Source organism: Thalassophryne amazonica, chromosome 3, assembly GCF_902500255.1.
Source record: "Thalassophryne amazonica chromosome 3, fThaAma1.1, whole genome shotgun sequence".
Classification (NCBI taxonomy): Eukaryota; Metazoa; Chordata; class Actinopteri; order Batrachoidiformes; family Batrachoididae; genus Thalassophryne; species Thalassophryne amazonica.
Genome location: NC_047105.1, coordinates 140924222 through 140996310, shown reverse-complemented (window position 1 = coordinate 140996310; position 72089 = coordinate 140924222). Strand labels below are relative to the sequence as shown.

The 72089-nt window shown below is 44.1% G+C and overlaps 2 long non-coding RNA genes across 2 annotated transcripts; both read left to right on the top strand.

Annotated features, from left to right (window-relative positions):
* Positions 1-26301: 26301 nt before the first annotated feature.
* LOC117507667 lies at positions 26302-30121 on the top strand. The gene is made up of 3 exons (XR_004559825.1): positions 26302-26313; positions 26977-26984; positions 30036-30121. It is a non-coding gene; the product is annotated as an uncharacterized LOC117507667 (long non-coding RNA).
* A 119-nt stretch (positions 30122-30240) lies between these two features.
* Positions 30241-49356, top strand: LOC117507669. The gene is made up of 3 exons (XR_004559827.1): positions 30241-30253; positions 46964-46971; positions 49276-49356. It is a non-coding gene; the product is annotated as an uncharacterized LOC117507669 (long non-coding RNA).
* The last annotated feature ends 22733 nt before the right edge of the window (positions 49357-72089 follow it).

Sequence of the window (72089 nt, the reverse complement as noted above, 5' to 3'; positions counted from 1 at the left end):
GCTTTGAGATGGCTTTCAGATGGCTGTCGTGGGTTTTCAGTCGTGTGACTAACCGAGAAATTGTGGATGAGCTGGACATGCCAGAACATGTCCTGTGAGGCTTCATCACGGTGTTGCTTTGTGCCATGCGGCACCGCCGCGACGCGCGGAATTCCTCCGCTCCTCTTTCCATGACAAAAAACTCCTGTAACAGTGGAATGTGCTGTTAATTTCTAAACTGGACGCTGTGTTTTATCCGGGACGTCCTCTGACTAGCACAGGAACTGCAGAAGACATGGACATCACCACTTTTTCGGCACATTGAGACAGACGTGCGGAGGAATTCCGCGCGTCGCGGTGGAGCCGCATGGCGCAAAGCAATGCCGTGATGAAGCCTCACAGGACATGTTGGGGCATGCACAATCTCACTGCAGAGTTTCTCCACATAAGGTTAACACTCCACCAATGAAGTTGGGCAGAGGTTATGTTTTAACCCCTCTTTGTTTGGTGCAACCATCCTGTAAACCACAATATTTGATATATTGCTATTAGATTTTTACAGAAGATTTGTATCCTGATAGGCAAGAACTTATTCAGTTTTCAAGGTCATAGGTCAAAGTCAGGAAAAATCTTGGAAGAATCCCTATCTTTAATATTGAATTAATTTTCAAAAATTTGTAACTGTCAAAAAAGATACAATTTATTTCATATTTGACATCATTATGTAGGATGGTATCCTTTATCAACTGACAAAGTTTGATCCAGTTTACAAATTTTGTGGACATTTAAATTTAACATTGGAAATATTGAAAATCCCTCAATGCCTCAGTCACTCTCATTGTTCTGTTATGGATTTACCTACACCACCAAAATTAGATGGAGGTTCCAATTTTGCTTCTAGTTGTCAGTCAGAAACCAAGTGCCAAAAAGCAATGCCAAATAGTGCATAGCAAAGATAACCAATGTTTTGTGAAAATTACCTAAGAAAAAAAAAAAACACTCAGAAACCCCCCCCCCAAAAAAAACTGACAACACCACAAGTAACTTTGATTCAAGTGCATGAACTAAATGCATCATCCTGACATTTGATCACATTTAATTTTGCTTATGAAAAGCCACTTTTAATGAGATTTTGACCTTGAAATTTTTTTCCATGGTAAAAAAAAATGTGGAATTGGAAACTGGTGTTTCCATAGGACTGCACTCTATGAGGGCGATGCTCTCATAGAGAGCTCTGTTCGGCTCTCAACCTCCACTACAGCCAAGAAGAGGGCCTTGCTGTGCCTTCTGTGCAACTACATCTCAGGCACTGCCATTGGGTGTGGAGGACAGTGCGTTCCACCCTTCTGCAGACCAAGAAACGGACCAGGCACCTTGCAGACTGACACAGGATCCCAGCTGCGGAGTCCCACCAGGGCAGGAGGTGTGGTTGTCATCTCAGGACATTCCGCTTCAAACTGAGTCCAAGAAATTGTCTCCCAAAGATATTGGGCCATTTGTGGTGGATCGGATGGTGAATCTAGCTGCTGTTTGCCTCCATCTGCCACAGTCCCTCTGGATCCACCCAGTGTTTCACACTTCCCACTTGAAGCCGGTGCAGGCCAGCCAGCTCTGCCCGCCTGCGCCTGCTCCGTCTCCTGCCAGAATCGTGGATGGCCACCCAGCCTGGACAGTCACGAAGATCTTGGATGTTCGTCGCCGGGGTCAGGGCTTTCAGTACCTGGTGGACTGGGAGGGCTATGGGCCCGAGGAACGTTCCTGGGTGTGGCGGAGCTTCATCCTGGACCCTTCCCTCATCCAAGATTTCTACCGGGATCACCCTGATCGGCCGGGTAGGTCGCCTGAGGGCTCCCATTGATTGGGTGGGTGGGTACTGTGGTATGTCGCCTTGGGTCCTGCCTGGTTTCTGCTTTTATCTCTCTCTCTCCCCAGGTGGTTTGACACAGAGCTGATTGGGGATTGTCACACCTGCCACTCATCACTGTTCAACACATCCACCTGTGCCAGAAACTCAGTTTCCTCAACCTGATAACCTGGCTTCTCTATCAGTCTGAATAGAGTTTTTTGTGCCTTCCTATGCAGGTTTGTATGCCTAATGGCTGTTAGCGTTGAGTCGCTCCCATTGTGCTGACGTGCCACCTACTCGTCACTTTACCTGTCTGTCATCTCCTTTCCAGTCCCCGTCGGCTCTGTGGACAACCATCTGGCCCTGATCATGGATCAGTCTGCACTTCACCACGCTCTGGGCTCTGGACTAGCGGATTACAGCTCCCTGATTCCACTGCAGTGCGGGCCGTGTCTCCTCTCCTCAAACCACCTTGCAGTATTCCTAATTGTGGCATTTGTCCATCATTTTTTTGTAATAAATCTTGTGGCTCATCCACTTTCTGTGTTCCCTGCATTCTGGGTCCAATTCCATCCAGGCTAATTGTAACACTTATATCACTATATAAGACACTCACACATTACATTGCTGGTTTGATGAATTATAGTTTGTATATGCATCCGCATATATTTAATAATGTTGAAGAAATCTTCATAATCATGTGTTTTTTCATTCTATTCTAAGTTGATTCACTGTGCCCTGGACACTGATTCACCGTGCCCCGTGAATTAGTGTCCGGGGCAAAGTGAATCAAAAATTTTAAAATCTTTTTTAAAGACCTGTAAATTACAGACATAAATAACATAATAACAGAGCCTTATAAACAATAAGTTGCTGTATAAAATCCAGAATAGAATGACCTAAACCTATGCATAGTGTGTTTATGTTGCCACAAAACAACATTTCTGATCCACTGTGCCCCGGCTTCCCCTACATGATATTTATTTTAAGCTGTGAAGTATTTAATATAAAACAATTTGGGTACCTGTTGCATTTCATTTTCTGTGTGTAGCATGAGATGTTTTATATATTTGAATTTGTAACTGCACTTGTAGCCTGATAAGTAAAACGATGACTGAAAAAATAAGAGAATGACACTGGGACTTTGTTCATTTCACCATATTTTTAAAAACGGCGCTCCACAGCGCACCAATTATTTGCTGATCGAAGTAGCAGTACAGAATGAGTCCATGATAAAAGCTTGTGCCAAAAGGAAACTGATGTCTCTGTGCAAGAAATGCAGAATCAGCCGTCGATTAAATTAGCTTGAAGAAGATAAAACATTTGGCTAATTTCCTGCTCTGGTCCCGAGAGATCCATCATCCAGTGTCAGAAAGGGTTCAGTGATATCAGGCGAACAGCCAAACAGAAGCAGCTGCAACCGGAGGGAGACATTACCCACTGGAGGATGTATCGACCAGCAGGCACCGAACCTCTACACAGGACGTGTTGTTGCCTTCCTCATGTGTGGCGATTCATTCTGACTGCTTCAGCTCGAACAAAAAGGTGCAACGAGGTGATAATGAACAAATGCTGTCACCTCTATCAGTCACCAGAATGAATTTAAAATTCATCTTTACGTCTTTGTCCATCATGATTTATTAAAGGTTTGTGTGTGTAAAAACATGCAAACACCATAGCTCCCGCAAAAAAATATGAGTGCTGATTTGCCAACAGTGCATTCTGACAGCTGTGTCTTTCCAATTGAACAGGTTTGCCTTCAGGGATGTGCAATTTGAATGTGTGCACCAGAATGCACAAAACTATGAGTGTTGAACATGTAAATATGTGAGGTTTAGTCCTGCAACATTATTTATCAAGACTAATGGCAATTTCAGAGGCTGACATCACATCTGTAATTTAGCTCATTTGAAACATTGGTTCTAACGTACTGTGTTGAGCGATCAATGCAGACAGACAGAAAGTCGAGTCAATGCCCTTCCCTGTGAGCTGTTTGGGTATGCATTTCTTTATTTTCACTCAATCTTCTTAAACACAGAAAACACCATGACCAAACATTACTTTATCGTGGTCAAATTTAATTAAAAATGTTGATTGTGATAATGAAGTATTTTGTTGTCACGTACAATGTTTGGCAAAATTCTATCCTCAGTCTTTTGGATCCTTTGGATCTATGAAGCTTAAATATGAAAAAGTATCGATATTGATATCGGCGATACTGGGCCTGTATTTACTTGATATCGGATCAATACCAAAATTCACACACACACACACACATATATATATATATATATATATATATATATATATATATATATATATATATATATATATATATATATATATATATATATATATATATATATATATATATAAAAGAAGTGTAAATTCATTATTTTCCAACCACCCAACACTGAGGTTATGGTGACATAACATTGTCACCATGGACCATGCCAACAGACATCACATTTTTCTTTGACCAATAAAATCAAGGTGAAATTGAGTGTTGTACAAATTCATTTAGTTCATCCAATCTTGATGTGACAGTCAGCTCTGAAGCTGCAGTGAGCTGCTTGAGTTGCCCATGAGCTCCCAACAAGGAAAAAAAAAAGGAAGTTTGTGCTTACTTGACATGCAGATCAGTAATAAAATGTTCCTACTGGTTGAGGCCCGGATGAGCAGTGCCTGTCACCTGTACTGTTATTCAACAGGGTGCTGGCAGAAATTGGGCTACTATTGAGTGAATAATGAGAAGATACTGAGAATGTGTCCACAAGCAGCAGGAGAAGAGGAAAGTTGGAAGTGTTCAAGAGAGAGTTAGGACTTTGAATGTTGGCAGCATGACAGTGGGAGTGAGTAAACTGATATGATGGAAAAGAGAAAAGACATCATGGAAAGAACCAGAAACAAGAGACCAAGTAGAAAGGATGTAAGGCCAGGAGCATCAAAGGCTGGTTCAAAATGTTCTGTCATAGTAAGGTGTGATATGGAGAAATTGTGTTGGGCCAGTCTAAAGGAACATTATATTAAGAGTGTGCTGGAGGTGAAGCAAGTGTCTGACAAGGTGACAAGTGTGAAGTTGGGAACTGAAGGGGAGATAATGAATGTCATCAGTGCATATGCCACACAGAAGCATGTGAGAGTGGTGACCGATGCAGACTTCAATGGTCACGTTGGTGAAGGCAACAGAAGCCTGTCAAAATGCAGATGGTGTTGGATGCTGATGGTGTTGGATGCTGCAACATGGATGTGAAATTCTGGGAGGAGGTGAACCAGGCACTGGATGGAGGCGAAATGCTTTTGGAGAACCGGAAAACTACTGCATATGTAGTGAGAGAGACAGCTCGGGTGTGACATGTGGATAGAGGAAGGAAGACAAGAACACTTTGTGGTGGAAAGAAGATGTCCAGGGAAGTATATGCAGAAAGAGGTTGGCGAAAGAGAAGTAGATAGATGGAGAGATGATGAAAATAGACAGGCGTACAAAAAACATGCAGCATCAGGTGAGAATATGTAGTGCAAAGGCTACGGAAAGGGAATATAGTAACTTGTACATGAAGTTGAACATGAAGGAAGGTAAAAGGACTTTTACAAAATGGCCAGACAGAACATGCAGGTGATTGGTGTGGTAGAGGAAGCTGCAGAGGAAAGGGTGAGATGGAAATGGATGATCTGCTGTGGTGGCCCTTATTTTATTTATTTAATCAGGTTAGTCCCATTGAGATTGAGATCTCTTTTGCAAGGGAGACCTGGACAACTATACAGACAGCCAGCAGAAGGCAGAAAAGTGCTTCAAAATTTTTTTTTCTGCATTTTTTTTGTTACAAGCAGGCATCTATGCTAGATCAAGTCCTTATATAGTACGGTTTCACATCAGGGGAGATGCCAAAAATAAAAATCTTTTTTTTGGGCCATTTTTGGGCCAAAAACCCCCATTTTTGGGTCAGAATTCAAAAATGGTCCAATCCTTTTGATATGCATACTATTATATTATACTATATACTACTATATTTACTCGTCTTGATGAGTAGAGCTCAAAAATATATAGTTTGACCTATTTTTGACCTTGTGTTACATCACAATGAAAATGTGGAAAGGTCAACGCACTTTTCGTGAAGGGGCAAATTCATAAAATCTGTTATGATGGTCCGATTTTGACGATTTTGGTGTATAATTATATGTTTTCTTGCATGAGAAAACCTCATGCAAGACTTTCATAACTAACTTTCATAGACCATTATGCCAGTCTTAGCTATGAAAATACAATTATGTCAGAAAATCCAAGTTCTGAAATGGGTATGTCCATAGACCCTAGAACTTTCTAGTGTCTATGATCATACATATTAACTGGCCCATTTTACCTCGAGCACCTTTATTGTAGATCAAAAATACTTCATATTTATGTATATTTTGGTGAATATGAAGAAAACAAAATAAAGAAAATAAAGGCATTTTAGAGTATATGATAGTGATCAATTTATCAGAATCGTATTCAGGCTAGGTTGCCTTCGTAATGGCAACTAAAATGACAAAATGCACAGGTTATTTAACATTGATTTCAATCATGAGAGAAAAAGTGCATGAAAAAGCAATTTAAAATGTAAAACAGGTTCCATGTGGCTTTCCATACAAGAAGCAGCATGATGCATGGGTGACAGGATGGGTACAGGCTGGATGTAAACAATTGCATATGAAAAGAACTTGTGAACATGTGGATGTGAGGCAAAATGCAAGACTGCAGCCTGTAAGTGCTTTAAGAGTGGTCAATGTTGCATGGGTGCCTGTGGGTGCCGTGCAGAAGGCTGTTTAAAACCAGGTTGATTGCTTTAAGTAGCTAACACAACAAAACACTTAAAATGCAGTATTTTCAGTTTGGAATTTATACAGAATGTCCTTTGAATGCGTTTATTTGTAATCTAATTTCAGAATTGTGCAGTTTTGGATCTACATTTATTACAAGAGAAAAAAGGTACCTCTTGGAACTTACATTAACAACACAATTTATAGCTCATGGCTCTGATGCTTGTGTGATGTGTAAAGTTAACAATGAATCAGAAAATGTGATTCTAAGAAAACTGATATTTTTTGCCCTAAGATGTCTTGTTTTGGTTGTTGTTTGTACCCTTTCCCCCGCTATTTACACCCAAATATACTTCAAATGATGTCAAATCACATCAAATCATAGTTTTACCAAAATCATATTAATATATGTTTTTCCATAACATGGGTGGTAATCAGTTTAATTTTTTATGGAATGCCCCTTTAAGATAACTAAAATTTGTCAATTTGGTACTAATAACAAAAAGAAAAATAATGTCAGTGGGTGTATTGAACTTATTTTGAATGGTTCTGATACTTGAGGTATCAAGTGTATGCTGTGTAATGGAAACAATGAATCATAAAAAATGATTTTAATAAATTAGCCATAGTGTACTCTAAAATCAATCAATCAACATTTATTTATTTCAATCAACATTTATTTATAAAGCACCTTACAGCACCGACTGGTGTCCAAAGTGCTTAACATTCAAAACACAAATTCACAAAAATAAAACACATATAGAATAAAATTTTAAAACACATAAAAAAGAACATAAAAATAACAGAACATGTCATCTCCCCACTAAGTGTTAAAAGCCAGTTTAAATAAATAAGTCTTTAACTTAGATTTAAAAAGTGCTAGGTCAGGAATAGTACGTAACTCAAGAGGTAGCTCATTCCACAGTCTGGGGCCAGCTACCGCGAAAGCATGATCACCCAAGCGTTTATATCTTGACCTTGGAACATCTAAGTAAAGCTGGCCAGACGCCCTTAATGTCCTACTGTAGGTGCGCAAAGTTAAAATTTCAGACAAGTAGGGAGGTGCAAAAAAAACAAACAAACATTAAAATTTTAAAATCAATTCTAAAACGAACTGGAAGCCAGTGGAGTGAGTACAGGACGGGTGTAATATGCTCACGTCTAAAAGTGTTTATTAAAAGATGAGCAGCAGCATTCTGCACCAACTGGAGACGTGCAAGAGACGACAGATTAATGCCCGAATAAAGTGCATTATAATAATCAAGTCTGGAGCTGATGAAAGCATGAATGGCCATCTCAAGATCACGTCTACTGAGAAAGTGCTTTATTTTAGCCAAAAGGCAAGTTAGAAAAAAATGGCTTTGACAACAGAGTTTATCTGTTGATCAAACCTCAAACAGCTGTCAAATATCACTCCCAAATTCTTGACAGCTGGTTTTACATAGTTAGCCAAAGCACCAAAATTTGGTGTTACCACATTTGGTATGCCAGAGCGCTGGCATACCAAAAATGTCTCTGTCTTCTTTGCTTTTGTATTCTGATTTTCTTTATATTCACAAAAAACATACTTATGCAATTCTTATATCTAATGAATGTGCTTGATGTAAAAGAGGCCAATTATGATCAATTTTGATGTCATAACCATTTTGAAGTTGGATAAAGTTAATCAATAGACCCATCTTATCTGACATAATTGTATTTTCATAGCTAAGACTGGCATAATGGTCTATGTAAGTTGCCTTATTGGTTTTCTTGTGCAAGAAAACATATAATTAGACACCAAAATTGTCATGATGGGACCATCATAACACATTTTATGAATTTGACCCTTCACGAAAAGTGCGTTGACCTTTCCACATTTGCGACATAACGCAAGGTCAAAAATAGGTCAAATTATATATTTTTGAACTCTACTCGTCAAGACGAGTAATTTGATATGCATATCAAAAGGATTGGACCATTTTTGAATTCTGACCCAAAAATGGGGGTTTTTGGCCCAAAAATGGCCCAAAAAAATTTTTATTTTTGGCATCGCCCCTGATGTGAAACCTTACTATATAAGGACTTGATCTAGCATAGATGCCTGCTTGTAACAAAAAACGCAGGAAAAAAAAAAAAATTTGAAGCACTTTTCTGCCTTCTGCTGGCTGTCTGATAAACTCTCCAATTCACCTAACCTGCATGTCTGGTGTGGGAGTGAGCCCAAACAAACACAGGGAAAACATGCAAACTCCACGCAGAAAGGCCACAGATGGGAATCGAACCCATTTATTCTTGCCGTGAGGCAACAGTTTTAACCACTAAGCCACTGTTCCCTTCACTAACCACTGCCAACGGGAGCAGCTGTTGGCAAAACCTGCAAAAGTCTGAGATTGTGTCCTGCAGTTAGGACCATTTGCAATAAAAATGGAGACAAGGTGATTCTTTCTTGGTGAAGAAACATCACAACAGCTGACCAGATCAAGAACATCCTTCAGACAGCATATTTGGGTCAAAGTCAACAGTCACTTGAAAAATGTATTCAAGTGAACATGTAAGGTTTACAAGATGTATCTCATTGATTTGCTTTCAAAACTATGTTAGTGTGAATTAAAAACAAACAACTGAAGGAAGCCTGCAGCACTGTTGGATACTGGATCAACAGGAGACAAAGAAGGATGGGTCCCATTGACAGGAAGGCCACGGTGAAGGCGGTTACTGCTCATTATGTGAGGCTTGGAGCTGCAGGTTGTTATAGTGTGAGCAAACGGCTTATTGACGAATGCAGCTGGAAAATTATTAAGTGTTTTGAGCAACATTAACTTCTCACAATCAGCCCTATTCATCAAAACCCACTGGAACCTGGAAAAAACAAGACATTTTTGTTGTTTTGTTTTTCAGGTGGAAAATGTAGTGTATCTTACATTACCAAGTCAGTCACCGGATCTGAATGCATAATATATTAAATATATTTGACTTGCTGAAGGCAAAACTGAGGACAGAAAGGTCCACAAACAAGCAGAAAGTCAGGTCAGCTGCAGTGGAAGTCTGCGATTAAATCCACAGGAAAGAAATCCAGCGACAGCTGATGTCTGGAGGCTTTCAGACTGTCAGTGAAAGCAGCGGTGTCAAAAATGGTCAATTCAATTAATTTTGGCCATTAAAATGTGGATTTGGGGGAAAACACAAGTGCTGAAATTTCTAAACAGTATTTTCTGTCCATCACCATTTCACACAAGAGAGCATGCACAGGATTAATGACGTCAGTCAGCGGGAATGCACAGTTCAGCAGTAACCCTGAAATAACTGCTGCAAATTTCTGCTGTGGCATTTTGAGTTCTGATGGATACAGGTGAGGACCAGTGACAGTCCTATTGTTGACCATGTTGGCCTATTAACATTCAAAATAAAATAAGGAGATAGGCCTATTAAGTTGCTCTTGAAACCTTGGTCCTGGCGTCTACCGCTGCTTATTTAAAACCACGAGGGTGCCTGACAGCTTGAAGTATTTAGTAAAGAAAGATGAACGAAAACTGCAGTCTGCAGATATGCAAAGCTGATCAAGATTGATCAAGACTACCTTAAACTGCTTAGTGATCCAGCCAATAAGCTAATTAGTTTTTATATGACACCTAAATAGATCCTTGTCATTTGATTGGTGGACTATGTCACAAGACACCTCGTCCATGTCATGAACCCCGGGTCACAGATCAAGCAGGGAATTGCCTACTGGGGTGCAACACAGTGGGAGCCTTGTGTTACTAGTGTCTGTTACAGTAACCATGAAGGCCCAACAGGAACCCTGAACATGAGATCGCTAATGAGCCTCTTGTGAAAAAGATGTTCTCAAACAGAGGATCAGGTGGAGGAGGTGATGGCTTCTAACCCAATAGCCATAAAGGTGGATGAAGGCTGCAGCAGGTCCACAGACCCTGATTGTCATGGATTTCCCAGCCATCAGACCAGGATGAGGATCTGTCAAGAACCATGTGTTTCAACATTAAATAAACAGGTCAACCTGTTATCAACCTACAATCAACCCTGATGTAGATTTCCTAATCTGTGCAACACACCCACAAGTCTTTTGTGGTTTGACAAATAGCGACAGGGACAGGATTGTGAATTTGCAATCCCTTAGCTCTGCACCAGCACTAAGGCGGCAGACGTGTGATTTAGCCGGCAGACCTATTTAGGCCTACAAAAGGTGCCCTAAACATAGTCTGCTTCACCTTAATCAGTCAGCATTACCTTGTCCAGAGGGTCACCAGCTCTGTGATAGAAAAAAGAAAGGAGAAATAAGTGATGAAATGTGGTACATATGAAACTTGGACAACAAAAATTAGGGTAGACGAGAAAAGCAAATAGCTGTCATATCACACAAACTCCAGAAACTTGACCTTGACATTGTTCAAGAAAGTCATAATGACAGCCTGCCAGACAATGTTCGGACACCAGAAGAGGAAGCACCAGGACTAGTTTGATGAGAATGACCAGGTCCTCCAACGTCTCATCACCTAAAAGCGATAAGCTTTTCTTGAACTCCAAAAAGATATGATCTCACAAGAAAAAAAAAAGTCTCAAATCCAGTGAAGCAAAGCAACTGCAAAATGAAACTCGCAAACTGAAAAATCAGTAGTGCATCAAGAAGGCTGCTGAAATCCAAGCCCTTGTTGATAGAAATCATAGCAGAGGCTTTTTCAATGAATGCAAAGCAATCTATGAATGAATTGTGAATTGTTCTGTGAATTATTTCTGTAATTTATGTTTGTAGCATGGCCCAAGCAGGGGATCACCCCTTTGAGTCTGGTCTGCTTGAGGTTTCTTCCTCAGAGGAAGTTTTTCCTTACCACTGTTGCTCTGGGGGTTGGTAAGGATAGACCTTACCTGTGTGAAGTGCCTTGAGACAACTCTGTTGTGATTTGGTGCTATATAAAGGAAATAAATTGAATTGAATTGAAATTGAATATGAACACTCCATCCAAGGACAAGCACCTCTTTAAAGTAAAGATGGCCGGAGCCTGTTGACGATGAAAGATGGCATCAATGGCTGGTGGAAAGAACACTATGAAGACCTCTTGAACACCAACTCTATCACTGAGGGGGAGGAAATTCTCAGCCATTTACCAAGACATCATTGTAGAACTCAGCACAACCCCAGCTCTCAATAAAACTTACACTGGGCCTCATGTATCAACGTTGCGTACGGCGATATTTGAGCGCATATGGGGTGCACACCAAAATGGCTGCGCTACTTGGCATTTATCAATGTGGTCGTTGGGGTACGGTGCGCTGAAAATATACACCAAGTCGAGAGGTGGTGTAAATTATACACCAAAATGAACCAGCGCTGGAATCCACATAAAAATGAAAATGATCAACATGATAAACAGTGCCATTATACAAATCAATGCATATGTTAAATAAATAACACTTTCTTGATTATATTACATAATAATTAATACAAATCCCGCTTTTGCGGGACTGTTGGTCTTGAGCACGATCCGTGGCCACAGCGCTGACCGCAAAGAAAGCGCTGCTCGCCTTTTTCTCCAGACTTCGAGCCTGGAGCCACAGCAGCGCTGAGCTTAACTTTATGTGGTGTGATCATTTTAGACAATGAAATTGATAATTACAACTGTAGTGTTGTCATTCCCTCCGCCCGTGCTGCAATCAAGTTTTGTCTTCTCCATTCGTTTGTTACAATAAAATAAATAAAGAAATACATTTTAAAAATAAAGAAATCTGAAAAATTAGGCGTGTCTCATTAATTGAGCTAGCAAATATCCACATGTCAAGAATTACTGACATGTGAAAAGAGAATACAGTGGTCCCTTGCTATAACGCGGTTCACCTTTCGCGGCCTCGCAGTTTCACAGATTTTTTTAGTCCAATTTTGCATGCTTTTTTTTTTACAGTGCATTGTGTTCTGCGTGTCTGTTTATAAGAATCTTCTCGCCCAGAAGAAAAAAGAGCGCCAACAACTACCCATAACTGTGTTCTTCACTCGGAAAAAGACACCAGCGAGGTGTGAGTGGAAAAAGGTGCGGCTTCAGGACGAAGAGGCGTGATCAGAGGAACTGTGAAATACTGGTGAGTCACTATTAATAATTTCTTATGTGTCCAACCTCGTAGGTTGATCGTTAAAATTAAATTTGTTAGTTCTAAAAGCCATCATAATTATTTGTAGGAAAACGTTCTATTTTTATTTCTCAAACAAATGTTTGGGCCTGAAAACAGGTTGGTCTTATTTCTCTACAAAGGTTTGAACTTTGAGAGTGTTTACACATGAGAGAAAAGTGAGAAAATGTTCATGCCTGATTGAGAAAAGTGTATAAAGTGGTTTTACAGGGGTTTTACAGCTTTAAAACGTCTATAATAATTGTAAAAAATAACGCTGACTACTTTGCGGACTTCGCTTATTGTGGGCTATTTTTAGAATGTAACTCCCGCGATAAACGAGGGACCACTGTAACACTTTTCTGATTATACTACAAAACAATTAATACGACGGCCGCTTTTGACACTCTATTGGCATGCGTCGTGATTGGTGGAGTTCTTTTTCTTTGCCGTCTTCCTGGCTTCCATGTCGTAAAATGAGGGTGTGTCTGAAGCAGAATCTGAATATTTATGGGGGTGTTCATTATAATTACGATTGTTTTCACCCGCCGCATTTATCAAGGTCACGTCGGGCGTACGCCGGAAATGGGCAAGTGCGCACTGCTTGATACATGTCACGGCAACTTTGGTGTACTTCAAATTTACATCGTAAATTTATGCCACAAGTGCGCAACGTTGATACATGAGGCCCATTGTCCTTAAAGGCATGAAAACCAACAAAGAACTCAGAGAAGACAACATTCCCATTGAGGTCTTTCAAGAAGGAGGTCCCTTACTCCAATACCAACTGCACCAACTTCTCAAAGTCTGGCATCAAAAAGAAATACCAGCAGACCTGAAAGACTCAATGACTGTCATCATTTACAAGTAGAAAGGAGATGAGTCTGACTGTGGAAACTTGTACCTTCTGCTAAGTGCACAACCTGTCTGTTCGACCCTATAACAACAAAACTTTTAATGGATCTGTGGCCTACACTTGGGCCTACTGTGATGGAAACTATGAACCTGTCACTAACCTCGGGTGTGTCAAATGGCTGGAGCGATGCGTCTAGTGTGTTGGTGTGGCATATTTCTCACTTTCAACCTCCACTGCTGACTAGCACTGTTGCCCGCAGCAACGCGAAAAGAGCAGCCAAGTGCGTAAGTCTCCATCCTGTCAGTATACAGCCATACAGTATACACCAGCAAGCCCTATGTAGTGCCTTCCCATGGCGACAAATGTCAACTGGGTACACCTCATGCTCAGACCAAATGTACAGGGACTCGGAGGTGGTCTGGCCTCCAGACATGCGGCATGCTAGGCCCACCAGCGTGTGGACATGCCCTGATGCCCACGAACCAGACACCCATTTATGGGTCAAATAGTGGCACTACCTTGTGGTTGTCTTGGTAGAGACAAAGGCTAAGGGAGTAAACCCCAACAGAAAAACAAGAGTGGAATCCCAAAGATGTTTGGTCAAACAATGTGACACTATCCGGCAACTCCTACAACTGCACTGGCACCAACTGCTCATCCTTTCCTCTGGAGTCTGTCAGCAAAGCCGAAAGGGAGACTCTGACTGGGCAATGCAGAATCTCCATATACTTTGCCCAGGCCTGCACCCTGGAGAGGTCACTCCAGTGTCGCTACTGCAGAGCCAGAAACAACACGGGAGACAGCAGTTACAGGTTATAAGCCCAGAGTGGATTGGCGTAAACTCGGGTGTCACAGGGTGTCTCCGATGGTGGGAGGGGCTATTGAGCCCCACTGGTCAACTACCGCCCGCCCCAAACTGGGCAGCCCCCAGTCAGTAGGGATTTGACCTGCTACAGTCTGCTTGACCTAATGGCAGGTGGCATAAACCCTGCTGACCTGGAGATGGCAACATCTAACCGCACCAGCTGCCAATAAATCACAAAGGCTGGGATCCACAAAGCCGAGGAAAATAGGAACACTATGTGGGAGGAACAGAGGACACGCAGACTACAGAGTCAGCCGTCAGCTCCTGCTGCTACCAACACCAACGACTACAACTGCAGCAACTGTAACAGGATGCACATCGGGCTGTTGAGCCACAGCAGATGCTGCAACACAAAAACGCACTGATCCATGGTGCAACAGTCCACTGTCTTCCGAGACAGAAGGATGCCAACAGCCAACAACTAACCTCGGGATCTGTTCCTCAATGTTTTAATGCCGCAGTGATTAAACTAACAATCTAACCTTGTCCCCAGTCTCCTGAAAAACTATAGGCCAATATCCAACCTATCATTTTGTTCTAAAAATCTTGAAAAAGTGGTTTCACAGCAGCTTGAACCTTCTGTTTGAATCTGTGTCTTAACCTCACCATGACTGTAGCTATCCCTCAATAATCGAGTCCAGGGCTCGCTCTCAAAGGGATCACTTCCTGCCATCTCACCTAGAATTTCAACATTATTATATGTCCAGTGGTTGGTTTCATTTCTGTAGCTATCCCTCAATAATCTGGTCCAGGGCTCACTCTCAAAGGGATCCCTTCCTGCCGTCTGACCTAGAATTTCAACATTATTATATGTCCAGTGGTTGGTTACATTTCAGTACAACCACCTTGATGATTATCCAGCGTATGCCGACAGCCCAGTTTCCACAAAGTGGTTCGGGTCGGTAACTGTGTTGTGTGGGCCGCTGAAGAGGAGGTACTGCTAGCCCATCACCACCAGAGGGCGCCCTGTCTGGAGTGTGGGCTCCAGGCACCAGAGGGCGCTGCCGCCTCACAGGAGCAGCCGGGGTGACAGCTGTCACTTATCGCCTACGACAGCTGTCACCAATCATCTGATCAGCAGTGGTATATCAGCAGGACGACATCTCCACCTCTTTGCCGAGATATCGCTCTACCTTGAAGGTACCGTACTCAGCCGACTGTGTTGTCTTTTTTCGACATTAACACTTTGTTACTTTTGTGCGTGAAATAGCAGACATTCTTCCGACGAGAGGTGGAGGTGGTTTTCCCGCCATACGGGTTGCTGGGTGCAAACGCACCCACATTTAACTGTTTTTGTTCCTCGCCAGCAGTACCAGATCCGACACGCGGAGGCAGTGGCCACCTGGGAGTTCGGGACTTGGCGGCTCCAGTATTCCCGGGGTTCGGTGGCGGAGGAAATCGTGTGGTTCCGGTTCTGCTTTGGACAGACGTCTCTTATCTTCGAGCCTGCCCACGTGACACATTTTGTGAATTGACTCCTTTGTCTATTGTTGTAATCTGTTGTGTTTGTTGTGCTTTTTCACAACAGTAAAGTGTTGTTATTTGGCTACCTCCATTGTCCGTTCATTTGCGCCCCCTGTTGTGGGTCCGTGTTCCTACACTTTCACAACAGGATATCTCGGCCAACGTCATGGACCCCGAGGGGCGTCAACCGGCTGTTGAACGGCCAATGGAAGAGCAGGGCGCACAGGCGTCTGCAGGAGGAATGATAGGTGAGTTGCAGCGAATCCTCACCGCTTTTACGGTTCGGTTGAATCTAATGACCGAGCAGAACGTCCTCCTTAACCGCAGGGTGGAGGCTCTCGCCACGCAGGTGGAAGCGCGCCCTCAGGGCGCTGCTGCGGCTCCCCCTCCTGTTAATCCTGTGCGCAACAGTGACGTTCCACAGGTCGTTCAACGACCCCTCCCACCTTCCCCTGAAGCATACATAAGCCCTCCAGAGCCGTACGGGGGTTGTGTGGAGACGTGCGTGGACTTTCTTATGCAGTGTTCGCTCGTCTTCGCACAACGTCCCGTCATGTACGCGACTGATGCTAGTAAGATAGCTTATGTGATTAATCTGCTTCGCGGTGAGGCATGCGCTTGGGCTACAGCGCTCTGGGAGCAAAATTCATGGCTCCTTCTGACATATGATGGGTTTGTGAGGGAATTCAGAACAGTGTTCGATCACCCAAATAGAGGAGAGACCGCTTCAGCCGTGCTGCTGTCAATGAGACAGGGGCGCCGGAGCGCAGCTGCTTATGCAGTCGACTTCCGCATCGCGGCTGCGAGGTCCGGCTGGAATAGCACTGCCCTCCGTGCTGCCTTCGTAAACGGACTGTCGTTGGTCCTGAAGGAGCACCTGGTGGCCAAGGACGAACCGCGGGATTTAGACGGGCTTATTGATCTCGTTATACGATTAGACAATCGGTTACAAGAACGCCGTCGGGAGCGAGACGAAGGGCGTGGCCGGGCACGCGCCGTCCCTCTCCCTTCCGGTTCCGACCGAGTTCCACCCTCCCCACGCTCCACGGCCTCTACGCTCCGTGTGGTTACAGCTCCCCCTGCTGATGAAGCTATGGACACGAGCAGGACCACATTTAGGCCACCAGATAGACAGAGGAGGCTGGTCCGCGGAGCGTGCTTTGTTTGTGGCTCAATAGAGCATCAAGTGAGGAACTGCCCCGAGCGGTTAAACACCAACGCCCGCCCCTAGAAACTGGGCTAGGGGTGGGCCAAAACATTCACGTGGGACATACCCATATCGCCACACGACTCCCAGTTACAATCCTTTATGAGGATTTAACCCTGAAGGCCCCAGCACTGGTGGACACGGGCTCTGAAGGAAATCTGCTAGACAGCAGATGGGCCAGGGAGGCAGGGCTCCCTCTGGTGGCGCTTACCTCGCCTGTGCAGGTGCGGGCGCTAGATGGCTCCCTACTCCCTCTAATCACACATAAGACACCACCAGTAACTCTGGTGGTGTCAGGGAACCACCGGGAGGAGATCGAGTTTTTTGTGACTCCTGCCACCTCCCGTGTGATTCTCGGGTTCCCTTGGATGTTAAAACACAATCCCCGGATCGATTGGCCGTCCAGGGTAGTGGTTCAGTGGAGCAAAACCTGCCATCGGGTATGTTTAGGTTCCTCGGTTCCTCCCGGTTCCCAGGCTAAGGAGGAGGTCAGAGTCCCGCCCAATCTTGGTACGGTGCCGGGGGAGTACCATGACCTTGTGGATGTGTTCAGTAAGGATCTGGCGCTCACCCTTCCCCCCCACCGTCCGTACGATTGTGCCATTGATTTGGTTCCAGGCGTTGAGTTCCCATCCAGCAGGCTGTACAACCTCTCACGACCTGAGCGCGAATCAATGGAGACCTACATCCGGGACTCTTTAGCCGCCGGGTTGATCCGGAATTCCAGCTCCCCGATGGGTGCAGGTTTCTTTTTTGTGGGTAAAAAAGACGGCGGACTTCGTCCATGCATTGATTATAGGGGGCTGAACGAAATCACGGTTCGTAATCGATACCCGTTGCCCTTGTTGGATTCAGTGTTCACGCCCCTGCATGGAGCCCAGATATTCACGAAGCTAGATCTTAGAAATGCGTATCACCTGGTTCGGATCCGGAAGGGAGACGAGTGGAAGACGGCATTTAACACCCCCTTAGGTCACTTTGAGTACCTGGTCATGCCGTTCGGCCTCACAAACGCCCCCGCGACGTTCCAAGCATTAGTTAATGATGTCTTGCGGGATTTCCTGCACCGATTCATCTTCGTATATCTAGACGATATACTCATCTTTTCTCCGGATCCTGAGACTCATGTCCGGCATGTACGTCAGGTCCTGCAGCGGTTGTTGGAGAACCGGCTGTTTGTGAAGGGCGAGAAGTGTGAGTTTCACCGCACCTCTTTGTCCTTCCTGGGGTTTACCATCTCCCCCAACTCCGTCGCTCCTGATCCGGCCAAGGTTGCGGCGGTGAGAGACTGGCCCCAACCCACCAGCCGTAGGAAGCTGCAACAGTTCCTCGGCTTTGCAAATTTCTACAGGAGGTTCATTAAGGGCTACAGTCAGGTAGTTAGCCCCCTGACAGCCCTGACCTCTCCAAAAGTCCCCTTCACCTGGTCGGATCGGTGCGATGCCGCGTTCAAGGAGTTGAAACAGCGCTTCTCGTCTGCACCTGTTCTGGTGCAGCCTGATCCTAGTCGCCAGTTTGTGGTTGAAGTGGATGCCTCGGACTCAGGGATAGGAGCCGTGCTATCCCAGAGCGGAAAGGCCAATAAGGTCCTTGACCCGTGTGCCTATTTTTCCCGCAGGTTGACCCCGGCCGAACGGAACTATGATGTCGGCAATCGAGAACTCCTCGCGGTGAAAGAGGCTCTTGAAGAGTGGAGACATCTGTTGGAGGGAACGTCCGTGCCATTCACGGTTTTCACTGACCACCGGAACCTGGAGTATATCAGGACCGCCAAGCGGCTGAACCCCAGGCAAGCCCGCTGGTCACTGTTCTTCGGCCGTTTTGACTTCCGGATCACCTACCGTCCCGGGACCAAAAACCAGAGATCGGATGCCTTGTCCCGGGTGCATGAAGACGAAGTCAAAACGGAGTTGTCGGATCCACCGGAACCTATCATCCCGGAGTCCGCTATCGTGGCCACCCTCACCTGGGACGTAGAGAAAACCGTCCGGGAGGCCCTGGCACGGAGCCCGGATCCCGGAACTGGGCCGAAGAACAAACTTTACGTCCCACCAGAGGCCAGGGCTGCAGTCCTGGACTTCTGTCACGGCTCCAAGTTCTCCTGTCATCCAGGGTTGCGTAGGACCGTGGCAGTTGTCCGGCAGCGCTTCTGGTGGGCGTCCCTGGAGGCCGACGTCCGGGATTATATCCAGGCCTGCACCACCTGTGCCAGGGGCAAGGCTGACCACCGCAGGGCATCAGGACTGCTCCAGCCACTGCCTGTGTCTCATCGCCCCTGGTCCCACATCGGCCTGGATTTTGTCATGGGCCTCCCGCCGTCCCAGGGCAACACCACCATCCTCACGATAGTGGACCGATTCTCCAAGGCGGCCCACTTTGTGGCCCTCCCGAAGCTCCCGACTGCCCAGGAGACAGCGGACCTCCTGGTCCACCACGTCGTCCGGCTGCATGGGATTCCAACAGACATCGTCTCCGATCGTGGTCCCCAGTTCTCCTCGCAAGTCTGGAGGAGCTTCTGCCGGGAACTGGGGGCCACGGTGAGTCTCTCGTCCGGGTATCATCCTCAGACCAACGGGCAAGCAGAACGGGTCAATCAGGAGGTGGAACAGGCCCTGCGCTGCGTGACGGCCGCGCACCCGGCGGCCTGGAGTACCCATTTGGCCTGGATCGAGTATGCCCATAACAGCCAGGTGTCTTCAGCCACCGGCCTCTCCCCTTTGAGGTGTGTCTGGGGTATCAGCCCCCGTTGTTTCCGGTGGTTGAGGGAGAGGTCGGTGTGCCCTCGGTCCAGGCCCACCTGCGGAAGTGCCGTCGGGTGTGGCGCGCCGCCCGTTCTGCTTTGCTAAAGGCCCGGACGAGGGCTAAAGCCCATGTAGACCGTCGGCGGACCCCTGCCCCTGCGTATCGGCCAGGGCAGGAGGTGTGGTTGTCCACCAAGGACATTCCCCTGAAAGTGGACTCCCCCAAACTACAGGACCGTTACATCGGTCCCTTCAGGATCCTTAAGGTCATCAGTCCAGCCGCAGTGAGGCTTCAGCTTCCGGCCTCACTGCGGATCCATCCCGTTTTCCATGTGTCCCGGATAAAGCCGCATCACACCTCACCCCTCTGTGCTCTGGGTCCAGCGCCGCCTCCTGCCCGGATCATCGATGGCGAGCCGGCTTGGACTGTGCGCCGGCTCTTGGATGTCCGTAGGATGGGCTGGGGCTTCCAGTATTTGGTGGACTGGGAGGGGTACGGACCCGAAGAACGCTCCTGGGTGAAGAGGAGCTTCATCCTGGACCCGGCCCTCCTGGCCGATTTCTACCGCCGCCACGCGGACAAGCCTGGTCGGGCGCCAGGAGGCGCCCGTTGAGGGGGGGGGTCCTGTTGTGTGGGCCGCTGAAGAGGAGGTACTGCTGGCCCATCACCACCAGAGGGCGCCCTGTCTGGAGTGCGGGCTCCAGGCACCAGAGGGCGCTGCCACCTCACAGGAGCAGCCGGGGTGACAGCTGTCACTTATCGCCTACGACAGCTGTCACCAATCATCTGATCAGCAGTGGTATATCAGCAGGACAACATCTCCACCTCTTTGCCGAGATATCGCTCTACCTTGAAGGTACCGTACTCAGCCGACTGTGTTGTCTTTTTTCGACATTAACACTTTGTTACTTTTGTGCGTGAAATAGCAGACATTCTTCCGACGAGAGGTGGAGGTGGTTTTCCCGCCATATGGGTTGCTGGGTGCAAACGCACCCACATTTAACTGTTTTTGTTCCTCGCCAGCAGTACCAGATCCGACACGCGGAGGCAGTGGCCACCTGGGAGTTCGGGACTTGGCGGCTCCAGTATTCCCAGGGTTCGGTGGCGGAGGAAATCGTGTGGTTCCGGTTCTGCTTTGGACAGACGTCTCTTATCTTCGAGCCTGCCCACGTGACACATTTTGTGAATTGACTCCTTTGTCTATTGTTGTAATCTGTTGTGTTTGTTGTGCTTTTCACAACAGTAAAGTGTTTTTATTTGGCTACCTCCATTGTCCGTTCATTTGCGCCCCCTGTTGTGGGTCCGTGTTCCTACACTTTCACAACAAACTGCACAGTGTGGTGCCGGTCAGAAACAAAGTAATTTAACATTATTTAAATTTTTAATTTTAACTTTTTTATCTTGGTGGACCATTTTCATTGTGTACAAAATGCTGATGAGTGGACTGGCTGTGGGAAACGCTGCTGTCAATGAGTGGAGTGCTTTCTCTTTAAATGTTAAAAGCGCTGGCTGCGTCCTGATCAGCAGATCTGAACAGGTCTGTTGATTGGGTCATCACAGACCTGAATAATGAAACACTGTGATGATTTAAACTTTTAAGTGCCAGTCAACCGTGATCAGGTGTGATCTGAAGGAAGTGCCGTGTGATCTGTCGGCACTTTAAATGTTTAAACAGCACATTAATCAGGTGTGATCACCCTGATCACGCCTGATGTCTGATGATCACACCACAGTGATGGCGCTTTAAAAGTTTAAATCATCACAGTGCTTCTGAGTGATCAGAGCGCGTGACACGGGCATCCTCTGAGAAACGCACCTGCAGCAGAAAAACCACCAAAGGACTTGCTTTAAAACGTTGCATTTCCAGCCACAAATTAAAGTATTTTCAGAGGTCATTTTCAAAATCAGGAGCTTTATGTGGATTCATGTCTGTCTCTGGTGGTGAATGAACAGGTCAGATTTACTCCGTGTGTGAATGAAACATGATCTGCATAAGGACCACAGGTTTCAGCCAATCAGTGGCCAGCATTAATCGACGGGATTTAGACTTATGCGTAAATTACAAGAAACGTATGCCAACAATCACATAAATTACCCACAATTTATGTCCAGTGTGTGCGGGACATATGAGTCACACACTGGCATGTGGTGAAAATTTTCAGTATGCCGAAAATTTTGTGAGGAGCTCAGCTTATTAGGACGTACATCATCGAGCTTCAGCATGTTTCAATGTGCTTCAACATGCTCTTAACTTACAAAAAAAAAAAAAAATCAACCTTAACGTATTGGACTTAAAAATCACCCTTAACGTATTGGACTTATGCCAGAGTTTTTTAATATGGTTGGCATCTGCTGCCTAAATCATCAAGGTGTGACAGGGCCATAACGTGCTCGTATCTCATCCTCCATCAGATTCTTATGGAACCCTGAAAGATCAGTCATCTCAGAAACTCAATACATTCTTTACCACAGCACCCATCCTCTCCTTTCCAGATTTTGCCATCCAGTTCACTGTGGAAGTGGATGCCTCAGATATTAGAGTGGGAGCAGTGGTTTTCCAACATTTAAGTAAGGACAACAAAATGTATCCTTGCAGCTTCCGCTGCTGAAAACAGTCCCCCGCCAAAAGAAATTACTGTGTGGGAGATCAAGAACTGCTCCCCATATGGGCAGCACTCAAAAACTGGAGGCACTGGGTGGATGGTGCTGCACAACCCTTCCTAGAGTGGTCTGCCCAAGAAAACCTAGAGTACCTAAAGTCAGCTAAATGTCTGAACACCCATTAAGCCAGGTGACATATTGTCACTCACTCATCTTCAACCGCTTATCTGGGATCGGGTCGCGAGAGCAACAGCTCTAGCAAGGGACCCCAGACTTCCCTTTCCTGTGCCACATGACCATGTCTGACTGAGGGATCCAGATGCATTCCCAGGCCAGTGTGGAGATATAATCTCTCCACCTAGTCGTGGTCTTCCCTGGGATCTCCTCCCAGATTGATCAGCTGGTCTCTGAGTGCTATTGACACCATTTTTTCTACAAGAAGGTCAGGACCGCGGGAACCTACCGTATCCTGCGGGCTATGTTCTTGACTCCTGGGGGTCTTGGCATGTTGCATGCTTGGCGCCTTTCTCCATTGAGGACGTTGAGGATTTATTCATTTTTGGTCTTATGGTAGCAGGGCTGGTACTGTTTGGCTTATGTGCTGCCCTGATCTACCGGAAAATTGGCAAGACGGTAGCATCAAGAACCACGGCCCCTTGCTTGTCCATCAAGATTAACGAGGTTGGCAAGGTAGTGCATTCTCAGGCTGCGATGACTCTTGAACTCAGACGCAAATTGGATGATCTTGGAGCAGATGTGTGCCTTGCAGATGAAGCTGAAGATTTCAGAGGCCGGGGAATATTCTTAATTTACAATTGTGAATATTCTTAATTCATAATTGGGATTTGGTTGTTCTAGTGAAGCTGTTAAAAGTGTTTTCAATGCTCAAACCACAACACATCAGGCTTATCAAGCCTGAAGGAGAAATTGCCTGACTGTTTTCCTCCAAAGGAATGTCTTTCTTATCTCAACCCACAAAGACAATAAACTGACAGACTTACACATGGACAAAGACTGAAATATGCTCCATTTTTCCCTTTTACCTCACCTCCTGTCCCCCATCATACACCCGATCCCGGCCACCGCTCACACCACCCCTTTCCCTTCTGGGGGCTGCATGATTTTAGCTGCGGCAGATCCCCATTCCCCCAAGCTGGTGGCGGCACGACTCCAGTTGCAGCGCCTACCACACACTCACATCGCATCAATTTGGATAACGGACTGTTTCAAGATTAGTGCACATAAACAATGTCAAATGTATATGTGTTGTCTTAATTCTGATGTGTGCCATTATCACGGTAAACAAGTAATAATTGTGGCATCTCACTAATTTAGAAGATCTTCACTTAGCCTGGAAAAAGAGTCTGTTGCTCTATAAAAAAGCCCTCCGTAAAGCTAGGACATCTTTCTACTCATCATTAATTGAAGAAAATAAGAACAACCCCAGGTTTCTTTTCAGCACTGTAGCCAGGCTGACAAAGAGTCAGAGCTCTATTGAGCTGAGTATTCCATTAACTTTAACTAGTAATGACTTCATGACTTTCTTTGCTAACAAAATTTTAACTATTAGAGAAAAAATTTCTCATAACCATCCCAAAGACGTATCGTTATCTTTGGCTGCTTTCAGTGATGCCGGTATTTGGTTAGACTCTTTCTCTCCGATTGTTATGTCTGAGTTATTTTCATTAGTTACTTCATCCAAACCATCAACATGTTTATTAGACCCCATTCCTACCAGGCTGCTCAAGGAAGCCCTACCATTATTTAATGCTTCGATCTTAAATATGATCAATCTATCTTTGTTAGTTGGCTATGTACCACAGGCTTTTAACGTGAGACGTGTACTACTGAACTGCTTGTGTTTTCCAAGATGGCGCCGTTGTATGTGGCCTGCCGTCGGTACTCGCTTCTTTTAGTGTCGTTTTTATTGTTTTTACACTTTGTTGCATGGAATGTGTCACCGCTCCTGGTGTATGATCGCCAGACTCTTATCAGCGTTCGGGCTTCGCTGGAGAATTTCGCTGTTCCTGGCTCGGGCGGACGGCCAGGGACGCGGCTGCCCCCGCCGCCTGTCTTAGCGTCCGTACCAGACTTTCTACGCCGGCCGCTTGGCGTGTTGCCTCGGCGTCTGCGTCGCAGAGGACGCGGGAAGAGAGGAGGAGTCCGTGTTTCGGCTCAGACTGTGCCTGGCTGTTTCCTGCAAACATGCTCCACGACAATTCATAGCCGGATTCTTCACACCATATGACGGCTACGACGTGCAGCGTTCCCTGACTTTTCGCTATCGGTGGCTCCGGCCGGTTGTCCGGGGTGCCGGGTCTCCACTTCCGCGTTGACGTCCTGTGAGGAGCTGCAGTCGTGGCTGCGTGCAGGAGAACCTGCGCCCGCTCAGTCGTGTCTCGCAGCAGACTGACGTGCGCTCAGTCCGTGTGGCACTCGTCAACACAAGGTCACTCACAAGTAAGACTTTCATTTTGAATGACTTTTTCTCCAGTCGTGATCTGGACTTTCTCCTGTTAACGGAGACCTGGTTGAAACCAGGTGAAAATAGCGCCTTTTCTGAGCTCCTCCCCCCCGGCTGCTCGTTTTTCAGCTCCCCGCGAGCATCAGGTCGAGGCGGGGGTGTGGCCACGATTTTTAAAGACAGTTTTAAATGCCGATTTTTATCTTCTAATGTCTACTCCACTTTTGACCTTCAGTTGTTTGTGATGGAGTTTCGACTGTCCTGTGCTCTGTGCTGTTGTTTATCGTCACCAAAATTTAATAAGGGTTTTATTCAGGAGTTTCTGAGTTTCTGGCAGATTTTATCCCAAAATATGACAAATTTTGGTCTGTGGTGATTTTAATATTCATATCTGTTGTCCTTCTAATCAGCTGGCTGATGATTTTAAAAGCCTCCTGAACTCTTTTGGTCTAACACAAGTTGTGGATGGACCAACACATAATCTTGGACACACCTTGGACCTGGTTATTCTTTTGGGCTCTCAGTTTCACTTAAGGACATATCAGACATTGCTATTTCAGATCACTTTCCTGTTATTTTTGAATTTATTGCTCCTCCATCTGCTAGTAAGCCACTTGTTCCTGTCTCTCGCCACCGTTTGGTCACCTCCTTGACAGCGGGGGACTTTGCTGCTGCCTTCATGGACTCTCAGTTTTATGCCATGAATGGACTGGTTTCTCCATTACTCCCAGATAACATCCTCTCTTCTTTCCACTCTACATGCACAGTCATTTTGGACTCTGTTGCACCGATGCGCTGCAAATCCAGGAAATCAAAATCCGACCCCTGGTTAAATGCCACGACCCGTGCCCTCAGGCAACGCTGCAGACGGGCGGAGAGAAAATGGAAAAAGGACAAACTACAGGTGTCTCTGGGTTTTCTGAGGGACAGTCTAACTGACTATCAGAAGGCTGTGAAGGAGGCAAAAGCACAATATCTGTCTCATATTATTTCGAGCAGTTGTCATCGTCCCAGTGTGTTATTTCAGACTATAAACTCAGTTGTAAATCCACACACCTCTGTTTTGTTGGACGCTACAACCACAACCTCTGAGGAGTTTCTTCAGTTTTTTATTGATAAGGTTTCATCAGTCAGACAGAACGCTGATCAGAACTGTAATGTTGAGTTGTCTGCTCCTCGTGCACATTCTGCTGTGCTCGAACAGTTTGAGCCCATTTCTTTTGCATCTCTCGCTGATGTTGTAAAACACATAAAATCTACAAGTTGTCCTTTTGATGTTGTTCCAGCTAAGGTGCTGAAGGAGGCTTTTAATACTGTTGGGGCGGGTCTCCTAACTTTGATCAATGCTTGTCTTAGATCAGGGTCTGTTCCAGCTGCTTTTAAACATGCTGTGGTTCGACCTCTTCTTAAAAAACCTCACCTGGACTCATCAGTTTTATCCAATTTTAGACCTGTCTCTCATCTGCCATTTCTATCTAAGGTTTTAGAAAGGTTGTCTTTTTACAGTTACAATCATTTTTAGAAGACAATCTCATCTTGAAAAATTCCAGTCTGGGTTTAGATCGCGACACGCACTGATCAGCACTTTTAAAGTTCATAATGATATTACTCTGTCGGTGGATGCAGGGAATCCTGCCTGGGCTGGTTCTGTTTGACCTCACAGCAGCCTTGATACTGTGGATCACACAGTACTTGTTCCCGGTTGGAACATTTTATTGGCATTCATGGTACTGCACTTGAGTGGTTTAGATCATATTTGGCTGAAAGGAGCTTTTCTGTCATGATTGGGGACCTTTCCTCATCAACTGCTCCTCTGTGCTGTGGAGTGCCGCAGGATCTGTCCTTGGGCCGATTCTATTTTCTTTGTACATTCTGCCATTGGGGTCAATTATAACCCAGCACAATTTGTCCTTTCATTGTTATGCAGATGATCTGCAAATCTATCTGCCTGTGAGGACTAATGGGAGTGATGCTTTGTCATCATTATTTAATTGTATTCGTGATGGTAAAGCAGTGGCTGTCCCGAAACTTCCTTACTGATGATGGTAAAACTGAGATCATGGTGTTTGAGCGCACTGGCATACCAAATGTGGTAACACCAAATTTTGGTGCTTTGGCTAACTATGTAAAACCAGCTGTCAAGAATTTGGGAGTGATATTTGACAGCTGTTGAGGTTCGATCAACAGATAAATTCTGTTGTCAAAGCTAGTTTTTTCAAACTTCGCCTCTTGGCTAAAATAAAGCACTTTCTCAGTAGACGTGATCTTGAGACGGCCATTCATGCTTTCATCAGCTCCAGACTTGATTATTGTAATGCACTTTATGCGGGCATTAATCAGTCGTCTCTTGTGCGTCTCCAGTTGGTGCAGAATGCTGCTGCTCGTCTTTTGACAAACACTTCTAGACGTGAGCATATTGCGCCCATCCTATACTCACTCCACTGGCTTCCAGTTCGTTTTAGAATTGATTTTAAAATTTTAATGTTTGTTTTTAAAGCTATTTATGGCCTTGCACCTCCCTACTTGTCTGAAATTTTTAACTTTGCGCACCTACAGTAGGACGTTAAGGGCGTCTGGCCAGCTTTACTTAGATGTTCCAAGGTCAAGATATAAACGCTGGGGTGATCATGCTTTCACGGTAGCTGGCCCCAGACTGTGGAATGAGCTACCTCTTGAGTTACGTACTATTCCTGACCTAGCACTTTTTAAATCTAAGTAAAGAGTTATTTATTTAACTGGCTTTTAACACTTAGTGGGGAGGTGACATGTTCTGTTATTTTTATGTTCTTTTTTATGTGTTGTTTTAAAATTTATTTATATGTGTTTTATTTTGTAAATTTGTGTTTTAATGTTAAGCACTTTGGACACCAGTCAGTGCTGTAAAGCGCTTTATAAATAAATGTTGATTGATTGATTGATTGATTGATTTAAGGTGGCAGTAATTAAACCATAAAAAAAAACCTTAAAAGCCATCACTTGACCCAGCTATCTTAGCTAATTATAGGCCAATCTCCAACCTTCCTTTTCTCTCAAAATTCTTGAAAGGGTAGTTGTAAACAGCTAACTGATCATCTGCAGAGGAATGGTCTATTTGAGAGTTTCAGTCAGGTTTTAGAATTCATCATAGTACAGAAAACAGCATTAGTGAAGGTTACAAATGATCTTCTTATGGCCTCGGACAGTGGACTCATCTCTGTGCTTGTTCTGTTAGACCCCAGTGCTGCTTTTGATACTGTTGACCATAAAAATTTTATTACAGAGATTAGAGCATGCCATAGGTATTAAAGGCACTGCGCTGCGGTGGTTTGAATCATATTTGTCTAATAGATTACAATTTGTTCATGTAAATGGGGAATCTTCTTCACAGACTAAAGTTAATTATGGAGTTCCACAAGGTTTCTGTGCTAGGACCAATTTTATTCACTTTATACATGCTTCCCTTAGGCAGTATTATTAGACGGTATTGCTTAAATTTTCATTGTTACGCAGATGATACCCAGCTTTATCTATCCATGAAGCCAGAGGACACCACCAATTAGCTAAACTGCAGGATTGTCTTACAGACATAAAGACATGGATGACCTCTAATTTCCTGCTTTTAAACTCAGATAAAACTGAAGTTATTGTACTTGGCCCCACAAATCTTAGAAACATGGTGTCTAACCAGATCCTTACTGTGGATGGCATTACCCTGACCTCTAGTAATACTGTGAGAAATCTTGGAGTCATTTTTGATCAGGATATGTCATTCAAAGCGCATATTAAACAAATATGTAGGACTGCTTTTTTGCATTTACGCAATATCTCTAAAATCAGAAAGGTCCTGTCTCAGAGTGATGCTGAAAAACTAATTCATGCATTTATTTCCTCTAGGCTGGACTATTGTAATTAATTATTATCAGGTTGTCCTAAAAGTTCCCTAAAAAGCCTTCAGTTAATTCAAAATGCTGCAGCTAGAGTACTGACGGGGACTAGAAGGAGAGAGCATATCTCACCCATATTGGCCTCTCTTCATTGGCTTCCTGTTAATTCTAGAATAGAATTTAAAATTCTTCTTCTTACTTATAAGGTTTTGAATAATCAGTCCCATCTTATCTTAGGGACCTCATAGTACCATATCACCCAATAGAGCGCTTCGCTCTCAGATGCAGGCTTACTTGTAGTTCCTAGGGTTTGTAAGAGTAGAATGGGAGGCAGAGCCTTCAGCTTTCAGGCTCCTCTCCTGTGGAACCAGCTCCCAATCAGATCAGGGAGACAGACACCCTCTCTACTTTAAGATTAGGCTTAAACTTTCCTTTTGCTAAAGCTTATAGTTAGGGCTGGATCAGGTGACCCTGAACCATCCCTTAGTTATGCTGCTATAGACGTAGACTGCGGGGGGTTCCCATGATGCACTGTTTCTTTCTCTTTTTGCTCTGTATGCACCACTCTGCATTTAATCATTAGTGATCGATCTCTGCTCCCCTCCACAGCATGTCTTTTTCCCTGGTTCTCTCCCTCAGCCCCAACCAGTCCCAGCAGAAGACTGCCCCTCCCTGAGCCTGGTTCTGCTGAAGGTTTCTTCCTGTTAAAAGGGAGTTTTTCCTTCCCACTGTAGCCAAGTGCTTGCTCACAGGGGGTCGTTTTGACCGTTGGGGTTTTACATAAATTATTGTATGGCCTTGCCTTACATATAAAGCGCCTGGGGCAACTGTTGTTGTGATTGGCGCTATATAAAAAAAAAAAATGATTGATTGATTGATTAATTGCTGTTGTCTGTGGAAATGGAGTGGGTGGACGTAATCACGTTGTTGCACTTGTAATGACAATAAATCTCATCTATCTATTCTCTATCTATTTAGTTTAGCTGGAAGACTTCATTTCTTTCACTTTGAGAGAGTGTGTTGGATGTTGGATCATGATGTGTGTGGAGTCTGCTTGTCTGTACCGGACGCAGCACAGCTTTAAACCCCGCTATAGCTCCCTCCATGAATGTTCATGCAGAACTCTCAGGATGCTTCATCACACAGATGTATTTTAGATTTTTCAGTTATATCAATGACAACACTTACAAGCATGGACAAAGCTGAGCCTCTAGCAGAGGCTGTTTGTTAATAGGTTGCATTCACCAGTAAGGGATATGCACGTGCACCAAGTTTTTTCACAGTGGAGAGCGGCTGCTGCTTTTACCATGACTGCATCAAAATTAACAGCTATCACTTAAAAACATCACACTTATGTAACTTTTGCAATTAATCTGTGGCTCCATTCTTAATATTAGCAGCTACATTCCATTCAAGCACGCACTGGGATGTTTCATCAAAGCTGCGTAAATGCTGTCAGAAACACCTGGGGTGAAAAAAAAAGAGTACTCATGACTACTCAGTTGTTGGCAGTCTCCATAGCTGTTTGTTGCAAACGGCCAATACTTTGAGACCGGTGCACAACGTAGTCCCAGTGTATCACTGGATGGTTAATAATAGCATAAATCTAAGTTGTTATTATTTCTGTGTGACATGGCCTTTGACAAATTTGTCCTTGGCAAAGTTTATAAAGTCATTCCAGCAGTACTCAGGGAATCTCCAGAATAATCTAATACAAAAATGTCTTGTTGTTGTCTGAGGTCCCTAATGTTGTGGGTGTGTGATTGCACATCTGTCAGGCTCTGCATTTTTAATTAACAGATCATTCCCCCATGTAGTCCCACATGACTGCTCAGGAGCTCTCTCTCCTATTTCCACACTTTACATCCCCTTTTAATGACTGTTGACTGTCATACATTTTTGCAGTATCTCTGTTTTTTTTTTTAAGCAATTCCTGTTGCGAGTTGATCCTGTGACTTCTAGTTGCAACCAGCAGCAGCTACACCGATGGGCATGCACCCTTTAAAAATTCTGACATTGCCCATTTTTGGCCGGACTGTCTCACCTCATTCCACTTCCTAGTGCCTCCCTGTGAGAATCCCTCAGTGCTGCTTTGTCAGCCAGACCCCCCCGTTCTCCATCTGTCCTGGTAAAAACTATGGTGTGGCTTCTTGAGTAACACTTGACAAGTCTAGGCTGCTGAACTGTTTCCTGTGGACACTGACTGGTGTGCTGAACCTGCTCTTGGGAAGACTGTTGCTTATTTGCACAAACTATCATTTTTGGATGCTGCTCCACCAAATCTTAATTCAGATTCAAGAAAAGAAAATAATAAAGCCCTGTGAGGTTCACTTTTATAGAGTGAGTATACGGGCATAAACGAGAGGAGGAAGATGGCTCTCATGGTCAAGCAATACACCTGGAAATGTGCTCCTGTGGATATGAAGTAAGAGGAAAAACAGAATCCCCATATTCAAGTGCATTATGCAGAATAATAAAAGTTGGCCTCATCCTGAGATTGCTTGAAATAAAGATGTTTGCAGCACTTATGTAAGTCTGTTTAATAATGTAGCAGTCCCAGAGCTCAGATCCCCCTGAAGTTAGTGCTGTGTTCCATTGCTCTTATTAAGCACTCAATTAAAGCCGCTCCCACGGAGAGGTGGTGTGCAACAATGTTTGAATTAGGAATCCCACAGTCTGTGAAGACAACCTCAAGGGCGGCACTGCCTCAAAAGCAAAGGCCTAAAAGTGACAGTGCTTCATAAAGCATTGTTAAAGCAGGGGAATTACTCTAATATGACTGGATTACAAACAAGGCATTTACAGGCCCCATACGACTGCATAAATAGAGACGGAATCATCTTATTCAGCCATCTCCCCCCCACCCCCTTTTAAATATTTAAGCTGAGCAGACAGCACGGAGGAGCTACAGTGGGTTATTGCTGAACGTATTTCTTCCTGACAGCTGTGGGTCCCGAACTATCAGCGGTATTCACATATTCATGTTTGAAGGTGGAACAGATGTTTGTGTGAATTACACTCATTCTTGATTCTGTGTAGGCTCTCAGTTGTCCAGGTGGTTTCCATAGTAGAGAAGCTTGAATCTTCGACTGGACTGGGTTGCTTGATGCGAGGACGTTTCGCTTCAAATCGCAGAAGCTTCCTCAGCTAAAGTTCTTGCTCTGGTAGTCTGACTTCTGTCTTGACTCTTGTAGAGAAGAATACGAGGTCTGTCCATAAAGTATCATACCTTTTTATTTTTTTTTAAACTATGTGGATTTGATTCATATGTTTTCATGTCACACAAGGCGTGCTCACAGGCGAATGACGTCACCGACAGGCGTGGAAAAACTCACGCATGCGCACGAGGGTTCAAGCTTGTCTGACGTGAAAACACATGAATCAAATCCATATAGTTTAAAAAAAAATAAAAAGGTACGATACTTTATGGACAGACCTCGTAAACAGAAGCCACAAAAGCTGGAGTTTTAAACCTAACCAGACCCATCCTAAGGAGAGGCAGACTGCTGTGGGTTAGTGACTAAACAACAGCTCTAATTAGCACCTATTGTGCTCTAGTTAGCACCTTCCTAATGACAGGGCAGCTGTCCCTCCTAATGATGGAACGGACGCCTCTCCTGATGGCTCCCTTGACGACTCTCCTGATGACGTGAATGAGTCATTACCATGAACAAAAGACTGAAACTGCTTTGACCTGAATACCCCATTGAAAACAGGGGACAAAACTTGTCTCAGACCCCCTCCCCGCTTAAGGCTGGGTTTCAACTGTTTCACATAGAATGCCTCCTTGACCCCTCTCTCAAACCATTTCTTCTCTCTGGCTAAGATTTTAACTTCCTTGTCCTCAAACGTGTGGTTAGTGTCTTTAAGGTGGAGATGAACTATCAGGACTCTTCAACACAGAGCCCTACAGGTGCCCACAACTGCAGAGGGAAGGGCTAAAGAACAACAACTGGTCCGGAAAGCCCTCAAAGTATGTGGGTACCCACAATGGTCCCTGGACAAAGTGCAGAAGTCACAGAGAACAAAGAGACCAGATAGACAGGAGACAAGAAGAAAAGGAGTGTCTCTCCCTTATTTAGCAGGAGTAGGGGAAAAACTACAGAGGATCTTCAGACAGCACAAAATCCCAGTTTACTTTAAACCGGTTAACACCTTGAGACAGAAATTAGTTCACCCTAAGGACAGGATCCCTAGTTACAAACAGAGCAATGTAGTGTATCAGATGTCAGGAAAACTGTAACGAACACTACATAGGTGAGACTAAGCAACCTTTACACAAAAGGCTATACCAGCACTGCAGAGAGGGTGCCAGTGGACCTCAGTCTGCAGTTCATCCCCACCTTAAAGACACTAACCACACGTTTGAGGACAAGGAAGTTAAAATCTTAGCCAGAGAGAAGAAATGGTTTGAGAGAGGGGTCAAGGAGGCATTCTATGTGAAACAGTTGAAACCCAGCCTTAACGTGGGAGGGGGTCTGAGACACGCTTTGTCCCCTGTTTACAATGGGGTACTCAGGTCAAAGCAGTTTCAGTCTTTTGTTCATGGTAATATCTCATTCACGTCATCAGGAGAGTCGTCAAGGGAGCCATCAGGAGAGGCGTCCGTTCCATCATTAGGAGGGACAGCTGCCCTGTCATTAGTAGGGTGCTAACTAGAGCACAATAGGTGCTAATTAGAGCTATTGTTTAGTCACTAGCCCACAGCAGTCTGCCTCTCCTTAGGAGGGGTCTGGTTAAGTTTAAAACTCCAGCTTTTGTGGCTTCTGTTTATTCTTCTCTACAAGAGTCAAGACAGAAGTCAGACTACCAGAGCAAGAATTTTAGCTGAGGAAGCTTCTGCGATTTGAAGCGAAACGTCCTTGCGTCAAGCAACCCAGTCCAGTCGAAGATTCAAGCTTCTCTACTCATTCTTGACCTTAGTTGGAATGAATTCAGGAGCAATTCACTATCTGTTCTGGAATGCTTTAAATAACGTGAAAGATTTTTTTTGACTAAACTGATCTGTTTTGTAAAATAAAATTTCTGAGATAATTAATTTTGCCTTTTGACAACAAGTTTATTCCGTGTACTTTTGTCTAAACATGCACAGGTTGCATCACATACGAGATTATGTATGGATAGTCTGTGTAAATGGACTGCATTTATATAGCGCTTTTCCATCTGCATCAGACGCTCAAAGTGCTTTACACATCAATGCCTCACATTCACCCCGATGTCAGGTGGCTGCCATGCAAGGCGCCCACTACACATCGGGAGTAACTAGGGGATTAAGGACCTTTCCGCAGGGCCCTTAGTGATTTTCCGGTCAGGCTGGGATTTGAACCGAGGATCCTCTGGTCTCAAGCCCAACGCTTAACCACTAGACCATCACCTCCCCTGAGGGTTTTTTGTTTGTGTTAGTCTTCAACACAATGGAGATGCCATATTGTTCAAGCACTGTACAGCACTTATATCCTTCTTCCCTTTTTCGCCCATGATGACTGGACGTAGACAAGTTTAGGGTTAGTCTGTGTGACAGTCTCACATAAATAGGATTTCTTTAAATGGCTAAGTGCCACTTCCCCACACGTCAATAAACAGATGACAAGCTTACCCAAATGGTGAAAAGGAAATAGGTTTGAAATACCTTTAAACAATCTAACCAGAATTTACTTGAGCAACATAAGAGGATGTGGATTCATGGCTGTATTTTTGTCTGAGGTAATCTTAGTGGCCACCAGGACCCTTCAATTAGCAACAAGGCAACACAATCAACATAATAGGCCCACCTGTCTAGATTGTATGTTGTGGTCATCGTCCATGTCAGAAGATGCCAACATGATCCAAAACTAGTCTTCATCTGTATCCATTAGACCCAAACTTTCAGAGTAGATTATGCAGTAGTTTTTGATGGTGTTACTTATGGAAATTTTGCAGGCCCACTTGCTCACTCAATTAATCCTGTTCTGCATTATTAATCACAGAGACAAAACATAATTTGTTGGCTTGTCCCTCAATGCTATTAGTCACATCACCCATGGGGAAGAATTCAGTCTCACATGCTAGTATCTGGGAGTGTTAACAGAGTACAGGACTCTTCTGTTGATAAGCATGTTAAACAGATGTAAAATTTTAAAGTGATGTGGATGAGGTCATTATGTCATTATGAGCTCCTGCCTGCTTATTGAATGGACAAGTGTTCTAAAGGGGCTGTTGGGCAAAGACAGAGTGATGAGATGCCATCCTACATAGTGTGTTGATGCAACATGATCTTCTGAGCACCGTGCCATATGTCGGGCTGAGTGGAGGCGAGGCATAGACAGAGGCTGGACACAAAATGCAGACTCACAGGTGAGACATATGTGTAAAAAACCAGGGGCTTTAATGCAGGCAAGGGTTCCGTACATGAGCAAACTGGGTTATCAGAGCTGATGCAAAAAAGGCAGGATCCAGGAGACAGAGCTGGGTCAATGAACGTCTAGGCAAAACAGGACTGTGACAAAGAGCTGGTAAGTGACCGAAATCAACAGACAAGCAAAGAAGGGGTGAACAGAAGCAGCTTAAATAAGAAGGGTGGTGATTGGATAATGCACGCAAGGGTGGATGGATCTGGAAAAGGGGGCGTGCCAGAACAATGAGCAAGAAGACAGAACAGGTGCAACAGTGCAAGTGAAGAAAAACACAATGCAGACAGAACCAGAGTGAAGTGCTGAAAGAAACAAAGAAAACAAAGCAAGTGCAAGATAGTGAAGTGACGTAATAACCCAAAGATAAATCAAAAATCAAAGCCGGACTAAAATATTAACATGAGAAGAATAACACAATGAAACAACTATAAAATCTGAAAAGGAAATAAATGCAGAGAATAAACAAGAATAGTACTACGCAAAGATAGATAATAGATAATTCAACATATGATACGAACTAAACAACCAAGAAATAAAACTAATGGTTACGTGAACGATAACATAACTGGCAAGAAAAAAAACTAGAGTATGACTGAAAAATGGCTGGAATATAAAAGGTAATAAAGAAATCTAAATTGCAAACAAACTAAAGGCTAAACAGTGATTACATAAAGAACAAAAACAAAACCCGAGACTAATGAATAACAGCTAATGCAATAAATGACTGAACCAAAAACAAATGATAAACAGAAAATAAAACCAAAGACTGGAGAATAATACATGGCGAAGGACTGATCAACACCAAATTAGAATGAGAATCACAGGTGACAGAAAATCAACAACAGATAACTCAAGACCGGGGCAGACGGAAGGTAAAGAAAAGGGGACTAATGAAAACCGGCACCCAAACGGGACTGAAACCTGACACCATAACAATGACCCTAGGTACAGCTAAAGTGGAGCCAGATGGTACAATGCCCCAAGTAGGAATGATTAACCACCTAGTGGTAGCATTTTGACGCTGTTTGAATCCACTGTTTGAGCCTTAATTCATTTTTAAAATTTTTTGTTACCATTTTCAATAATAACAGGAATAGGAGTAGGCGTTTTATTGTCATTGTACAGGTGTTACAACGAAATTGCAGGGGACTCATCACAGTGGCAAAGCAACACACACACTAGGGCTGCAACAAACGATTATTTGGATCATCGATGAATCTGATGGGGTTTCGACACAATTAATCGATTAATCGGATTAGCGGGGAATTTTTTTTTAAATGTGCCAGGGAAACAATTTTTATCTCCCTCTATCTCTTTATTTAACAACAGAACATCATTTGAAAACTTAAAATACTTGAAAATCAACAAATCGTCAAATGTCCCTTGGCTGTTGAAATATGAAAATAATAAAGAATAAAACAGTTTATAATAAAGAACAACAATAATTTCAGATGACATTGCTTTATCAAAGTGCTGAGTTGCCATAAAACAACATTGAAACATACACATTTTATAAAATATATGGCGAAAAGAGGTATTTTTGTTGCTGCAAATGAGCAATTAGCAAAACCAGTTAACCATAAAACCTAAATCAAAAACTGTAGCCTGACTCATTATATGTGCAACATTCTCTGTATAACTTGTAAACTATGTGGTCATTTCACAATGACACATGTGACTCATGTCTCTCTAAAATTGTATTGTAGCATTATTAGTTATTACTATTATTATTGTTGCTATTATTATTAATATATAAATAAAATAAATTTAAAAAAATTATAATGTGTAATACATTTGACTCTTTTATGACAACAAACGCTGAGCCATTAATTATTATACAGAAAACAAATGCACAAACATGCTGAAATGCCAGCAGCTTAATGCTAACTTTAACACTGAAAATGCCATAGACATGCTAATGCATTAGCATCGGCGTTAGCATAAAATACATCTATCAACTGTTTCAGAAGACCATAACAGGTCAGTTTAACATAAAAAAGGTAAACATTCCTCACAGACATATGCTCTTTAGGGTTTTAGTAGGGACAAATTAAGATAAAGCAAAATAAAACAAATGAAACCAACAAAGCAGCAGCTCGAAGCACTCCTTCATTGGTTCAAGATTCAAAGCAAAGCTCGGTTGATTATATGGAAGAAACGAAACATTTGAGGTAAAAACAAAGTTATTTAGCAACTAATCAATGACTAAATTAGGTGACAGCTATTTTAATAATCGATTTTAATTGACTAACTCGATTAGTTGTTTCAGCTCTAACACACATACACATCGTGCAAAACACACATACACATAATGCAATAACACACACACACACACATAATACAATAATAACAATCAAGAATAAATAATACAGCCTAAGTGTCAAGTGCATGATTAGACATAGTAAAACCAAAAGGTTAAAAACATTATTGCACAGTCCCTATTCTATATTGTCCCAAGGTTGTCAGTGTGGTTGTGATTTGTTTAAATGTTGTATGGCTCTGGGGTAGAAACTGTTCAAAAGTCTGTTCGTGTGTGTTTTTATGGCTCTGTACCGCCTGCCTGAGGGCATAATGTTGGATATTTTGTGTCCAGGATGTGAAGAGTCTTTTAAGATGTTTTTGGCTCTGGAAAGGCATCGAGCACCTGCAACGTCTTCCAGGGAGGGAAGGGGACAGACAATAATTTTCTGTGCTGTTTCCACCGTCCTTTGTAGAGTCCTTTCTGCTGCCGTACAACCTGCATACCAGACTGTTACTCCGTAGGTCAGCATGTTCTCGATGACTGTGTGGTAGAAGGACCCCATTACTGCTCTGCTAAGATGATGTTTCCTTAGGACTCTGAGAAAGTGAAGGCGTTGGGATGCCTTCTTGATTATATCAGTTATGTGCAATGTCCAGAAGAGCGTGTCTGTGATGTGTATACCCAAAAATTTATAGCTATGAACAATTTCCACAGAGTCACCTTTTATGAGAAGGAGCGGGTGGTTGATCCTGTTCTTCCTGAAGTCTATTATCAGTTCGTTTGTTTTGTTTGTGTTCAAGTTGAGGTTGAGCTTGCGGTTCACAGAGCACCACATTGTCAGACTTTGGACTTCCTTACGATATGCTGTCTTACCCCCCCAAGATGAGGCCAATGACAACATTTTTCAACATTTTTGAAACATGGGTGAAATTCCACACCTTTTTCAAACCCACTTATTCCAGTTGGGGGGTGGGCAGTTGGTGCTTATCCCAATGATCACTGGGTGAAAGGCGGGGTTCACATCCACGGCCAGCATATAGACAAAGACATTCACACTAAGACTAAAGTCCTGGTCCCACCAAACAATAAAGAATGAATAATGAGCCACGTTGCATATTTTCTGTTTTTTTTTCCTATGAGAGAGTTTATTCAACTATCGTGGGAGAATGGTGGCTCTGAGTGGCTCTTAGAGGCATAATCTTCAGTTAACGAGGCTCCTCTCTGAGCGTGGCGTCAATTTCAAGATGTTCAAAATTTAGCAGCAACAGCATGGGGCAGTTTGTGTTCGCCTGGCAGCTACGCAGGACCTGAGAGGCTATTTTTGGAGCGGCTGCCCTCTTGCACACACAATTCCACCTGCTCTGTGCTCCGGACGCTGTATAGAAAATAATTATTTTGGAGCGGATTAATCGCTTCTGGAATCACATAAGACGGGTTCATCTGGATGCTTTTTTCCTCTCTTTCCTGCTCCATGAGGAAAGAAGTGTGGGAGGGCTGTGGGAGGGGCGGAGGGTAGGACCAAACATGTGCGTTCATGCACCAATGTTGCAGTACACAGCACTGCGTGGCTCATACATGGCTCTATGTGCCTTAGCGTGGCTAATACGAGCCATTCAAGTCATGGCTCACTAGAGGCTGCTATGTGGAACATGTGGGGTACAGAGAGGCACATACAGGGGCCTTAGTAGTGGATACGTGATAGAAGAAAATGTGGGTCATTCTTCGAATATCACTACACATCCACATGTGGCTCATTATTCATGGCTTATTATTCGGTCGGACAGTGGTCAATTTAGAATCACCAGTTCACCTAACTTGTATGTCTTTAAGTGGGAGCAAGCCAGAGCAACAGGAGGGAACCCACACAAGGATGGTTAGAACATGAAAACAACACTCAGAAAGTAGTAGGCGGGAAGAGAACCCAAGACTTTCACACTGAGAGGCAACAGAGCTAACCATTAAGACACCGTACTGCCTTCAGGTGAAACTGCAGATGTTATTTTTTGTTTGTCTTTATGTCCACATCATAATCTACATTTGAAGAGTTCAGGTGCAAAACCCTGTATCTCCAACAGACCACTCTTGTTTTAAATAAGGATATTTACCTGATGGTAGTTGTACATCTCCATGAATCATTTTCTTGTTATGGTGCACTGAACAAAATAGCAGAATCTCAAAAATCAACCTTTATGCAGAAATGTGTTAAATAGCAACCTTTAATATATTTGGCTGCAAAACCTAGTATCTCCACCTTCAGTTTGTTTGCAAAACTCAGTAAGTCTATCACTTTAATGTACGCAAGGACAGAGACACCAAGTCGGCTAAAAGTTTCGTTCCAGTGCTCCTCAGCGTGCTCCTGCAGGTGTTCCACATGCTGCTGCGCCTGATGTTTGGGAAAACGAGCGAGACGAGAGCCACGTGAAGTCACACATCTGGCTCTCTCCATCTCCTCCTCCTCTCTGTGCCACTCCATGGCACAGAGCCCAACTAAGCATGCAGTCACAAAGTTCTTCTGGTGTGGATTTAAAGGAGCAAACTGGAGCGATCTGAATTGTTCATCAGCAGATGGATGAATATGGGTGTGTGTGTGTGTGTGTGTGTGTAGAGACAATTCGCCTCATTCACAACGTGACAGAACTTAACGATGCATTCTTATGTGGTAACAGGTTGCAGCAGTTCCTGAGGACACCTCATGCCTCTGCCTCAAATCATCACATTTGTGATCAGCAGCTTCATGGCATTTGTGACGTGCCGTCGTTATGTGTAAATGCAGCATCAGAGAAGCTCTCGTGGGTGCTGCAATCTTTCCGTCACATGACCAAGATACATGCCAGTGAGTGGTACGCTGTTCACTATGTGGTTTTACACACAAACTGGGATGGCGCTTACATGAACTAATATGAACCTGTAGTGCACATTCATCGGGTTTTGGTACAAAATTCACCATACTGGGTGCAACACACCCAGACGTGTGAAGCACTGACAATGTGTCTCATGTCCTGCATGTGTATTCTTTGCAAATAAGCCTTTTGGCAACTTTGATGTTTGCTCCTGCCTTGGCTCCTGCACTAGTAATCAACAATGCTCATTGTCTAATCATGTGATGCATACGACACCAATGTGTCTTCATGTAATGCATACGACATCCTGTCTCTGACGAACCATCTTACACCCTGTGTGGGTGACGAGCAATTGTCTGTTCTCTGTTCTATGCATTAAAGCTTTTCCTGACAAGCTGTTTCGGACACTAATGTTTCCTGTCTTGCTTTGTGTATTACTGTGGTACATACGACAAAGCTTTTCTTTGCACTCCTGTGGTGCTTTTCTCTGTCAGAACTCCTGTGAGGTAACTGGCGGGCCAAACTGTATAAATGTCCATAACTTCTGTGAATAAAGGGACATCTACTGCTACAATGAACATGTAGAATTAATGAGAGAAATAAATGGAGCACAGTGCACACTTGCATTGCCAAAATGAGGAAGTTGTGTTTCTTTCATCCAACACAAATTCGACACTGGCTGCTCTGTGGGGACTTGTACAAACCCCATGCATGCTGACTTCACAACCCAACATGGCTGCTCCCAGCAGCAACAGGTGTGAAAGTTTTAGTTTTCATGTTTTTGTTTTTTACAATTCTGTCTGTTTTGTGTCCAATTTAATAAATTATGCACACAGTACTGTCTTACCATTGTCTGTGGACATGGTGCTGTGATATTTGTATGGGTGAAATGTATGTGTAATGTGTTGTTTACCAAGAGGTGCCGCGAGTATTTGATACGTAAACCGCTCACAGTTGCTAAAACATCAACGGTCTCCACCTCACTACAAACTGGGCCATAAGCTAAAACACTAACTTCTACACCACCTGTCCTCTTACAGTGTTTTTGGTTGCACAGTGTACTCCAAAATCTTGGTAGCATCCAGCATATTTTCCAACTTGGAAAATGTGACTCAGTTGTGACGTCATTCCCAGGTATGTCTCATGACTTCCAAGGTAAATGGATCACAGCATTGAACATGATCCAGGATAATTGCAAACCTAAACATTCTGGTAACAAATCATTAAATTCACGCAAATTAAAATATCAGAGCAACACATGCTGCCATCCAAGCCACATCTTTTTCAGGGACGTCCCTGCTTATTTCAGCAAGACAATGCCAAGCCACATTCTGCAAGTGTTACAACAGCGTGGCTTTGTAGTAAAAGAGTGCGGGTACTAGACTGGCCTGCCTGCAGTCCAGAAATGTCACTCATTGAAAATGTGTGGCGCATTATGACGCTCAAAATACGATGACACCAGACTGTTAAAAAACTGAAGTCGTACATCAAGCAAGAATGGGAAAGAATTCCACTGACAAAGCTTCAATAATTAGTGTCCTCAGTTCCCAAACGCTTATATTGAGTGTTTGGGAACTACCTAAACTCTGTAAGTGAGATAGAGTATCTCGTCAATAGTTTTACATCCTCATTGAAGACAACTTTGGATGCTGTAGCTCCTCTGAAAAAGAGAGCTTTAAATCAGAAGTGCCTGACTCCGTGGTATAACTCACAAACTCGCAGCTTAAAGCAGATAACTCGTACGTTGGAGAGGAAATGGCGTCTCACTAATTTAGAAGATCTTCACTTAGCCTGGAAAAAGAGTCTGTTGCTCTATAAAAAAGCCCTCCGTAAAGCTAGGACATCTTACTACTCATCACTAATTGAAGAAAATAAGAACAACCCCAGGTTTCTTTTCAGCACTGTAGCCAGGCTGACAAAGAGTCAGAGCTCTATTGAGCCGAGTATTCCTTTAACTTTAACTAGTAATGACTTCATGACTTTTTTTGCTAATAAAATTTTAACTATTAGAGAAAAAATTACTCATAACCATCCCAAAGACGTATCGTTATCTTTGGCTGCTTTCAGTGATGCCGGTATTTGGTTAGACTCTTTCTCTCAGATTGTTCTGTCTGAGTTATTTTCATTAGTTACTTCCTCCAAACCATCAACATGTCTATTAGACCCCATTCCTACCAGGCTGCTCAAGGAAGCCCTACCATTATTTAATGCTTCGATCATAAATATGATCAATCTATCTTTATTAGTTGGCTATGTACCACAGGCTTTTAAGGTGGCAGTAATTAAACCATTACTTAAAAAGCCATCACTTGACCCAGCTATCTTAGCTAATTATAGGCCAATCTCCAACCTTCCTTTTCTCTCAAAAATTCTTGAAAGGGTAGTTGTAATACAGCTAACTGATCATCTGCAGAGGAATGGTCTATTTGAAGAGTTTCAGTCAGGTTTTAGAATTCATCATAGTACAGAAACAGCATTAGTGAAGGTTACAAATGATCTTCTTATGGCCTCATCTCTGTGCTTGTTCTGTTAGACCTCAGTGCTGCTTTTGATACTGTTGACCATAAAATTTTATTACAGAGATTAGAGCATGCCATAGGTATTAAAGGCACTGCACTGCGGTGGTTTGAATCATATTTATCTAATAGATTACAATTTGTTCATGTAAATGGGGAATCTTCTTCACAGACTAAGGTTAATTATGGAGTTCCACAAGGTTCTGTGCTAGGACCAATTTTATTCACTTTATACATGCTTCCCTTAGGCAGTATTATTAGACAGCATTGCTTAAATTTTCATTGTTATGCAGATGATACCCAGCTTTATCTATCCATGAAGCCAGAGGACACACACCAATTAGCTAAACTGCAGGATTGTCTTACAGACATAAAGACATGGATGACCTCTAATTTCCTGCTTTTAAACTCAGATAAAACTGAAGTTATTGTACTTGGCCCCACAAATCTTAGAAACATGGTGTCTAACCAGATCCTTACTCTGGATGGCATTACCCTGACCTCTAGTAATACTGTGAGAAATCTTGGAGTCATTTTTGATCAGGATATGTCATTCAAAGCGCATATTAAACAAATATGTAGGACTGCTTTTTTGCATTTACGCAATATCTCTAAAATTAGAAAGGTCTTGTCTCAGAGTGATGCTGAAAAACTAATTCATGCATTTATTTCCTCTAGGCTGGACTACTGTAATTCATTATTATCAGGTTGTCCTAAAAGTTCCCTGAAAAGCCTTCAGTTAATTCAAAATGCTGCAGCTAGAGTACTGACGGGGACTAGAAGGAGAGAGCATATCTCACTCATATTGGCCTCTCTTCATTGGCTTCCTGTTAATTCTAGAATAGAATTTAAAATTCTTCTTCTTACTTATAAGGTTTTGAATAATCAGGTCCCATCTTATCTTAGGGACCTCATAGTACCATATCACCCCAACAGAGCGCTTCACTCTCAGACTGCAGGCTTACTTGTAGTTCCTAGGGTTTGTAAGAGTAGAATGGGAGGCAGAGCCTTCAGCTTTCAGGCTCCTCTCCTGTGAAACCAGCTCCCAGTTCGGATCAGGGAGACAGACACCCTCTCTACTTTTAAGATTAGGCTTAAAACTTTTCTTTTTGCTAAAGCTTATAGTTAGGGCTGGATCAGGTGACCCTGAACCATCCCTTAGTTATGCTGCTATAGACTTAGACTGCTGTGGGGTTCCCATGATGCACTGAGTGTTTTTTTCTCTTTTTGCTCTGTATGCACCACTCTGCATTTAATCATTAGTGATTGATCTCTGCTCCCCTCCACAGCATGTCTTTTTCCTGGTTCTCTCCCTCAGCCCCAACCAGTCCCAGCAGAAGACTGCCCCTCCCTGAGCCTGGTTCTGTTGGAGGTTTCTTCCTGTTAAAAGGGAGTTTTTCCTTCCCACTGTTGCCAAGTGCTTGCTCACAGGGGGTCGTTTTGACCGTTGGGGTTTTTACGTAATTATTGTATGGCCTTGCCTTACAATATAAAGCGCCTTGGGGCAACTGTTTGTTGTGATTTGGCGCTATATAAATAAAATTGATTGATTGATTGATTGATTGAGTGTTGTTAGAAGGTGATGTAACACAGTGGTAAAAATACCACTGTCCCAACTTTTTTGAAACGTGTTGCAGGCATCCATTTCAAAATTAGCAAGTATATGCACAAAAACAATAAAGTTTATCAGTTTTAACATTAAATAACTTGGCTTTGTGGAATTGGGGTTGTACATGTGAACTCTATTCAGGGATACACACAGAATGTGCAATCACCATTTGAGGCGGGCTCAGGACACATTCTTAGTATCTGAGCGGCATTCTTACCAGGGCTGCAGCAATGTCTGTCTTGTTGAACCTCCCTCCCGGATGAGGCTCAAATTTTGCCTGTTTTTTTTTTATTCCGGCTGGTTCTGCTTGGTTCCTGCTCATTCCAACTCAGTGTGACGGGGCCTTAAACACTGCCTTATAATTGTGCCTCATGTCACCACCTATATGGACATTTTTATAATGAGGTGAACAGGCTTCATTCACCTGCAGCTGTACACTGAAATCTAACCATGGTTCCCACAAACCAATCATATCCATTCGATGTTCACAGGATGTACACAGATCAATGATAATGTGGAAGTCAGTGAAAAAATATTAATAAAACCAAGTCTCACTGGATGCAGTGGACAAAGCATTTGCTTTAGGAATTGAGGAATTCAGTTTGTGAGTCCGTGTCTGCACAATCGTTTGTCTGATCTATTAATGGTGACAACTTGAATAGATTATTGATCATGAAGAAGAGGTTCTGTATGTGTGCTCACACGTATGTTCTTTGGCTTTGAAGTTTGATCACTACAAAGTTTGACACTCATCTTTTCTAGTTTGTAATTGATTACCTTTTTTTCAAAATGAGGAGTAAGAACACAAATATTTAGTTGAGTCCAACATGCACTTGGCTGCTCAGGTAACTATCAGTGTGCAAAATATCAAAAAAATTTCTTTTTTTTTATGTGAGCATTTTCTTATGTTTTCCTTTAAATTCCCCTTTTGGACTGCATTTTTTCCATTAAAAATGGACTGACTGGGTTTTGCATATTAACTCTTCATATATACTTGGTCTGCATGATACCATGGACACTATCACACCCCCATACCATCACATATGCTGGCTTTTGAACTTTGCGCTGGTAACAATCTGGATGGTCTTTTTCCTCTTTTGTCCAGAGGACACAACATCCATGATTTCCAAAAATAATTTGAAATGTGGACTCATCAGACCACAGCATACTTTTCCACTTTGCACCTGTCCATTTCAAATGAGCTCGGGCCCAGAGAAGGCAGCGGCATTTCTGAATGTTGATGTATGGCTTTCCCCTTGCATGGTAGAGTTTTAACTTGCACTTGTAGATGTAGCGACAAACTGTGTTAATTGACAATGGTTTTCTGAAGTGTTCCTGAGCACACACGGTTAAGATCCTTTGCACAATGATGGTGTTTTTTTAATGCAGTGTCGCCTGAGGGATTAAAGGTCACGGGTTGGTTTTCAGCCTTGCCGCTTACATGTAGAAAGTTCTCCAGATTCTCTGAATCTTCTGATGATATTATGTACTGTAGATGATGGAATCCCTAAATTCTTTGCAATTGAATGTTGAGAAACATTGTTCTTAAACTGTTGGACTATTTTTTCATGCACTTGTTCACAAAGTAGTGATCATCGCCCCATCTTTGCTTGTGAACGGCTGAGCTTTTTGGGGATGCTCTTTTTATACTCAATCATGACACTCACCTGTTTCCAATCAGGTGTTCTTTGAGCATTCATCAACTTTCCGTCTTTTGTTGCCCCATCCCAACTTTTTTGAAATGTGTTGCAGGCAGCCATTTCAAAATTAGCATATATTTGCACAAAAACAAAAAAGTCTATCAGTTTGAACATTAAATATCTTGTCTTTGTGGTGTATTCAATTGAATATAGGTTGGAGAGGATGTGCAAATCATTGTATTGTTTTTATTTACATTTTACACAACGTCCCAGCTTCATTGGAATTGGGGTTGTAATTTGTTCACCATGATTTTTCGCTGCAAACCTTTAAAATAAAAAAAATGTCAATTTTGTCTCATTCCTATTCAAGATAAAATCTGAAATAGGTTCAGGTGTTTCCAGAGTAAATTTTGCATTGAGTTCATGCTGTTGCTACAAATGAGTGACAGCACTTTAAACGAACCATTTTACTGTGAGACTTACTCCAAAAATACAAAGACAGATTGAAGCATTCATTAACTGCAGGTTCATTTCATTTTACAATTTAATAAAATGTTAATGGTAATTGCAGAGGCATCTTTCAGGAGCAGTTTGTTTGACTGGGAGGTAATCTGTGTGATGTTTGGTGCAGTGCACACTGCACAGATTTAAACTCACAGGAAAACAGACTTTTAATGGTTTGTTTTGTGGAACCCAGAAACCTGTCAGACGTGACAGAGCATACGTGTGACATTAACAGTATCTGCAGCACACCATGAAAATTTCATTGTATAGTTCCTGGAGGAGGTGTGGGAGAAAGGTGTCCTCAAGCTTGTTTCTCTTTCATGTCTCTCTGGAAAAGAAGGCAGCAGCAGACGAAAGGAACCCTGAACTTTTGTACAAAGTGTTTGATTCCGGTTGAGATGTGATTGAAAATGTTACTTTCTTGTCTTACGTACAGTAAGAAGAGCTTGTTCACACTGACAGCACACTTTACATTGACTTGTTTTGTCACAGGATATCCTCAAACCTGTGACATTACAGCAACATTCACACTTTGCATTAGTCACCACAGCTGCTCTGAAACCTCGCCGTCAGTTTGTCAGTGATTAAGCTGTGATGGGCTGTCACGTGCAAGTAGAGTGCTAATGAGAGCGGTGGTTAGCTTGCACCTGCTTTCCGTGGCAGAATGATACTTGTACAATATGAGATTTCAAGAAAAATATATAGTCATGAAGATAAAGCTGTTACTTTAAGTCAGGGTTTTGTGCTGGTGCCGGGAGTCGCCACATAAACTGACCCAATCCCATCTCTCAATCAATCAATCAATTTTTTTATATAGCGCCAAATCACAACAAACAGTTGCCCCAAGGCGCTTTATATTGTAAGGCAAGGCCATACAATAATTATGTAAAACCCCAACGGTCAAAACGACCCCCTGTGAGCAAGCACTTGGCTACAGTGGGAAGGAAAAACTCCCTTTTAACAGGAAGAAACCTCCAGCAGAACCAGGCTCAGGGAGGGGCAGTCTTCTGCTGGGACTGGTTGGGGCTGAGGGAGAGAACCAGGAAAAAGACATGCTGTGGAGGAAAGCAGAGATCGATCACTAATGATTAAATGCAGAGTGGTGCATACAGAGCAAAAAGAGAAAGAAACACTCAGTGCATCATGGGAACCCCCCAGCAGTCTACGTCTATAGCAGCATAACTAAGGGATGGTTCAGGGTCACCTGATCCAGCCCTAACTATAAGCTTTAGCAAAAAGGAAAGTTTTAAGCCTAATCTTAAAAGTAGAGAGGGTGTCTGTCTCCCTGATCTGAATTGGGAGCTGGTTCCACAGGAGAGGAGCCTGAAAGCTGAAGGCTCTGCCTCCCATTCTACTCTTACAAACCCTAGGAACTACAAGTAAGCCTGCAGTCTGAGAGCGAAGCGCTCTATTGGGGTGATATGGTACTACGAGGTCCCTAAGATAAGATGGGACCTGATTATTCAAAACCTTATAAGTAAGAAGAAGAATTTTAAATTCTATTCTAGAATTAACAGGAAGCCAATGAAGAGAGGCCAATATGGGTGAGATATGCTCTCTCCTTCTAGTCCCCGTCAGTACTCTAGCTGCAGCATTTTGAATTAACTGAAGGCTTTTTAGGGAACTCTCAAATGTAATATTCTATCTGCCACAGCCAGGTGGAACGTGGGCGTGTCCTTGGACTTCATCAGCCACTGGGATCCTCGATCATGCCCAGAAAATCATGCCACACACTGAAAAAGAACCAACTTAAAAAAGTGTTACAATTGGTAAAACGTGAATGAATTAAGTTGTTTGAACTTTAGTTTGTAAGTCAGACTAACTTGCAAACTTAAGTTCATCCAACTTAATTCATTCAGTTTTTACCAACTGTAACATTTTTTTTTAATAGTTGGCTCAACTATTCTCTTTTTTCAGTGCATGGCCAACATGTCATAGCAGACTCTTCCTCACCATGCAAATGATACTCCTCATCTTTGTCTGAATAAACCTCTCATTTGAGACAAAGCCATTTCACCGGACACGAGAATCCTCAGAATTTCAGGAAAAAAAAAATCATATTAGAAGCTGTCATTCACTTCCTGTTGTACAGTTCAGAAAGTCCACTGGCAAAATGGTGGTGGTGGGGGGGTAGAGTGCAAACCTGAGAGCTGCTGAGGCCATCTCACATTAGTGCTGCAGGTCCGAATCAAACTATGTAAAGTGGCTACTGATGAATACCATTTGGATCAAAGTCCTTCACAGTAACAGCATCAAAATGTCTAAACAGCAGCAGCAGCTTTTCACTATGAAGGAGTTGATTGGGCCGTGGGCCAGGCCTGTGAAAGTGGGCGTGTCACTGCAATCTACCACCCATAAACGTATGGTGTATATATAGGGTGTCCCAGAAAAAGTGCCACAAAATCATTTGTCTCTAATTCTACAATGGCTAATCTGAATTCTGTTTTTATTTTGTTTTCAGACATCAAGATATATGTTATGAATTTCTTCTGATGTAGTTTGAAACTGACCCAATGAAGATGCTGCTTACAATCGAGCAATAAGGGAAACTGGTAGAATTCTACTTTGAGACCAAATTGATCACCCAAACCCAACGACAATATCAATGCCATTTTGCAGTTAGAAAAACTCCAGAGAAAAAGACAATATGAGGGATTGTCAAGAAGTTTCAAAGTGGTAGATCTGGTAACATTTCTCTGCAATGACATTAATGTCTCTGGGTCCTTGGCTTCGAGATCAACAGACACCCGAGAAGAACTTATGAGATCACTGTACAGAGGTGTTTGACAATGCTAATATCTCTGCAGGAGAACAATGGTCCATGTTTTTAGGGTCCTGCCTCAGTGTACCGTTGCAAGCCTTGTACATGAACCACTGACCTAAAGATGTCATTGGTACTAGGTCTCTTCAGAGGTTCCTTCGCACGTTAGCACCAGAATGACTTTCTCTTAACTGAACAGTTACTTTGGGAGACTAAGATAAGGAGTATCACTTGCACTGTGAGGGAGCGTCAGCTTCGGCATTTTAACCATGTGACTTGTGTCTCTGTGCATGATCCAGTGTGTACGTATTTGAGTGTTGAGGACCCAATGACTATAGAAGGCAAAGGGGATGCCCATGATGGTTTCTGAAGTTAGCTGCAAAGCTAATCTGCTAATAAAAATGTTAGCTTCACTAATTAGCAGTTAGCAAATTAGCAGAACTGTGCCCACCACATGTGGGGGCTTCCCCCAATTTGCAATTTGCAAATGGTCATGATTCTTACATGGGGTATTGTCTGTTCAGTTATGTACTTGTCTGCACTCTGTTTTATTCACTTGAGTCTTCAGTTCCGCCCTCCCCGCCTGATGTCAATTCCACCTGTTATTTAAGCACTTCCTCATTTGTCTGTTAGTGGTGGTCCATTGTTGAATATTTCCTGTGTCTTGCTCCTTGTCGTGATTCCCCTGTAAGTACCAGTTCTCCGTATCTAGCCTTCTGACTTCTTTTGTTATCTTCTTGCCCAGTGTTTCATTGTTTCACTTCACAGCCTCCATAGTCATTTTTGCTGCATTGTGTTTGTGGGATTTTTGGGGGGATTGCTGATTCACCTCTGAACTTTGGGGACATTTATCACAATAAATTCACTGTGATTGATATTATTTCCTGAGTCCTCACTGCTCTGCATACTGGGGTTTAAACTGACTTTGCTTAAGACTCACAACAATAAGTATTACAAATAGATGTAGTTTGGACTATCCATGTCTGAATGTTTTGGAGTTATAGGGTTAAAACAGAAGAAATGGTGACAAAAGTCAGTTTCACTTTGCAAAGGGGGCAAAAGTTACAGTTGCTCCATTTATGGTAAAAAAAAATGATGCAAATTATTATTTTTTTGCATTAATGGGGTTCTATGTATTAAAAAAAACAGTTTACACCATCTGTTATGCTTGGCTATCACATTATGCATTAACATGACATTGATCGAATGGACATTAACCTTGTTTGAACTTTACTTTGGAAACCAAACATTCTGTTTTAGTCCTATTTTTAATGCTGAAACTATAACTTTTGGAATCATTGTGAAATGTTTTCTGCTTCTCAATATGATTGGAGCATTTTTATCATTTGTCCCCTGTTACCAAATTCATTGTCCCCTCCCTGGATACAGCTACCACCTTGGGATGGTTGTCATAGATCTTCACATAGGTGACCAAAATGCCATATCAAACATTTTGCCACCCTGAGTGGTAGTGGCCAACCTATCCGGCCCACTGACTAAAGTTTGGCAACACACAACAACTGCAATTTTGCTCTGTGGTTTAACCGCTGAAGAGGTGTGGAGAGGAAGAAAAAAAAAGATTTTGAGGACTTGTTACACCCAACCTCCTGAAACTGACTGATGGATGGTACTTCCTGTCATTGTTTACCATAGCAATGTTCCGTTCACATTATTAAACTGACTGTGATAACTATAATTAACAAACTTACTATTTAAATCCATCTAATGTGTCTTCAGGGTTTTTCTTCTCCATGGGAAAGTTGCATAAAACAAACAGTGGTTTGCATGTGCATTCCAAAGCTTTGTGCTCACAATAATGAATTCACACAGGCTTTTATGCCACTTTCAAGTAATAACCATTTGCACAGTCAAAAAATAGTGCAATGTTCATCTGACATGTTTTCAATCCACCTGAACTTAAGGCTTAAGGTTTGAAAGCTGTTACAGCTACACAGCTCCCATAACACACATAATCAGGCTACCTGGATTTGGTAGCCAAGGGGGAGAGAGGCTCAGCGTTCATGCATCCACCGTACTAATGCACAGTTAATTTATTCTGTACTGAAAAATCCAGACCTTGAATCTATCCAGGAGGTCTGATCTGTCTACTATGGTGAATCAGATCCTAATACCCCGTCATAGTCAGCCACGTTTTGACAACACCTGTTAAAAAAAAAAAAAAGGGAAAGACCAAGCAAGAACCTACCCAAATTATTCAGAACCCCGTAGGTACAAAAAAGATGTGGGATGTGAAGGGTATGCTTGAACTTTGGACATGTATGGATCAGGATGGTGTTGTAGGGACAGCACCAACAAACCACAAATGTTGTATGGGTAGGCCCACACAACACGTGTCCCTGGGCTACTCTGAGAATGATATATGCAGACTGATCACTGTCATGGCAATGAATGCACACACAGAACAAAGTATGGACTTGAAAGCAGTGCATTTTTGGATGTAGTGCATTCTTCATGCTCTTTATCTGCATGTGATGGGGCCCTAAAACATGTTACTGATTCCTTCAGATCACTCATGAAGCTCTTGCCTAGGCTGTTCAATACTTCTGCTTCAAAGATGAAATTTATTCAGCTTCTTTCTTGAGGACCAAAAATCTTGACATGGTGGGCTTAAAGAACATCCTTGCCCATGACATGACCTTCTCAAGCACTCACAAAAGCCAACTGCAATCTGGCCCTGAAGAGGTCATGAATCTGAGGTCAGCTGTAAGTGCCTTAATTTGGGGTTGGCAAGACCCCAACTTGGCTATGGGACTCCTGCATTCCATTTCTGCAGAAGGAGGATTCATGATTGTACAACCAATGATGATGTCCTTTTCCAGTTAGTGCCATGCCAATAATGCTGATCCAGAATCCACCCTCACAGTAAAGTTGTTATAATAGTCAAGGATGAGGCTTTTGACTGCAGATAAGGATAGAGCTCTCTTCACCAATTTATGCAGGACTGAGTCAGAGACATTGACCTAGTCCAGTCTCAAAACTGCCAAATTGCCCCTGTTTCCTTGCACTTCCTTGACCACACCAGTAATGTGTTCTATGCAGCCCGACACTCTTGGGGCTCCTCCCTTCTGCACAGGAGAACTTGTTGAGACGACCTACAACTATCTTGAAAACAAATTTGCATTTGATGCTCAGGTGTGAGATTGACTTGAATTGCTCAGTGCTGCAAGCATTATGCAGCTCTCTTTGTCTTCCCCAGATCTCCCCAAGGATCTTCCAAAGACTCTCCAGGAGTGTGGGACAACCCTGTACAAATTTGCATTTGATGCTCAGGTGTGAGATTGACTTGAATTGTTCAGTGCTGCTAGCATTATGCTGCTCTCTTTGTCTTCCCCAGATCTCCCTGAGGATCTTCCAAAGACTCTCCAGGAGTGTGGGACAACCCTGTACGACACTTCACTTGGGCGTGGGGCTAAAGATGCCCTGGCTGAATTGATGACATCACTCATCTCCTTCAGCGTCGCTTCCTTGATGTGAAACAGGACAATGGGTGCAGGTGGGCATAAGAGGTGAGCACAACAGAAGCTACTGACCCCTCAAGCTGTCACTATATCTGCTTCTATAATGATTTTTGATCTCATCCATCCTCTGGGCATGACTGGTGGCCACTGCATTTCTGCCCCAGCAGCTTCTTTGTGAGTCCAAAGGCATTGAACACCCTACGCTTGTGTGCCTTCTCTTTGCCCTTCCTCCTGTGCCAGTCAATATGCCACAGGGTGATCAAGTTTGCCCTGAGAGCCCCTCAGAGTTCAGCAACAGCTATTTCCTCCTCCATGTTTGCTTTCCTGAACTGGCTCCTGAGTACCCCCAGCTCTTGTCTTCCAGCTGGGTGATGTTCACCTCTCACCTTTTTGGGTTTGGTCCTGGTGGATCCAGTACTGCATCCACATCATCATCAAACTGGTGCCGTAGCGCCACCTGTTGGCTGCTGACCATAAAACCCAATGATGTTCTGAGGTTCTGCTCGGGATTGGTGCTTGCAGTGATGGGTACTGTATGGTAGTTCAAGACCTAGCTTCTCCTCCAGCTCACCACATGCCAAGACAGGGCCTGGTACATCCTCATGCAGCCCAGCCTGGTCTGATGCAAGGCTTTTGCAGACCTTGTTGCAACTGCAGAATGAACACTAAAGCATCATGATGGAGTTCTTACTGTATCTACAGCTGAGGTTTCATACTGCAACCAAACCACTAACTGAAGTTGATTAAGGAAATTGCATATCTGGGTGAAGTGATGGTCTAAAGCATTGGGCTTCAGACCAGAGGTTCCTCTGTTAAAATCCAAACCTGACCAGAAAATCATTAAGGCCCCTTGGGCAAGGTCCTTAATCCTTGAGTTGCTACCAGTGTGTAGTGAGTACCTTCCATGGCAGCACCCTAACATTGGTTTGTGAATGTGAGGTATAATTGTAAAGCGCTTTGAGCTTCTTATCCAGATGGAAAAGCACTATATAAATGCAGTCTATTTACATTTATATCCCAGGGGTCCAGAAACAAAAATATAGTTAATGTGTACTTGCCAGTGAGTCCACATACCCCTGAGGGATGAGCAAATCAAACCATCAACCACCTGCTTAATGGGCAGCAAGCTAAAGTTGAGCAAAACTTAAAGCTTAATCAGTTAATTTTTTAACAATATGATCAAAAAGTTGAACTGTTTGAATAGTTACTAAAACGTGGTTTCACAGCTCCATGTAGATGTTTTCTTTGCTCCATTGGCCACCACTGCACACTCCATTTTACACGGAGAGAGGAAAATAAAGCAAAATAAAGGTTAGGTTAGGTTAGGTTAGGTTAAACTTTATTGTCCCCACAGGGGAAATTTGTCTTGGGCTCACAGTGTTGTTTAACACATAAACAACATTCACAACATTTAACATCCCAACACACAGACATTACAACAGTCAGCTGGTCTGCACAATTTCAACAAAAGGAATATGACCATGTCATGATATTGCACAATCCCAAGTAAAGTGCATTTGCAAATAAAGTGACTTCAGTATATTGCACGTGCCCAATAAATAACATAATTACAATTCAACAATTAAAAAAACAAAAACACATTCCTACTGTCTTGTCTTATTTAACAAAACCACTGACATGGGAACAAAAGAGAGTTTAAACCTGTTACTGCGGTGCTTGATCGCTCGATAGCGATCATGGGAGTCTTTTTGGATCAAATACCATTTCTTTGGTTTTAACCCCATTTAGAGTCAAGTGGTGCTCCTCACACCAAGACTGAAAGGAGTCGATTTCATTAAAATAAACTGACGGACTTTCACCAGCTGAAAGTAAGCTCACAATAATTGTGTCGTCTGAAAATTTCAAGATTTTATTACTTGGATTTGTGCTCCTACAGCCATTGGTGTATAGGGTGAAAAGAATGGGAGAGCTTACAGCCCCTTGAGGCACTCCTGTACTGCAGGATTGTGCTTTAGACAAGTTGTTTACTCTAACTTGCTGTGACCTATTAGTTAAAAAGGAGTAAAACCAACAAGGGAGGAGCTAACATTAAGGTATCTCAGTTTTTGGACTAAAAGATGAGGGCGAACTGTGTCAAAGGCCGACTTAGAAATCAGCAAATAACACACGTGCGTAACAATTAGCATTCTCTAAGTGCTTATAAATCATGTGTGACATACACACAATGGCATCTGTAGTGCCAAGTCCCTGCTTATATGCAAATTGCATCGGATCAAGAGACTTGGATACTTCCAACTTGAGTCTTTTTGACCATTACCTTCTCAAAGCATTTCGTAACAATGCTGGTTAAAGCCACGGGCCTATAATCTTTATTAGTGGCCGGGGCTGAAATTTTTGGTATGGGTATAATGGTCGACCGCTTCCAGCATAGAGGAACAGAACAACTCAAAGCTGACATTTGGAAAATAGGGCACCATGCCCCTGAAAGTTCCTGTGCACAGTTTTTCAGTAAAAATGCTGACAGGCCGTCCGGTCCTGCAGCTTTGGTAGAAGACACTTTACTAAAAATGGCTTGGATACATTGCTGATCAATATCAAAGCTACTCATTTCAGATGCATGCCCCAAGTCAGCTACTGGTTCACACTCAACATCATTCTCCCTGTTAAATCTCAAGACAAAATCATTTAAGTTGTTGGCAAAATCTTCATCATTCCTTGTAATTAATTGCTGTTTGTTTATGTTCATGCCTGTCATCCTTTTCATAGAGTCCCAGAGTTTTTTGTTTGTCCAAGGACTTAAGCCCATGTTCTAAGCGGTCCCGTCCCCTTTTCCGTGCATTGGCCAGCACAACATTAAGTTCCTTCTGGGCCTGGGCTGCTGCAGCTCTGTCATTGTCTCTAAAAGCCATTCGCTTTTTGTTGATACTGGCTTTCACCTCCTTGGTTATATGACTCTTATTGTTTGGGAAAAACACAATGTCTTTTTTTGGCACCACAGTATCCACACAAAAATGTATATAATCCGTAATAGTCTCTGTGGCTTCATTCAACTCCAGGCTGTGGAAGATGCTCCAGTCCGTACAGGAGAAACACCCTCTCAGAGTTTCCACACCGTCCTCTGACCACTGTAACACAGTCTTCTGTAGTGGCTTAGAGGACTTGAGCACAGTTTTATATGTGGGCATCAAGTGGACAGAGGCATGATCCGAATTTGCCAGGGGTGGGAGTGCTTTAGCTCTAAATGCACTCTTGATGTTGCCAAAACATTTATCCAGGATGTTGTCCTTTCGTGTTTTACATTTAATATACTGGTGGAAGCCAGGGAGCGCTCGCTCAAGGCGACAATGGTTTAAGTCCCAAAGTATAAGGACAGCAGCCCCTGGAGTGCGTTGCAGCTGACTGTGCACACATTCTGCCAAGCGACTGGCAGCTTTATTTGCGTTACCGTTCGGGGGAACATACGCTGCAATAATTATGACATTTCCAATTTCGCGGGGTAAATAGAATGGTCGCATTGACACGCACAGTAACTCCAAGTCTGGGTCACACATTTGCACTCTAGTTAAGTACTGTTTGCACCACATCTCCTTAACATAGATGCAAATCCCACCGCCTCTGCTCTTCCCTGATGACAGGGTTCTATCTGCACGCACACACGAGAACCCCTCAATATAAGTTAAACTGTCCGGTATATCTTCCCGAAGCCACGACTCAGTTAAAACCATAACGCAGGACTCCCTGTACGCGTGACTATAGCAACAGTTGAGGTGAAGTTCATTCATTTTACTGGGCAGAGATCGAACATTACTCAGAATCATGGACGGGAGCAGTGGTTTATTACCCCCTTTTCCGAAGCCGTTGCCGGACACCTCCACGTTTGCCCTGTTTCCTCCGTGTTCTCGTACCGGTGGTCGGGTGCTCTCTCCTCACCTCCTCCGGTAATCCGCTCGGGAGCACGTCGCCACTGGATTGTAGCGACAACAAAAACTCCCTTGAGTAAGCAAAATTAAGTCCATTGCGTGCTGTTGATAAGGATCCACCTTGAAGGTTGTTGCAAAGTGATTCACTTACTGCCCAAAACAGCAGCAACACCACGATAAGGACATGCCACATAGTGCCAGGTGTACTATTATTAGCCTAGCCGCTAAACAAGCCCAAGAGTTCCTGGATCCTCACCAGTCTGTGATCTTCACCGATCCGTTCAAAGTTGGTTGTGCAGAATATACTGACCGTTGTCCGTATCACCTTTCGCCACATCCACAGAGAGCAGTGCAAAGTATTTAAGAGTTAAAAGACACAAACACGGGAGCCCAAGTCGCCACAATGCAGCGCCCCGGAAGTCCGGAAGTAAAGACATAAATAAAAATCAATTATTAGTGCTGAAAGCTTGTACATATGGTGCTCTTTTGTAGTTGAACAATGATGAAAGAATGTCCTTTTAAAATGTGCACCGGATGAATAACTCTAGTCAGCGTCACTTTAAGAAAGGGTTTTGTTTTACACTGATTCCGCAGGAGCTCATTGAATATTTGATGGGGAAAAAAAAGTAAATGGGAACTGCAGATAGAAAATGTCATCAAAGCTTGTATCAGAATACACATTACATCAATCAATCAATCAATCAATTCAATCAATTTTATTTATATAGCGCCAAATCACAACAAACAGTTGCCCCAAGGCGCTTTATATTGTAAGGCAAGGCCATACAATAATTACGTAAAAACCCCAACGGTCAAAACGACCCCCTGTGAGCAAGCACTTGGCGACAGTGATTAATTAATAAGCTGGAATGGAAGATTGCTGCTAATCCTCCGCCTTGGCCCGTGCCATACATACATAATATACATATTATTATGTTATGTATACATCATACATAACGTATATCTTCAACCACTTATCTGGCAAACCCGCTTACTCCGATTGGGGTGGTGGGGTGCTGGAGCCTATTCCCACAGTCACAGGGCACAAGGCAGATGCCAGTCTGTCGCAGGGCCCATTTTTATTATTATTCTTACTATATATATATTTAATTCTGTGTCTAATTCCTAGGCTGTGGAGAAGCATGTGGGTGTCACAGTGTGACTGGAGAAGAACAAAGAAGCCCACTCTTAACCTGGCTGCAGCATAGAGATGGTTACTTTTAAGAAGTGGGCATTGAGTTTTCTGCCTGAGTGGTTACCATCCAGAACCCAAGGTACTTCCACAGTGTGGTGGATGCAGTGACACACAGCACCACTGCAAACTCCCAGATATGACTTGTAACAGCAGTGCAGAGGGTGAATGAAGCGATAAATGGAAACATCTCCAGTTTAACACGAAAACTCAAACAATAAATATAACTCACACCACACTCAAAAAACTGACTCATTGGATTGGATTTCCATCTAATAAATATAGGTAAGTCCCAACTAAATTAAATTATCTGGCATGGATGTGCTTTATTTGAGTTGAGGCTACATATATTTATTAGATGGAAATCCTCCTCATAACTGAATTTTCATCCACTGAGTCATTTTTTTGAGTGTATTAACAGGGCCACAACGAGGATAAACTAATTAAATGTTGGCTAATGTTGATACAACCAGATCGACACAAAAACAACTTTGTTTTACGATAGACCAGCCTGCCACCTGCTGGTCATGTCTGGGATTGTTGCAGGAGGAATCTTAGGAGCAGGTGTGGTTGATGTCACATGTAGGTTGAAATGAGCTTGTTGGTCAGTTTGATGTCCACAGCCTCGTTCTGCTTGTGTTCCACAGCTGAGCTTGTTGAATTTTCCCATTGTTTCTGTGAATGTGAACATCTTGATTTTCAGATGTAGAACAATCTTATTTTTGCTTCCAAAAAGCCCTTCAGCCTTCATCAGAGGTTTGAGTCTCATAAAATCTGATGTGAGGTCACTGCAACACTGCAGACTGAACAGAGCGCTGAATGCACAAAGGAGACAGGAACTAATCTGACATCATCTATCCGCCGCTCAGGTGGAGCTCATGCTCTGCCGTGACTGGTGTCACCGTTATTCCACCACGTGTCTCATCACTGCTCGTGTGTGCGGCTGCATGTGATGTTCATCTTGAGCTTCTGAGGCAGTCATTTTTTTTTCACACGCTCAGTGAACACTTTTGGCAGATGTGCTGAAAGTGCACAGATGTTAGCAGTTATTAAGCATATGAGCTGATGGTGATGACAGAAACATAAAGTAACAAAGGTGGAACTATTCCGCTCCCCGCGCTAAATGATCACAAACAAACTTACCCTGACACCACGTAGTTTGTTTACCTTGACAAGCTCCGAAGGAATAAAGAATTAAATTATTATTTTTTTAGCTCAGCTCATTTTGCAGACTCGACACATGCATGATGTATTCATTAAGTAGGAAAAACAAACTGTACAAATGTCATAATTGATTATTTGGGTTAATGACATCACAAACACTATTTTGCACCATGACCACCAAAACGTACATGAAACATGATGGCAATAACTGGAATCTGATGTCAGTCAACTCAGGTCTGATAACAGGTGTTGGTGCAAAATGTCCCTGCATCGACCACGCAACCTCCTTGGGTCCTGGATGACAACCATCTAGACAAACTAGTTCACATCCACCTCACAAACGTGACCATCTATCTGTTGTAGCCAGGTGGAATGTGGGCGAATCCTTGACCTTCTACAACCACTTGGGTCCTCAAAACTGAGAGACCAAGAGCAATGTGCCACAATGTTGTAGCTCCCTGACAAGGCAAGTTATTCTCCTCATCTGAGTCAGCATTCATTTGATACAACTAACTAAAAGCCCATGCAATGAGGTGTGTTTGTGGGGGGGAGTTGCCACATACATACATACAAACGCGGTATGATCATAATAGCAAGATGGCACTCCAGCAATAGCCAAGAATCCTCCAAAGAGACCAACTACCAAAGGCATCCAGTCATCGTCACCACCTTAGGCCTCTGGTCAGCGTCCATCACAGCCATACATTAAGATAGGAAGCACCAGGAACAAAAAGACTTAGACCCCTCTCCAGCAACCTCATGACTCCATAAACTCTTCCGCGGCATCTCCCAGTCTCAAAGGTCGTGTATCCAGAAAGAGGTGTTGTGTGGGCCGCCAGAAGAGGAGGTACTGCTGGCCCACCACCAGAGGGCGCCCTGTCTGGAGTGCGGGCTCCAGGCACCAGAGGGCGCAGCCACCTCACAGGAGCAGCCAGGGTGACAGCTGTCACGCATCACCTGCAACAGCTGTTACCAATCACCTGATCAGCAGGGGTACATCAGCAGGACGACGTCTCCACCTCTTTGCCGAGATATCATTCTACCTGGAAGGTAACGTTCTCAGCTGACTGTGAGATCTTTTCGACAGTAACCTTTTGTGACTTTTGTGCATTATAGAGCAGACTCTTTCCAACGAGAGGTGGAGGTAGTTTTCCTGCCGTGTGGATTGCTGGGTGCAAACGCGCCCACATTTAATTGTTTTTTTGTTCCTCGCCAGCAGTACCAGGTCCGACACGCGGAGGCAGTGGCCACCTGGGAGTTCGAGACTTGGCGGCTCCAGTATTCCCGGGGTCTGGTGGCGGAGGAAATCGTGTGGTTCCGGTTCTGCTTTGGACAGATGTCTTCTATCTTCGAGCCTGCCCACATGACACCTTTTGTGATTTGGCTTGTTGTCTATTGTTGTAATCTGTTGTGTTTGTTGTGCCCATTCACAACAGTAAAGTGTTGTTATTTGACTTCCTCCATTGTCCGTTCATTTGTGCCCCCTGTTGTGGGTCCGTGTACCTACACTTTCACAACAGGATATCTCGGCCAACGTCATGGACCCCGAGGGGCGTCGACCGGCCGTTGAACGGCCAATGGAAGAGCAGGGCGCACAGGCGTCTGCAGGAGGAATGATCGGTGAGTTGCAGCGAATCCTCACCGCTTTTACGGCTCGGCTGGATCTGATGACCGAGCAGAATGTCCTCCTTAACCGCAGGGTGGAGGCTCTCGCCGCGCAGGTGGAAGCGCGCCCTCAGGGCGCTGCTGCGGCTCCCCCCTCCTGTCGATCCTGTGCGCAATAGTGACGTTCCACAGGTCGTTCAACGACCCCTCCCACCTTCCCCTGAAGCATACATAAGCCCTCCAGAACCGTACGGGGGTTGTGTGGAGACATGCGCAGACTTTCTTATGCAGTGTTCGCTCGTCTTCGCACAACGTCCCGTCATGTACGCGACTGATGCTAGTAAGATAGCTTATGTGATTAATCTGCTTCGCGGCAAGGCACGCGCTTGGGCTACAGCGCTCTGGGAGCAAAATTCACGGCTCCTTCTGACATATGATGGGTTTGTGAGGGAGTTCAGAACAGTGTTCGATCACCCAAATAGAGGAGAGACCGCTTCAGCCGTGCTGCTATCAATGAGACAGGGGCACCGGAGCGCAGCTGCTTATGCAGTCGACTTCCGCATTGCGGCTGCGAGGTCCGGCTGGAATAGCACTGCCCTCCGCGCCGCCTTCGTAAATGGACTATCGTTGGTCCTGAAGGAGCACCTGGTGGCCAAGGACGAACCGCGGGATTTAGACGGGCTTATTGATCTCGTTATACGATTAGACAATCGGTTAGAAGAACGCCGTCGGGAACGAGACGAAGGGCGTGGCCGGGCACGCGCCGTCCCTCTCCCTTCCGGTTCCGACCGAGTTCCACCCTCCCCACGCTCCACGGCCTCTACGCTCCGTGTGGTGACAGCTCCCCCTGCTGACGAAGCTATGGACACGAGCAGGGCCACATTTAGGGCACCAGATAGACAGAGGAGGCTGGCCCGCAGAGCGTGCTTTGTTTGTGGCTCAATAGAGCATCAAGTGAGGGACTGCCCCGAGCGGTTAAACACCAAACGCCCGCCCCTAGACACTGGGTTAGGGGTGGGCCAAAACATTCACGTGGGACATACCCATATTGCCACACGACTCCCAGTGACAATCCTTTATGAGGATTTAACCCTGAAGGCCCCAGCACTGGTGGACACGGGCTCTGAAGGGAATCTGTTAGACAGCAGATGGGCCAGGGAGATAGGGCTCCCTCTGGTGGCGCTTACCTCGCCTGTGCAGGTGCGGGCACTAGATGGCTCCCTACTCCCTCCAATCACACATAAGACACCGCCAGTAACTCTGGTGGTGTCAGGAAATCACCGGGAGGAGATCGAGTTTTGTGTGACTCCTGCCACCTCCCGTGTGATTCTAGGGTTCCCCTGGATGTTAAAACACAATCCCCGGATCGATTGGCCGTCCGGGGTAGTGGTTCAGTGGAGCGAGACCTGCCATCGGGTATGTTTAGGTTCCTCGGTTCCTCCCGGTTCCCAGGCTAAGGAGGAGGTCAGAGTCCCGCCCAATCTAGGGACGGTGCCGGTGGAGTACCATGACCTTGTGGATGTGTTCAGTAAGGATCTGGCACTCACCCTTCCCCCCCACCGTCCGTACGATTGTGCCATTGATTTGGTTCCAGGCGTTGAGTTCCCAGCCAGCAGGCTGTACAACCTCTCACGACCTGAGCGCGAATCAATGGAGACCTACATCCGGGACTCTTTAGCCGCCGGGTTGATCCGGAATTCCACATCCCCGATGGGTGCAGGTTTCTTTTTTGTGGGTAAAAAAGACGGCGGACTTCGTCCATGCATTGATTATAGGGGGCTGAACAAAATCACGGTTCGTAATCGATACCCGTTGCCCCTGTTGGATTCAGTGTTCACGCCCCTGCATGGAGCCCAAATATTCACTAAGCTAGATCTTAGAAATGCGTATCACCTGGTTCGGATCCGGAAGGGAGACGAGTGGAAGACGGCATTTAACACCCCCTTAGGTCACTTTGAGTACCTGGTCATGCCGTTCGGCCTCATAAACGCCCCCGCGACGTTCCAAGCATTAGTTAATGATGTCTTGCGGGATTTCCTGCACCGATTCGTCTTCGTATATCTAGACGATATACTCATCTTTTCTCCGGATCCTGAGACTCATGTCCGGCACGTACGTCAGGTCCTGCAGCGGTTGTTGGAGAACCGGCTGTTTGTGAAGGGCGAGAAGTGTGAGTTTCACCGCACATCTTTGTCCTTCCTGGGGTTTATCATCTCCCCCAACTCCGTCGCTCCTGATCCGGCCAAGGTTGCGGCGGTGAGAGACTGGCCCCAACCCACTAGCCGTAGGAAGCTGCAACAGTTCCTCGGCTTTGCAAATTTCTACAGGAGGTTCATTAAGGGCTACAGTCAGGTAGTTAGCCCCCTGACAGCCCTGACCTCACCAAAAGTCCCCTTCACCTGGTCGGATCGTTGCGATGCCGCGTTCAAGGAGTTGAAACGGCGCTTCTCGTCTGCACCCGTTCTGGTGCAGCCCGATCCTAGTCGCCAGTTAGTGGTTGAAGTGGACGCCTCAGACTCAGGGATAGGAGCTGTGCTTTCCCAGAGCGGGAAGACCGATAAGGTCCTTCACCCGTGTGCCTATTTTTTCCCGCAGGTTGACCCCGGCCGAACGGAACTATGACGTCGGCAATCGAGAACTCCTTGCGGTGAAAGAGGCTCTTGAAGAGTGGAGACATCTGTTGGAGGGAACATCCGTGCCATTCACGGTTTTCACTGACCACCGGAACCTGGAGTATATCAGGACCGCCAAGCGGCTGAACCCCAGGCAAGCCCGCTGGTCACTGTTCTTCGGCCGTTTTGACTTCCGGATCACCTACCGTCCCGGGACCAAAAACCAGAGATCGGATGCCTTGTCCCGGGTACATGAAAATGAAGTCAAAGCGGAGTTGTCGGATCCACCGGAACCCATCATCCCGGAGTCCACTATCGTGGCCACCCTCACCTGGGACGTAGAGAGAACCGTCCGGGAGGCCCTGGCACGAAGCCCGGACCCCGGAACTGGGCCGAAGAACAAACTATACATCCCACCAGAAGCTAGGGCTGCAGTCCTGGACTTCTGTCACGGCTCCAAGCTCTCCTGTCATCCAGGGGTGCGAAGAACCGTGGCAGTTGTCCGGCAGCGCTTCTGGTGGGCGTCCCTAGAGGCCGACGTTTGGGATTATATCCAGGCCTGCACCACCTGCGCCAGGGGCAAGGCTGACCATCGCAGGGCATCAGGACTACTCCAGCCGCTGCCTGTGCCTCATCGCCCCTGGTCCCACATCGGCCTGGATTTTGTCACGGGCCTCCCGCCGTCCCAGGGTAACACCACCATCCTCACGATAGTGGACCGATTCTCCAAGGCGGCCCACTTCGTGGCCCTCCCGAAGCTCCCAACAGCCCAGGAGACAGCGGACCTCCTGGTCCACCATGTCGTCCGGCTGCATGGGATTCCAACAGACATCGTCTCCGATCGCGGTCCCCAGTTCTCCTCGCAAGTCTGGAGGAGCTTCTGCCGGGAACTGGGGGCCACGGTGAGTCTCTCGTCTGGGTACCACCCTCAGACCAACGGGCAAGCAGAACGGGTAAACCAGGAGGTGGAACAGGCCTTGCGCTGTGTGACTGCCGCGCACCCGGCGGCCTGGAGTACCCATTTGGCCTGGATCGAGTATGTCCATAACAGCCAGGTGTCTTCAGCCACCGGCCTCTCCCCTTTTGAGGTGTGTCTGGGGTATCAGCCCCCGTTGTTTCCGGTGGTTGAGGGAGAGGTCGGTGTGCCCTCGGTCCAGGCCCACCTACGGAAGTGCCGTCGGGTGTGGCGTGCCGCCCGTTCTGCTTTGCTAAAGGCCCGGACGAGGGCAAAAGCCCATGCAGACTGTCGGCGGACCCCGGCCCCTGCGTATCGGCCAGGGCAGGAGGTGTGGTTATCCACAAAGGACATTCCCCTCAAAGTGGACTCCACCAAGCTACAGGACCGTTATATCGGCCCATTCAAGATCCTTAAGGAAGTGAGGCTTCAGCTTCCGGCCTCACTGCGGATCCATCCTGTGTTTCATGTATCCCGTGTTAAACCGCATCACACCTCACCCCTCTGTACTCCGGATCCGGCACCGCCTCCTGCCCGGATCATCGATGGCGAGTCGGCTTGGACTGTACGCCGGCTCTTGGATGTCCGTAGGATGGGCCGGGGCTTCCAGTATTTGGTGGACTGGGAGGGGTACGGTCCCGAAGAACGCTCCTGGGTGAAGAGGAGCTTCATCCTGGACCCGGCCCTCCTGGCCGATTTCGCCGCCACCAGGAGGCGCCCGTTGAGGGGGGGGGTCCTGTTGTGTGGGCCGCCAGAAGAGGAGGTACTGCTGGCCCACCACCAGAGGGCGCCCTGTCTGGAGTGCGGGCTCCAGGCACCAGAGGGCGCAGCCGCCTCACAGGAGCAGCCAGGGTGACAGCTGTCATGCATCACCTGCAACAGCTGTTACCAATCACCTGATCAGCAGGAGTACATCAGCAGGACGACGTCTCCACCTCTTTGCCGAGATATCGTTCTACCTGGAAGGTAACGTTCTCAGCTGACCGTGAGATCTTTTCGACAGTAACCTTTTGTGACTTTTGTGCATTATAGAGCAGACTCTTTCCAACGAGAGGTGGAGGTAGTTTTCCTGCCGTGTGGATTCCTGGGTGCAAATGCGCCCACATTTAATTGTTTTTTTGTTCCTCGCCAGCAGTACCAGGTCCGACACGCGGAGGCAGTGGCCACCTGGGAGTTCGAGACTTGGCGGCTCCAGTATTCCCGGGGTCTGGTGGCGGAGGAAATCGTGTGGTTCCGGTTCTGCTTTGGACAGACGTCTTCTATCTTCGAGCCTGCCCACACGACACCTTTTGTGATTTGGCTTGTTGTCTATTGTTGTAATCTGTTGTATTTGTTGTGCCCATTCACAACAGTAAAGTGTTGTTATTTGACTTCCTCCATTGTCCATTCATTTGCGCCCCCTGTTGTGGGTCCGTGTACCTACACTTTCCCAACAACAGGAATGTCAATGCCAAAATAAGTTAGTCTCTCCAAGTTCAACACTTTCATCGCACACAGAAGTCATTCAAAGCTTGGAGCTCACCGTATTTTCCAGAGTATAAATCACACCTGTCAAAAAATGCCTCTTGAAGAGGGAGACACATATAAGTCACATTGGAGTATAAACTAGCAATTTTTTCTATGTTACGAGCTCTTTAATTTGGGATTTTCGTGCGTTGTTGCAGTGCATTTTTTAAGACTGGCATTTATTATTTTATGACTGGAGTTTATTTAGTTCTTTGATTCCTCTGGAAAGTTCTATACAAACAGTCATTATAATGGCTATTATTAACGAACTTGTGAATCATATATATATATATATATATATATATATATATATATATATATATATATATATATATATATATATATATATATATATATACGAGGTCTATTAAAAAAGAAACCGACAGTTTTATTTTTTTAAAAACTATATGGATTTGATTCATATGTTTTTACGTCAGCCAAGCTTGAACCTTAGTGCGCATGCGTGAGTTTTTCCACGCCTGTCGGTGACGTCATTCGCCTGTGAGCACACCTTGTGGGAGGAGTGGTCCAGCCCCCTCGTCGGATTTTCATTGTCTGAGAAGTTGCTGAGAGACTGGCGCTGTGCTTCATCAAAATTTTTTCAAAACTGTGAGGCACATCCGAGTGGATACCATTCGAGAAATTAAGCTGGTTTTCGGTGAAAATTTTAATGGCTGATGAGAGATTTTGGATTGTTTCTATCGCTGTAAGGACTTCCCACCATGCTGCCCATTCTGACAACAATGGAGTATAAATCGCACCTTAATAATTAATTTAATTTGGGATTTGTGTGCGTTGTTGTAGTGCATTTTTTTAATACTGGCATTTATTATTTTATTATTGGAGTTTATTTAGTTTAGTGCTTTGATTCCTGTGGAAAGTTCTATATAAGCAGTCATTATAATTACTATTATTAATAACAAACTTGTGAATCTTCAGTATCTAAATTGCAGGACCTCCCACATTAGAAAGTAAACTGTGACTTATACTCAGGAAAATACAGTAGTCTTAATCCAGGACAATTAGAAATCCAGGCACTGATTCCTTAATCATCTACTCAAGGACTACAATCCAGGTCCTCATTGATTCCACACTGATCACAGCTTCACCCGTGGTCAGTAAACTTTTCCTCACTTTGCCTCTCTGAATGAAATGTTCTTTCAGCTCATGCAAATATTCTCACCATTGCACGAATGGAAAACATTCATCATTTGTACGTTATAGGACTGAATCTCTCCATCACTTTCTGCAGGTCAAACAGGAAACAAACCACATGAGATCGTGACTCAACTGAAAGGCACAAAGACAAAGGGACACAGCTGCATGTGAAGTGCCACTAAAAGTGTTCAGGGAATATTTAATTGAAAATGCACAGATACTGTCTGAGGTGCTGGTCTTGCCCACTCTTCACTTGGGTGTGGAAGACAGATGGTCACCTGTGTAGCTGCCATCCAGGTGTCTTGGATGAGGTGATGCATGAAGCGCATGCTGTTAAATGAACAATGCTTCAACAGAACCGGTTTGTGTGTGATGTATAACCCTGAGACATACAAGTTACGCCAGTACATCAGTGATTATATAATGTGCAGTTTTCATTTTGTCCTTAAAAATTGTTTATTTTTCCCTCCACCTATTGTTCCACTGAAAACAGCTGAGGCCACAGAACTGCTTTCACCATCCACAGATCACACCGTGTTCTGCAGGTACGCTCCCCCCCCCCCAATGCACGCCCCTCTAAATAAAAATGACTGCTTTAATAATGGCATCAGTAAAGCCTTTTTGCTCATTATTGTAAAACGGCAGGTGTATTTGTTTTGGTTTGTCAGTATCACATGAAACATTCATGTGAGAACAATAAATCAGCTGCTGCCACAACTGAATAAACCAGCAGAATATATAAAGACAGATTCATAATATTATGCACACAATGGCCAGAACATGCACAGGGTGGTGGGCGGGGTGAATGTGTGAACATAACCATGAATATAATATCATATATGCAAAACAAATATGGCACTCTGTTCACACTGGGAATGAATCAAAATTACATATGTACTGCACATACACACACACACACACACACATCATATGTATATATCCATCCATTTCCTACACTAACTCCAGTTAAGGGTCACAGGGGCCTGGAGCCTATGCCAGCAGTCACGGGGTGTGAGGCAGGGTACACCCTGGACAGGACGCCTGGACAGGACGCCAGTCTGTTGCAGGGCCACATGTAGGCAGACAAACACACCCGCACACACACACCCACAGACAATTTAAAGTTTCCAATTCACCTAACCTGCATGTCTTTGGATGTGGAAGGCAGCCAGAACACCTGGAGGAAACCCACACAAACACGGGGAGAACATGCAAAAATTCCACACAGATATATTCTTCTTCTTTGTCTTTCAGCGGTTCCCGTTAGGGGTCGCCACAGAAGATCAATCGTTTCCATCTCACCCTGTCCTCTGTATCTTAAAATTCTCCTCCTCTTCTTCTTGTTTGTTGCAGCTCCTGACACAACACAGAATATCTCTTCCAGAAGTGTTCGCCCTCCTGCGATGTGCATGAGCGTGTGTGACCGTCTGTTCACCTGTGGTCTAAACGCTGCCACATTTGGTTGATAGACATTGACCAGGACCAGCCATTGACCATGTTTCGTTCACTTTTCATGAAGAACGTGTCTTTGCTCTGACTCTGTCTCCTTTTAAAAGGGCGATGACACTGATTATCTCTACAGTGTGTGGCTATAAGAGCTGACGTGCACACACGTGGGTTCACCACTTGTTCCCAAAACCACGTTCTCTGCAGCGCGGCTTTCTTTCTTTCTTTTTTCACACTCATTCTTCGAGCTCTGAGGCAGCAATGCCAGCTACAAAACACGCCTGCCTGGCTCACCATCACTAGCTGGTTAGTAGAGATGAAAACAGTCACTGACTAATCATTTCATGTGTCAACACAAAATGAATTGCCCGCTGTTATGAAATCAATTAATTGTATAGAACAGATGACGGTTTGCTTCCAGCTTCTCCTGCGTGTGGATCTGCTGCTGTTCTGGGTTGTGTTGCACTGAAAATTGAGGATCTGGTTGTGGACAATTGATCAGACAAAACAAGACATCTTGAGACATCACACTCAGCTCCCGGGTAATGTGACCGTGTTTGAAGCTATCCTGGCATTAACAGAGGATATAAAAAGACACAAATCTGACGTCTCACTGCCTTTTCTTACAGATGGCCACATTACAGACACTCTGTCACTCTGTCTTTCACTCTGTCTTACAAAAATACAAAAAAAAAACAAAAAAAAAAAAACACTTTAAGCGATGCTGGCTCTGACCTTGGATTCAGACACGGACCAAAACCTAATGTATCGACTCATGGATGGACTGAACCGTTTCACTGAGTTTTGAAAATGTTCATTGTCTTGAAGAACTACTCCACTTAAAAAACAAAAAAGTGTTTGTTTTGTAATGGTGAGTGTGTCCACCGACATTTTATTTTCACAGTACTCAGTGACTTCAAGACCACTGTGAAGGCTTCAGGCCGATTTAATGACCTTCAGTCTTTTTGAAACAATAGAAAAATGCTTCAGTATTTTTTCCTGTACTTATAATCAACATTCTTTTAACTTCTTTCTTTTAACTCAGGTTCACCACAGCAGATCCAATATGGATCAACACAAGTTCCACGGAGAATGGGTGTGGAAGGTCTTGAAAGAGAAATAACCTTCCATTCTGGAAACAAATGCACATGGCCACCACATAATGAAAAAATAAATAAATAAATAAATAAAATAAAAAAAAAAAAAAAAAGTGTCAATAGTTTCACCTTTAAAACATATAATTTTAGCTGTAAAACTAAGTGTTCTCCTTTCATTTACAATAAATTGATTTTATATTTAATTAAGTTTGCTCCAGTCATATTATTATTATTATTATTATTAAATGTCTCTCTTACTGTGCATTTGGCAATGCACTGACAGATTTCATTTTTAAGGAGATTTACAAGTTGATAAATACTTTATTTAATAAAATATATTTGTCATAAAAAGCCTTTAATTTCAGATTAGATTTTCTGTGAAACCACAGATGTTTGAGAGCTACTCTGTTAGAAGGAGACTAAAACTTCTGCACATGAGCTTTTGTCTACAGTTTATCACTACATGACTTCTATCATTATTCTCTTGTAAATGGCGCAGGTTTCTTTGCGCTTTTCTATAATTTTGCTCAATTTGTTGCATCGCAAACTGAACAAACCAATTGCAAGGGAGTGGGCGGGGTCATTTGTGCATGTAATTTTTCAAAGAGGGCATCAAAGAAAACACAAAAACACGTCATATAAATGATTTGTACGTGATGACTTTCATATAAGATGATGAATGCACAGTGTTTCTGTCCCACATGCCTCACTCACTCACTGCCTCTGCCGGTTTGTGAGATTCAGCCCAAAAAATGACATGATTTGATGCCACACCCAACCTTTTGATCAAATTTTGCACAAATCACTTGAGTAGAAAGTGATGAGCAGCACTCAAGAAGTTTGTCGGGAAAAATCAATTTGGACTGACGATAAAAAAGTCATATTCATAAATCAAAGGCTGGTTTGTTTTTGTGTGTATATCACGTCATTTTTTAAAGTGCTTTGGTGTATTAGAGGGTGTTTAATCCAGAACAGGATGGATTGGTGGTCAGCAGCATCACTAATCCTCAAGGAGTACTGAAGGGAGGGTCAGATCGTGTGATTACTGAACATCTGCACTGATCTCAGAATCACAGACTGAAGACTTGACTCCAACCATCCCACAACAAAGTGCGCAAATCACAACACACAACGCATCACTCCATCTCAAAGTTACAAAGTCATCCGGATCGGTTTCACTCCGATTTGATGGATTAACAAAGAATCAACTTTCATCCGGAATATATGAAGAGAAATAAAGAGAATAAGGCGTAAGCATCGTAAAAGACTAATCTTACCTGTCTGGTCGTCGCAGCGGTAAATCAGCGCAGAATCGGTGCCGTTAGATTAATCCGTAAAGGCGCATCTCTCTGCCGCCACCATCCGCCGCACTTATTTGACGCTGTGAACTGCGTGTGTATTGTTATGTGCCGCGCGCGCGCCGAGCTGTCCGCGTGCCGTGCGCCGAGTCTACTGTGGGTCCATGCCGGCGCGTGAGGAGCACGAGGAGCTGCGCCGTGTGACGGATCGGAGCTCCGCTGCGTCAGTCCGCCTCCTCCCCTCACACAGGAGCACAGGAGGCTGTCCTGGTCCTGCCTGTCTCCGGCCGTCCAAGCGGAACACACTCCCTGCTCCTCCTCCCTCACCTCCTCCTCCTGCTGCTGCTCTGTACGATGTGGACCAAATTACCTGTCGACTAATTACACAGCCAACAACTTGTCCCAGTTCAATACACACACACACACACACACACACACACACACACACACACACACACACACACACACACACACACACACACACACACACACACACACACACACACACACACACACACACACACACACATATCAGACTTTTATAGACGTGTCGTTGCACAGACGTCACTTTTTGAAACCACAGTGTTGTTGCTTGTTTGTTTTATTCCTCAGAAGAGACGCTGCTGATCATCGTGTCACTGTCCGTCACTGATTCTGATTCACTCCAACACACGCTGAACATTGTGAGGAGGAGACAGGAGGGTTCAGAAAGTGGATGGATGGACTGTAAACAGATGTCAAATTAAAGAACAAATCAACATGAATGCATTATTCTTCCACTATGCATGAAGTTATTTCATGCTCATTGTTTACTGTAGTTACACTATTAAAATAAAATAACACCCCATTAAAAAACAACAACAACAAAAACAAAACAAAAAGTTTAAGTTTCAACATCAGAAAAAGAGATGAGGGCAGGTACATATATATATATATATATATATATATATATATATATATATATATATATATATATATATATATATATATATATATATATATATCTTACAGAGAACAAACAACACAGTAAAATTTTGAAGTTGACAAATGAAACTTCCCCTTGGAATAAAAATCTTGCGGCCGGCTTGGTTAACTTTGGCCGTCTTCAGCCAAACCACCTCAGGGGTGAGCCTGTTATTGCACCAGCTGTACCACTGTCAATGAAATTCAGACAAAATAAATAAATAAAACAATTTATGCGAGTTGATTTTGGCATGTGGGCGGGGATGATAAACTAATGTCTTTTTTTTTTGTTTTTTGTTTTTTTTTTGAACGGGCCCTTATAACACGTTGATTTTGATGGTAAAAAAGAGAGCTGTGGTTGCAGAGTAATTCTGTAAAAAATGCAGTGAAAATATGTATATACCTTATGAGAATAACCTATGAATTTTACAGAATAAAGTGAATATATT